The sequence below is a fragment of the Crassostrea angulata genome, chromosome 6 (genome assembly GCF_025612915.1).
Source record: "Crassostrea angulata isolate pt1a10 chromosome 6, ASM2561291v2, whole genome shotgun sequence".
Classification (NCBI taxonomy): Eukaryota; Metazoa; Mollusca; class Bivalvia; order Ostreida; family Ostreidae; genus Magallana; species Magallana angulata.
In genome coordinates this window covers 51,094,532-51,149,619 of record NC_069116.1, presented here as the reverse complement: position 1 = coordinate 51,149,619, position 55,088 = coordinate 51,094,532, and the positions used below count along the sequence as shown (strand labels likewise).

The following is a 55,088-nucleotide window of genomic DNA, read 5'->3' as shown; positions in this document are numbered from 1 at the left end:
ATTACCATTCGTGATCCATTACAAGTATTCGAATCGTGGGAGTAGTGTGGGGCCACAATGTGTGTGTGGGGGGGGGGGGGAATTTCTACATAGGAATAAATAGAGAAAATCTCTTCAAAATTTATCTTCCCCAAAAAGCAGTAGCTTGAGTGGAAAAATCCTCAACTATAGTCAAGTAGAGTAAATTCAAGTAAATTAAAGTTTGTTCGAATCATGATCCCTGGGGGTAGGGTGACAGTTAAGAATCATATTTATACTGGAAAAAATCTAAAAACAAGAATCTTTTTCGCAAGAACTCCAATGTCATAATGCAATCATCTTGAGAAATTTTTGATTTTGAAATGTAGCTTAGATTTTGATTTGTTCTCAAACCATTATCCCCGAGTACCCAAACTCCGTCACTATAAGCAGAAACCATTGCGCGTTTCTCTGTAAATTATTTTTTGCGGTTTTTATCATTTGCAATCACTAACGTTAAATATAACCTGAAACGTTATAATTTATAAAATTATTAGCAAAAATATTTTTATTATTATTCAAATAAGCCCTCTGAATACGACGTTTATCACATGTGCTATCATAACTTATGAACCTAACTCCGTCACCCACATGATCTATGATACGCCAGGGAATGGAGACACATTAACAATTTAGTTTAAACTCAACTTGTATCTAGGCCAAGTTATAATAAGTAAAATTGGTGTATACAATTTAAATGGTATTTAATTTCATTGAAATGAAATGATCGCCAGAATAAAAAATGGGTCCTTGTAACAACAATCACAATGACCGTTTCAGAATGTATGGATGCCGTCTGATTTCTGTCCTTACATATTTCAAATATATCATTTCAATAATGAATATATTAATGATTATATTATTTATTTATTACATTTTTAATAAATGTGGCTTATTCTAAATACCGACATACCGCATATATCTGTACCCCTGTATAAGGCAAAAATTACGGCATGAGCGATTTGACGTTATCATCAAGTGCACTGCATAAACGCTGTTGCGGACTGAAAAAAATGTATAAATAACCTTAATAAAAATAAATTGCATGTGAAATGTTTCATCTTGACCGCTCTTAAAATGACTGACCACCGTAAATCATCGAATGGGTCCGCATGTCAGAAATATAGTTATTTTAGTGCACCCGTGAAAAAGCATTAGCAGATTTCACGCAATTATTGTTGCATAAAATGAACAACGTGTAATTTTGTTATGTTTGAACACATTCTTAATTAAATACCGTTGTAAATTGTTGACATTTGATTGAAGATATTTGACATGCCAAAAATGACGTCATAATTGCACTTAATTTGAAACTGCGAGGAGTTTCCCGAAAGTGACGGAGTTGGGGTAGTGACGGAGTGATGGGGCTATGCGATACCCCAAAATTAATACTGGAGTCTCTTGAGAGGTTATAAAATCAGCATAGGGATATATGTATATGAAAAATATGTAATAAATATTCTTTCAGGAAATCGATGCTACAGTTCGTATTATTATTGAACATTAAAGTCTCATAATATATAGTTTTTATTCTAAATTGCTGAAACAACAATAACTGACATAACAAAAGAAGCTTGATGTTAAGCATAGGAAAATGTGGAGAAAGATTTGCACATCTTTTTAAACAAGACCTACTCTAAATTCGCCAGATATTTTGTATTCACAAGATAAAGCTGATTTGATTAGAGTTGTAGCAGTTTTGTTCAGGTGAGCAATGTGGCCCATGTGCCCCTTGTTCTTCCTTTTGTTTAATTTTGTATTTACATCAACCCAGTTAATTTGAAATCAGCATTTTTATAAATTGTAAATTTTCGTGGATGTAAATATAAAATTTATAATAACTCATATAGTGAATTTTGTTCTTACACCTACTAAATATATCTAATTATATATATAAACTGTATAATAATTTTCATATATATATACATATGGCGTTTAATTTCAGTTACTGGTAGATTGGTTCAAATGAATTGTTTTTGAATTGCCGATAACCTATCAAACCCATAAAATGCGATGACTCAATTAACTTAAAACATGCATTGGTATATTTTTTCTGTAATGTCACAAAAGAACATAATGTCTATAACGGGGGGGGGGGGTGTAAATTAATATTAGTGATAAAAACCCCAAATTTAATATACTATATTTATGTATATATATAGCGCATCATTTTACAAGAATAATTTCAATTACTAAAAGACTGGTTCAAATATTGAAGAATTTAATGGGCGTTTAAATTTGGTTTTTTTTATCATCACGTACCAGCACACATTTCTGAATGATATGAAATCATTTATACCATTGGTGCAGGTGTATTTACCTATGTGACCTAGTTATTGTAACCCATTTTAGGCTTACGGTGACCACAAAGTGATTGCATGAAAGTTGATGGTCGTGTAACGTGAATGTATCGCCATGCAGACTAGTTATATATAGGTCTAAGGATCAAATGGTGTGTCACAGATTTATCTTTTCTGCGTACAATCTTATCAGTTCAAACAACCACAAAAATTTTCCATCCATCAATGTCCTTAGAACATTTGAAGGAAAAAATACAAATCCAGCTAGGATTTGTTTACAATATTTTAAAGAGACGAATAGTAGATTTATAAACGTTTTAAAACAGTTTCATGCTTTCTTTTGTCTTTTGCATGCCCATCGTGACGTCTGAAAAGAATCGTACATATTTGCCGTAGCGTCTTTTACGGTATATTTCATTTTATCAAATAAAATATACATGTACATGAACAATGAAATACTGTATACAAGGTTAATTTCGCCCTTCTACACTTGCAAACGGCTTCGCCCAGTCTTGATTTCGCCCAGATACCTGTTGTGCTAAAAGGTCTTTGGATTGCATGAGACATTGGACTTCGCCCAGTTTTAAATTCGTCCACTGACAACGAAGGCGACAGGGAGTGAAAATAAAACGGGGGCGAACATTTCCCTGCATAGAGTATATCGGAAAGGACATGTAACACCCCTGACTTTAGTGTTTGTTTCCGAAAATGAATGTTACATAGATAAAAGCATTTAAGTCTACATTTGTTAGGGTATGTGACTTATTATTGGTGAATTTTATTTTATTTTTACAACGTTTAGTACCTGGACCATATACGTATGATGATAAAATTAATATATGTTTGACTGAATTTAAATCATTCAACACAAATCTTATAACAAGTGATGCCTCATTTTATAACGCCGACAACTGAGTGGCCATCAATGGTACTTTTATCTGTGTATGATATCTCTCCATTGTTTCAATTTCTGGATTTGATCATGCATTGCTTAAAACATTCCATGAGATTATGACCTGTTCACTTACGCAACAGTATGAGTGTCCGCCCTTGCACCGACAGACAATCACCCGATGTCTGGTCACTCAGTCTTACCGTGGACCCCCAGATCTGTCAAATTATCTACGCAAAACTTTATAATTAGCATTGCATCATTCTTTTGGACTGTCAAATTTCAAAATGTAGATCATGATATCTATCGAGCAAGTTTAATCTGTGTAATAAGTTTAACAGATGTACTCTACATATTACAGAGATGATTGAAGCCAGTGAGTGAAACGCACAGAATATATTAAATTGCATATTATTTTTGTTCAAGTCCTGAAACATCAAAACTGAATATCATGATGTACGGCTGGTTGCAATAGAGCATGCATCAAGCAGGCAACATCTGGTGCAGATCAATATTATAATGTATAATTGAAGATCAAATTGAAACTTGCTTATTTCTATAATTAAAATCTATTGCACGAGAGATTTACTGTATGTATGCCCTTTTGTGTGCGGCACTGATTTTTATTTGAATTTTAAAAAGAAAATTCCCTCAGCAAAAGATGCGACAACTTTTAAATGAAACTCATTTATTTTTAACCAACATGTTCAAAACAACATAACGACATAAAAAAATTACAATTGTTCATTAAATTGACAACAACTTCACATCATCCAATTCCTTGAAACGGTAGTTATTTTGTCATCTTCCGCGGAATGGTTCAATGAAAATAACGGTAAAACGTTAAAACAAAAGAAAATCAAAAACCCTCACAGCTTGCATGCATACTATGACCACAAACGGAAGACTTAGCCAAAGTCAATTTTTCACGGAAAAAAATGTGGCGTAAGAAATTCACTCAATCACGTCACAACCCATTCTCCCCTAAACGTCATGTCTCTATGTAGTCAGTCATTAATTGCCCGGTTTTTCTGCGTAGAACACTCCCCATCGCTGGTCCCCGGTGGCTGTTCGGACCAGTTTATCCTTCCACCCTCCAACTATATCATCGTAATCTTTCTGAGAAAACTCCTGGAAATAAATAATTATGATTTTCGTTACAATAAAGTTTGGTCAATATCAACCCTATCATATTTAAATTCGATGACATTTTTATAGCAATAAGAAATTTAACTGATTTAGCCTTGTTGATTGGTTACCTTAACAAAATCGTCTTTGATCGTTTCCGTTCTTACAAGTTCCTTTTCCAGCGATTCAACAAAGAGATCAGTCCTGTCGTCTGCTTTCACATTAACAAACCCCGCTTTCTCCAAAACCTAAAACCCAACAAATATTCACTCTTATAATCATAATAAATAACACGATTAAATGTTTATGTGTAGGTTGCATTTTTCATTGTATATATTTAGCAAACTGAAAACTGGTACTCTTTTTTATGTCATTTTATCACCTTTCCATACTGTTCCGGGGATAAGAGGTTGTATCCTCGTTGTTTTACGTAAGCTTTGAATTGTTCCAAATGTTCATCCGGGCTACAAGCATAGTCCGAGATCAAAAGTCGACCCCCAGGCTTCAAACATTTCTGTGAAACAAAATAACCGTTACTTTACTATACAAGGGCGCAATTTAGATAAGTATTCTAGCATTTGACTTAACATCCAGTTTATTGCATGAAGGTTTATTACAGTTTCTGCGGCTTACGTAGAATCGTTGAAACAAGTCCAACTTGTCTTTTATATGGAGAATGGTGTCCCTGCTGTACACCACGTCAAAGTAATTATCCGGGTACACGCGCTTGGTGGCATCCGCTACCTCGAACTGTACCTGTCGTACCACAAAATAATACACGTCACTTCCTCTCCAGGCTTAATTACTGCATATATATTCAATATTTAAATTTTCAAATACAATAAATTCTGTCTAAACCAGAAAAGTGCAATTCGTTATTGTGGAGGCACAATCGTATGCATTTAATAGAATTAAATTTAAGGCGCATGTGCTCTGAAAAATTGACCGCATTGTCGGTACTAAACTGTCTGGGTAAGCTGATGCTGTAAATTTATTAGACTGTTTGAGGAAGTTCATGCTGTAAATTAATTACGTCTAGTAGGGAAATGCCCATCTCCTCTGCTCGCTCCATGCCGATTTTGATCATATTGGAAGACAGATCTATTGCAACAACCTTCACTCCATACTCCTAATGCAAATTAAATAAAGACAACATCACGTACACGTAAGTACCGTCACTAAATAACATTTACTATTTTATTCAAACATTCGTCAGTTATTATTGTTACCTCTATTTTTATATAATTGTTTCTAACATTCTTCAGCTTCGTTAAAGCTAAATGGGAAATTATGGAGATTATCTGTGACTAAAAACAATAATTACTTTGACCATGTAGAATGCACTTCCACCGATTCCACAGCCAACATCTAACACAACCTCGCCTTTCTTAAGATTTAACCTGTCAACGAATTCCTGAAATAAACAGGTGTCGAAAAGGCGTGAGATGGTTTCTCCAAAAATCGCCAAATCAGATATATTATCACAACAATCTAGTATGATAATCATGTTGCATATATGCATTTTATTTGTCACAATAAATTATATCAGGATCGAAGGACCCAAGTCCTTGTATATACCTAAAAACAATAAATCAAAAGGAGCTACCTTTGTCGTATCCAGTCCCCCTGTGCTTACGAAGGTTCTTCCAAAGATTTTCTCGTACCGAAGAATTCCGTTCGTTGAATACTGTTTTGTGTCCAAGAATTCCTGGAATGTCCGGAAGCCATGGTTTGCGCTCTTCGATCGTCGAACTTTTTGCAACAACCAAACGATTTGGTTTTTATTATTCTTTAGCTAAAAAATACATCAAGATATTAATCAAGATGCCGTTGTCTTTCCGTTTTTTGAACGACATGAAACGTTTGCCTTTGCACATCCCACAAGGTGGAAGTGGTTGAAGTTAATAGCAAAGATGGCGGACTTAGAGTAACACCTTGTAGTACGCATCAACAGATTTCTGCAGCACCAGTTCGTATCCGTATACTTCGTCGTTGTTTTCAGTTGGAATTTCGACAGACGTGAACAGAGCCTCGTACATTCCCGGCTCCCTGTATTTTGTAGGGTTTGATTTTCGGTCTTTGTTTCCTGTTAAAAATAGACAACCGAATAATATATGAATCTTCTATTCTACATATTTTGGTATTTATTTAAGTGGGACTCAGTTTGTGAGTTTTGGTGACAGAACGCAGAGCATTAGAGTACCTGATTGGTGATAACAAGATTCCCTGCAGAAAAGATACCCGTCCTCACGGAGCCAGAAGAGAGTCTCCTTTATTAAGTTCTTCACTTCCTCGTCTTGTAGATACATTAACAACCAGTTAGAGAAGACAAAATCAGCGCTAAAAATAAAGTTTATCAATGCTGCATGAATCAGTCATAGAGCCTAAACCTATGTTCACAAAGTACTTTTATTAATATTCTTTCGCGCGCTGCTTACCTTTTCTTGGGAAGTTTCAGTTGTGTGACGTCAGCACATTTATGGTCAACGTTTGTAAAGTCAGCTGTATTTTTCTTGTTCTTGTCGATAAATTTGTCCACAAAATCCACCGCTAGTACAGACTTTGCATCTTTGGCCAATTTGGTTGTAAAACGCCTGCAATTGATTTTTAAACGATTATTTTTGCACCTGTAAGTTTATGTTAAAATTATATTAGAATTAAGTAATGATTTTTCCCCCGATATATATAATTCCAGTTCCAAGGGCAAACAAATCTACGGCTACATGCAAGTACATTTACTATATCCCTTCCAAACTTTTCCCTACGATAGAAAAAAATATACCTACCGAATTCTTGATTCCAATTGCACTGTTTAAAGAAGCCTATGTGAAAAGAATTTGTATTTACCCAATTCTTGATCCTAGTTCCACAATAAATTTTAAAGAAGATGGCATATTTACCCTATTCCGGCTCCAAGCTCCACGACATCTTTGTCCTTCACTTCCGGGATATAGGAGAGTATTTCTGGGAGTTCCTCTACCGTCATGGTAGCCGCATTGTTGTCCAGCATCATCTCTTCTAGAGATCCATCCTTGGAATGGTCTTGCCAAAACTCCATCATCGCAGTTCGAACTTCTGTTATAAAGCAGAAATGGTTCGATCAACAATGAAGTGCCCGTCTTTTATTTACTCAGGTCTAGGTACAACCTTTCCTAGGTCTACTATAATTACTGTCTCTTACAACACTTTTGATTATCATTATTATAGCATACCTTCCTACTTCTTTACCCCCTGATAGAATAAGTCCAGTGACACACACGATCAAGTACTAGTAACCCTGTCCAAAGTTGAATTCTTAATTCAAACGATATATATCATGACCTATAGTGTTTGCTTAACCAACAGTGATAAAATATGATGGTCCATTAGAGAGAGTTAAAGATCAGAAAATAGCTGAATGATTTAAATATATCAAATCATAAAAGAATATACATGTATTACCTTCGAGAATATCAAATGAAATTATACCGGGTAAGAGGATTTAATTCACCATACATTCCACGCATGGCTAAAGTACTACTTGTATTGTCGGAAAACCTGCTCTAAGCGGAACAGGTGTTCTAACAGAAACACATTTTGTGTCGCATTAATGAGGATAAAATATGAAGCATCAGAATAATGACAAATGAAATTCTTAAAAATGCATTTTGCATTCTAAATCAGTGTCATATTGTTATCCTTACTACTTACCAGACGAACTTACTGTCCACAACTGGGAAGTTTCCGTTTTCTCGTCTGGTTTAACTGACACAAGGTCAGTCGAACCCCCACCGAGCATTTCAGCTATTTAATTTGTTTTTTTTTAATGAGAATGTATTGACATGTTTTGATTCTACAGTAAAATTCTACGCATTTTCAATTTTTGTCAGTGCTACGAGTTGATTATATATATACATACCTGATATATTTTTAAAAAATTCAAACATTGAAAACTAAATGCTTGTTTGACAGTATTCATGAATATGGGCAAAATAATGCAAATCATTTCAAATACATACCATTTAGCACCGGCATGATTGGATAAGGTAGTAAATTATGGACCTCAAATCCCAGTTATTTATACACAGGGGAGACTGGGGAATCAACCACGTGACTTAATTTACCGAACATTCTTTTTCATGTCTTTCAAGATATTGCTGAATTAGCTTTTTAAGTAATAAATGCTAGATTAATTTTTAATTGCATAATCGAGTTGGTTGTCAACAATTTATTGATTTTGTTACCTTTCACTGTAACGAAGTTTTAAGAAAAACATAGATTTTAATTGAAAAATAATGTAAAATTTGCGAAATTTATGAATATTCATGAGATGTACGTATAAGACGCATTATTGTGAAGCTAGCGTAGAGTTCAAGGTAACTGTGAGGGGAAAATTACCACGCGATGTACTCAGCCACGGATCACTTTAATTGATAATCGAATTCAAAGTCTTATTAGATTAATTGGTCACAATGATTTGAGGTGTCATATATGTCAACATCATCATTGGACGCACGAAGAGAATGACATACGAAAAGTGATAGGATATAGGTACAATACGTTTAGTATTACGCCTCATATTGTGTGGAGTCATCAATATTTGTTGGCATATGGTATATACCAAAAACAAAACAATGAAGCTGTCGACCCCAGTAAATGCTTAAGTTTAAAACTATTTTTCATACATGTGCTTGAAACATGTGCCATAACAGGTAAACGTGAATGATTGTGAACTGCATGCACATGCAAGCACATGCATCAAACGGGTTAACAACGATAATTTATTTACGTATACAACGTAAAAAAAAACAACCCAACAACTCACCGATCCAAGTCCGAGCGGGGTTTTCCTGGTCAGACATTCTACACAGTCCTGCTACAGCACAGAGAGAGTCTTTGACACATATTCTCCATCGGAAATCGATTCAAGATTTGTTTTCTAGAGCTACACGTGTTTCCTTATATTAGCCGCTAATGAACACGTTTAAATGTCAAAAATTCACAGAAAAACTGATGCAATCGAAAACGTCCGTTTTTGTCGACTCATGTATTAATCTTTGGAACATGTATGAATATTTGTTCACATTTAATGTATTTTTAAAGTCAAGTTAGGCAAACATAATTGTATTTATTCAACTATACACTCTCCCTAGATAGAACGGGGTAGTTATATATAAAGCTACAAATCAGAGACATATAGAACATTTATACTTAGTATATATAATCCGCACAGATGGAATAGATGGAATACGTCGTCTTATAATTTTAACACAAACATTATGAATTTATGAAATAATCGACGGCACTTAATTTCAAGAATAATTAGTCTGTATTTTGGTGTTGATGATAAATTCTGTTATCTAGGAGGAGTACGTGAAACTTCGAATTCATGGTCGTAATTAAATTACAAGCATCTTAAAAGTTGCAAAGCAGGAGTTAAGCAGCAAACACGAAACGTTATTGCATCCAGATATGATCACGATGATAAAGCGTTTTTTAAAAAATCATAGATAAAAAGTATGTACAAATGTACTCAACCGAAAATTTCTACTTATAATAAAAAATCGTGATGTTTTCTGTCCATTGAATTCATGTCTGTATTTAGCACAATATATGGTAAACATCTTTTTCTTCCATATACCGGTATCCAACGTAAATAGCATACATTGACACGTCTGCTTGCCACTCAGCCCCTCAAAGCACTGACACTACCGCTTGTATAGCTCTTTGTGCACCAAGCCACCAACACGACCGCCTATTGCTCTTTGTGTTCCAACACTGCCGCTTGTAGCTCTTTGTGCACCTACACGGCCGCTTGTTGCTATTTTAGCACCAACACTGCCGCTTGTAGCTCTTTGTGAAGCAACACGGCCGCTTGTAGCTCTTTGTGCACCAACACGGAAGCTTGTAGCTCTGTGCACCTACACGGCCGTCTGTCTATTTCAAAACACTGGCATTGGAATTTTTTAATTTCAACAAATTAACAGGGTCGCTTGATTCTCTTAATGCACAGCTACAGGACCGCATGTTGCTCTGAATGTACCTTCAGGTCCGTCTTTTGCTTTCAATGCACCAACTGGATTGCATTTTCTACTCTGAACCGAGTGAACGCACAGACAGAATGATCGCTTATATTCTTATCGACACGACTGCTTGTCGCTCCTAAGGTGCCTCACTACACCTTGAAATATTTTCTCAAATCAGTAGAAAATTGCTTGATTATGATAGAAAACATGATGGATAGGAAGTATATATGTCAAATACACGAAAAAATGTGCAATTTCAGATTAAAAAAATGATATTTTCAAAAATTTCATTCAGTAAACATGAACAAAAGCCCCAGGTGGATTCGAACTCATGACCTGCGGTTCACAAGCCTGATACTTTAATCAATGAGCTATGACAATATACATCTGATTCGATTGATACAAATAGTTTAACAAAACATTTAAATCGCCATCTTGTGACGTAGTGTCCTAAAAAGTATAAGTCTCGGTGTAGTGAAGTACCTTAAATTGCTTTATGCAAAGACACGTGGACCGCTTTAGCTTGTTAGTTGTTACTCTCGTATTGCACTGGCAATATTGCACGAGTAATCATTTTACAGGGATCGAGGGAGAGGGATCTGAGATTGATTTTTTTTTTTTGGGGGGGGGGGGCGTGCGATGGTTATTTTTGGTAATTTTACGATGTGAATTTTATTCTGAATTTACCCGACCATCCTCTAGACCCGCGCATGCCCTCCTAAGTAAATTTAGCGTACTATTTTAGCTTGTTCGGCGCAAATGCCCTAAGGACTAAAATTAATAGTGCACTAAGATACTCCGTATGTTTTCTTCTTTGCATGTTTGAAAACGAGTACATGAAAAGTACAGTATAAACTGACAGAAATTCGTTATTTAAATTAGTAAAATATATTTCGGCCTTGGTTTATGTTATACTTAGAAGTCAAGAAGACCATTTGCATGCATCCTTCAAGGGAATCATCAAGTTGTGTCTAGCTTTTCAAGTTTATTGTATGTCCATAATTTTTTGGGTTTGCAAGTTATTTACCCACTGACAATCTCGTCTACGTATGTAGCATGTGCTTAATCCTCCCTTTTCTTTGAGTTATTTTCTAAAAGTGTTTTTTTAATCCATATTTTATCTAGTTTCCTGATCTTCTGACCATTTTATATGCTCAAGCTCGTATTCCTTATTGTTGCTAGTCCCTTGACGTTAGCATTTATCCATGAGTTTCTGTGAAGATGTCATTTAGGCTGGAACTTGTTTTTAGTTAGGCCTTCAAAGGTAAATCCTGCTATTGAATTTATTTAATAGTGAAAATGCCCGACGGGCGGCTGCTGACAGTGTACCCATATTGTAATGATATGCGGATCAATTGTTGCATTTATCAGAGATGTGCATATTACTTTGATTTTTATTTTTGATAATTCGTTTTTAAAATACCAGTTGTTGTTGAACTAAGTCATTTTTGGCATAATATTGGAAAAAGGACACCTCTATTGTAAAGATTACTTGTACTCTTTATGTTTATTTATACAGTTTTCGAGACAGAAAGGTTTTTGCAGGTCAGTTGTACATATTATCAGGGAAGAGCATATTACTTTATTTTGTTTTTGTGAATTTATGAGTAACATTGCCAGCTAATGAACACAGCACTTTTTTCGATAATATTGCACACAAGGTCCATTATTTGTCCAGATAACTGCTCCTGCAGTTTTCAAGATAGGAAGTTATTGGCATTTCAATTTTACAAATATATGCACCATATATAAAGATAATCAAGCATCATAAATGTACTTTGATTTTTTTTATCGACATATTGTTTATGGATACTTCTCGCACAGTTTTTAAGAAAACCTTAACCCGGTTTGATGTCACATATTATGCATGTACTGTATACCAGTTTAACTGCTTTATTTAAGCTTCATCTAATGCCAATGTGATTGTGAAACAAGAGGCCCATGGGCCACATTGCTCACATGAGGAACAATAGGTATGATAAAATCAGCTTAATGGAGTCATAATACAAACAATCTGGACAATGTACAATAATACATGTAGATCCTGTATAAATAAAATCCACCCCCCCCCCCCATTGGATATTCTTATGTTTTTAATCATTAGTCCCTTTTCTAACAGGATGATTTAATAGTCATATCACATGTTGAGTATTGCAGTTCTCAAAAAGATCCTTAACAATTGTTTATATATATATGGTATATAAATTTACATCAAACTCCGAACCTTCTTGTGAGGCCGAAAAATTGTCCTGGAGACAAAGTCTTAACAATTATAAAGAATCATCTGGCTAATTAGTTTCTGAGAAGATTTTTAAAGATTTACTCTATAGATTCCTATGTAAAACTTTAACACCCCCCCCCCCAATGTGGCCCCACCCTACCCCCAGGGATCATGATTTTCACAATTTGGAATCTACATTACCTGAGGATGCTTCCACACAAGTTTCAGCTTTCCTGGCTGATTAGTTTCTGAGGAGAAGATTTTAAAACATTTACTCTATATATTCCTATGTAAAACTTTAACACCCCATTGTGGCCCCACCCTACACCCGGGGGTCATGATTTTCACAACTTTGAATCTACACTACCTGAGAATGCTTCAAAAGAACTTTCAGCTTTCCTGGCTGATTAGTTTCTGAGAAGAAGATTTTTAAAGATTTACTCTATATATTCCTATGAAAAACTTCGAGCCCCCATTGTGGCCCCACCCTACCCCCGGGGGTCATGATTTTCACAACTTTGAATCTACACTACCTGAGGATGCTTCCAAAGAAGTTTCAGCTTTCCTGGCTGATTAGTTTCTGAGAAGAAGATTTTTAAACATTTACTCTATATATTCCTATGTAAAACTTCGACCCCCCCCCCCAATTGTGGCCCCGCCCTACCCCCGGGGGTCATGAATTTCACAACTTTGAATCTACGCTACCTGAGGATGCTTCCACACAAGTTCCAGCTTTCCTGACTTTATGGTTCTTGAGAAGAAGATTTTTGAAAATTTCTCGAAATTTTTCATTAATTTCTAATTATCTCCCCTTGAAAACGGGTGTGACCCTTAATTTTCTTAACTTTGAATCCCCTTTGCCTAAGGATGGTTTGTGCCAAGTTTGGTTGAAATTGGCTCAGTAGTTCTTGAGAAGATGTTGAAAATGTGAAAAGTTTATGGACAGACGGACGACAGACAAAATGTGATCAGAATAGCTCACTTGAGCTTTCAGCTCAGATGAGCTAAAAATGTCTCTCATCGCCTCATAAGCTCTCAAATTTAAGCGTTTATTGATTTTGGAACTATGAAAATCTAATTCAGGCTACATGAACTATATCCGAATTAGTACGTTGCAGTACTTTGATTACAGACTATTTAATATTTAAGATCGGGTTCAACAATCAATAAAGTCGGTTCCCGCGGATTTCAAGATGGAGTCTTCGGATACGGGAACCGTGTGTTGGATTTCTCCTGTAGAGAATAAACCAATCAAAGTTACAAAATGGAAAGTAAAGAAAGGATCAAAGATTGGGAAAGGAGGGCTTCTTTGCTTGTATGAAACGGATGACAAGAAAAATTTGAAATTGAAATCAAACATGGTTGGAACCGTTTTGGAACTGAAAGACGAGTATACTCCTGGAAGGTTGTTGCAAAGTGTTTTTGAACTCTTAATGAAGTAAACATAAAAAATGTTCAAATGAATAATATATTTTTAAAAATTTTCCGAAGAGTCTTGTTAGTAAGTAAAACATCATCTCGGCTATGTATGATATGATCCAGCCTTTTACTGTTTACTACAGTTCGTCTAGAATAATCGGATATCATATACTATGTACGACCAATTTTTCAGTGACGGTCTGGTGAAGATGGAGTCATGCACTCATCCTACAGTGATGAAGGATATGTGTGCTGATTGTGGGGCTGACTTGAGAAAGTAATTTCAGTATTTTTTCATTAGATATTTTGAGTTTGACAACTGTCAATCTATGCATGCAATATATACTAAAGTAAACACATACATTTTATTTTGATATAAGCCGCATTATTTTTAGCTCAAGTATTGATAAAACTTTAGACTCTTGTGGTGAATGTCAATCATAGGGGAGGTGTATCATGATCATTAATGCAGTAAAGCTGACATGAATCCGCATAAATATACATTATTTCCCTTTTATCTCTGACTTCCGCCATATTAGAGATGAGATGTAGATGTTATTCACTCTATATGTGCATGCAAAGTAAGCCAGTACAACATGTATCTGTCCAAGATAATATGGATACCTTAAACATTCTTTCAGAGAGTAAACCCTCTTTTACATTTAATTGATTGTAGTTTACTTTATTTTTCAAACATATTACATGTGTACTTCATGTATTGAGAAGTCTGTGCAACCTGCATGTCTTCAAATGTTGGAACACAATTGACCGTAACTTTATTGATCAGCATATATACCCCAGTGGCAGCTAAGGAGCAAAACTTATACGGCGACTTGATACTTTTAAGAGTTAATGTCAGCTTAAATAATTGGTTAGAACTTTGAAAATCAATAACCTTAATTGTGTACTTGAGTGACAGTTCTTGATTTTATTAGGGGGTTTTCCCCCATCGATGTAGTCAGCTTATAAAACCAATTATTTTAAAGAAAGCAAAGCAATTTTTATTGGGAGTTGATTTTAATCAACTCTCCTATGCAGTTACTCTGACAAACCGAAAGTGAAACAGTGTTTGGACCAGAGCACAAATCATCGCCGCTGACAAGACTTATTTCTTGAAAATAACTTATAAATTCGATAAAATGTATGCTAAAGCATTGTTTTTCAACGAAACTTATTTATAAATACTTTGAAAATAGTCAGATTTTAAATGGTACGAACAATTTAGATAATTTTTGTAGTCGTATGTATTCTTACGCCAGATTTCAATATAGTCTCGTTCAACTCGACGCTCGGCTGTCTCCGTAAATCGCCGACAATCAGAGAGTCTCTCTTGCTTGTCGGAGATTAACGGCGACTGCCAAGTGTTTGATTGAACGAGAGTAGAGTTCAATATTGCTTTGATCCATAAATTTTCCAGAAATATTTCTATCAATGATACATAGTTTGATTGAATTAATTCTATCCTTAAATATTACTTAACATGATTCATATGGGATTTTATCAACATTCTGGTGTCGAAAAATTCCAAAAATTTATATTATAAAAATATGCATAATTCAAATACAGATTAGAAACTACCCGTACTTGTAATGCAAAATAACATATCATTGATTTAAAAATAAATAAACATTGATAAAATCAACTCCCATCAGTTCTTCGGTACTTTGATTGCTTTTGAAAGCTTAGGACCAAGAGCAAGTAACATTACAAAATAAGCAATAATCCGATTTAACTGAATTGTAGGGAAGCAGGAATTGCTGGTAATAGAAAGGAACCTGTCAGTGCTTCAGTTGCCATGGTGCACAACATTCCAGAACTTATCATCAGTGAAAAGGTAAATCAGTTGCTAACATGTCATCACAAGATTATTCAGTGTTTGTGCTTATGTGATGCCTTGTCCATTTTATGTCAAATTGAAACATGTGGTGGACTTTTTGTATAGTACTTGATCAGCATTTCTTTATTTGTTTCTGACTTTGCAAATAAACTATGCATTTAAATGTAAATATTGTAGAAAAATTTACCAGTAATCAAATGATTGAATCCTCAATCCTCTAAAAGCATTGTTAAAAACTGTTTCATTTTAGCTAATGTAAATGTGATACAGTATTTTCTCTCATGTTTTAATTCCTAACTCCTCTAAAAGCACTGTTCAAAACTGTTTCTGTTAGCAAATGTAAATTTCTCACATGTTCGAATCCTCAGTCCTCTAAAATTGTTTCATTTTAGCAAGCCTTGGAACTAGGGAAGATGGATGAGGACAGACTGTTAAGGACCAGGAAGCTTGTTTTACTGGTGGATCTGGATCAGACTTTGATTCACACCACCAACGACAACATCCCTCCAAACCTTAAGGTACACTGATTAACATGTTAAGAAAGAGAGGTCACTCTTTTCATGAAAAACACAGTGTCAAATAAACTTTATCATTGGTTTCTTGGGCCAAAAGTTCTAAATATAAAAAAAAGTGGCAGGCATAGTTTTAGAGTTTTCATACCACCTGTTCTCACCATTCCTTTTATTTATCAATCCAGAAACGTTTCACATGAACCAAATTGCCCTTTTAATAAAAAATCTGGGAAAAATTCAAAAATCACTTATGGACTGTTGTTCAAGCTAGTGATAAAGCTCATATGCCTCTTATTTTTCATTAGAAGAGTTATATACTGTATAAAATGTCTGTCAAATTTTATTCGAGAGTGGGAATGAATCAAATTAAATGTGGTAATTTTTTTACCTAATCTGGCAGTACCCTGAGAATTAATTTTGGTTTGGCCTTATTCCCCCTGGATATATTTGATGAAAATTAACAAATGAGAGACATTTTTTGTGATAAAATTATCTTGATATACAGTAAAACTCGGTTATAGCAAAGTCCTGGGGACCAATGGATTTACTTTGTTATATCCATAATCCGCTATATCTGTATAACGAATTTGTAATAATAACTATAGCGAATTCACTATATACATGTTTTCTTTCACCAGATAACAATTTTTGCTAAAAAAGGCTTAGAATAAAAATACATTTCTTTGATACCTTTAATAATCGGATTGTGAGTCGAAAAATTTATATGAAAATAAGTTCATTCAAACTATTATGTTAAATGGTAGTGCAAACTTATTTGAACTGTAAAGAAATTCGTTATAAAAGTGTTGAATTTCGTTATCGTTTACCTAAATGGGACTCAAAATCAGTTCGCTATATTTGTAAATTCGTTATATCAAAATTCATTAAAACCGTAAAATTTTGCAATAATTTTACTGAGGACTCAAAAAAACTTCGCTATATCCGAGAATTCGCTATATCCGTGTTCATACTAAACGATTTTTACTGTATTACATGTACTGGTATATGCTCTGTTCAATGGAGGATACCTGCCAGCTTTAATTAAGACAGAAGTAGACACATATAATCAGGAGAACAACTACTATTAACATACTATATCTACTATTATTTAGCGTGTACAATATTTGGCGGAATATGATTTTTCAATGTTTTCCAAGTTAGGGTGGATTTGATTTAGCGCATTTCTGAATGTACCTATTTATCTACTTCTATATTTTACATTTTGCGATGTACTTGATTTAGCAGACGCTGTTTCTGCCAAAAATGCTTAATAGAATACACAGCCAAATGTAATACGTTTTCAGGATCTTTTGTAATTATACATGAAAAAAAGTTACAGGTATAGAGAGAATGTTTTGATCATAAGTAAAATTATATTTTCAGGATGTGTACCATTTCCAACTTAGTCATGGGAATATGATGCCATGGTACCATACCCGTATTCGTCCAAGGACAGAAAAATTCTTGGAAAATGTTTCCAAACTGTATGAGCTACACATCTGTACATTTGGGTCTCGTATGTATGCCCACATCATCGCCAAATTCCTGGATCCAGATGGCAAATACTTCTCGCACAGAATTCTATCTAGAGATGAATGCTTCAACCAAAACTCCAAAATGGCCAATCTAAAGTAAGAGAATTTACATGTACAATATAGATCAATAGTGAAGAACAAGTGATTGTAAGAAGAGGCCTAATCCTGTTTCTTTTTTCTTTTTTTTCAGAGCTCTGTTTCCATGTGGCGATTCCATGGTGTGTATCATAGATGATCGAGAAGATGTCTGGAATTTCTCACCAAACTTAATCCACGTAAAGCCCTACCGTTTCTTCCAAGGCACTGCAGACATCAACGCTCCACCGGGATTAGATAAAACGGAGCATGACAAAGAACCTCTCACTCACAAAGTACACGTTGTCTCGAGATCAAACAGCAAGGAGGATAAAACTGAGGTGGAAAAGATGGAGGGGAGTGAAGAGCAGAAACCAGAGGCAGCAATAAATGAAACCACACAAAATGATAGTAAGAGGGAAGAGGAGAGTGCAAAGGAGACTGAAGAGGTAAATGGAAAGGAGGACAGTAAAGAAGAAACCAAAGATAGTTCTAATATTCCAGAAGATAGTGAGGAGAAAAAAGATTCAAATGAAACTAAGGATAAAATCAAAGAAGATGAGCAATCTGAGAAACCATGCTCCAAAAGAAAGGAGGAAAATGACAATGATGATAAAGGGGTTGAAAAATCTGATTCAGAGAAAGATAAGAAAGATGGAGAGAATGAAATTAAAAGTGATAAAGAAAAAGAGGGAGCCAACACAGAGGATTCAAAGAAAGAGGAAGTGGAAATTGAATGGGATGATGATGATGACTATTTACTTTACCTGGAGGATATTTTGGGCACAGTTCACAAGGCATTTTATGATATGTATGATCAGCTGAAATCGAAAGGGGAGGATGCTGAAAAACCTGACATGAAAAATATCTTACCATATGTTAAAAGAAAAGTGCTGAAAGGAACAAACCTGTTATTTAGCGGCGTGTTCCCCATGAATGTACCTTTGGAGAAAAGTCGAGCCTATCATGTAGCTAAAATGCTAGGTGCAAATGTTCATTCAGACTTTGTTGCCCGTGCAAAAGATGGTTCAAATAAATCAGAATATACAACTCATGTGGTGGCAGCTAGACAAGGGACAATCAAGGTCAAATTGGCTCAGAAACATAAACATGTGAAATTAGTGAATCCCCAATGGCTTTGGACTTGCGCAGAAAGACTTCAGCATGTGGATGAAAGGCTTTATCCACTAAATGATTCCACTTCAGGTAATCTTTACTGTGAAAGTCCAGATACTGTACGCCTAAATAGGAAACGTAAAAATGAAGAGGAATCGGAAACTGGTAAAAGACAAAGACAGAATGAAGATGAAGAAAAATCGGCAGCTGAAGAAGAAATGGAAGTTTCAGACATCCAGAAAAATGAAGCAGGAAAGTCTGAGGAGGGACCATCTGCTGCTAAAATTGGATCTAATCGCTTTTCTACCACATATAATCCTATGTTGGCATTCTCAGATGAGGACTTGGAATGCATGGACAAAGAAGTAGAGGATTTCATGGATGAAGAAGGAGATGAATCTGAGGAAGATGACATAGACAGGAACGAAAGAATCCGTCTGTCTGTTCTAAGCAGTGGAGATGATGATAATGATGGCAGCAGCGAAGACAGCATGTCGGGAGAGTTCCCCAGAGGCTGGAATCTCAAAAAGAGGCTCCGTTCCTCAAAGTCTGCAGAAAGTAGTTCTGATAATGAAGAGCAAAAAGATCGGAGGGATGAGGAAAGTGAAAATGAACTTGAGAAATATGAAAAAACAATGGAAGCATTTGCTCCAGATACTGAATCAGAAACACAAGATTCTTTTGCCGAGTCCATAGGGTCTGTGGATGATGAAATGGCCGAAGCCGTAGAAAGAGAATTTCTTGCAAATTAATATTTTTGTTATTATTGTTAGATATTAAAATATTTTTTATGACTAATTGAATTGATTGTTGATTAGTATGAAAACAAATTGCTTACCCACTTACAGTGTTTGAAGTGATTGAACCATCAGGATTTAGGAGGTAAAGTGCCTTTTCCCATAAATTGCATGGCCAAATTCAGTGCTTCAACAGATATTATCTGGTAAATTTTTTCATTTAAAAATAAAGTGAATTGCCTGTTGGATTTTTTTAAACTGTGGTACTGAATTTAAAATATCTTCGACTACTAATTTGCCATGAATGTGCTTGATTAAACATTTAAACTGTGTGTACGGCTATGGATAACTCGTACTGTATTTCAAGTTGTACTTAATATATGGTACTTCCCGAAAAGGAGATGCATCTATAGATGTTCGGTAAATCACTAATGTATGGAATAGATGTTTATATTTTACATCCATCATACCAAGTAAAATACCATGTAGTTAAAAAATATGACAGTTCTTTAGATAAAAAGGAAACTACCAAATTGACAGCAAAATATTAACACTGAAAGCTGTGTTACCACCATAGGACAATTTCTCAACTTGCCATCTCAATATATAAGGCAAGGGGAACATTTTAACCCACCTGAACCATCTTTTCTATAAAACCACTGGTCTAAATTCAACCAAACAAATTTTCCTGAGATAGGAAAACTAAATCCTTAAAATACCGTATTATTAAAATCTGAATTTTTCTTCCAAGAGGAGATAATCACAACACTCTAAAAATCTGTATAAAAATTATTGCATGATCCACGGCACCAGAAATGTGTCAGGAAATGTGATAAACAGTCAAGCACTTCTATGAACCATAAAGTATAGAATCTAAATAATACATGTACAATATATATATATGTTTCTTTGAAGGGGGCATAATTATCAATCTGAACAGTTTAAAAAAAATCATATCATAACCAACACAAAACTTATGTGATAAGTTTATTGACTTCATCAAGAGTAAGGACAATGAACCAAATACATGTGTCAATCAGCATTCATCATATGAAAGGTTAACAACTAAAGCATCAAATGTCAAAACACATGTACCCCTGCATGCAAGGAAGCAGGGTGTCGTCTACCAAGGGGGAGAGTTTTATGTCACTCAGCAACTAAAAGTCATAGGAAACAATCAACATGTATGTGTACATATAATACCAATGAAAAGACTGCACTGATTCTTTACATGTAATTACTGTTGGCTGTAGCAAGAAAAAAATAAGTAACGAGCTTGTGAGCCAAGTTATTTCATTTTCTGTATTTCTCTCCATTTTTTATGAACATTTCTGGTGAAGATAAGAAATTTGTTAATACTTGCATATATGTGTATTAAGAGAGAAAACCTGATTAGACATTTATGGAATTACATCTTTTGCTATGCCCGTCAACAACATCATGCCTTCAACATTTATTAACTGAGGTATTTGATGTAAATAATTTAGACACAATTGAATGAGTTAAGTATTTTTAATGAATTATTCATATTCATAAAGATAACTTATTCATCAATATACTAAGTAATACATGTATCTTGCAAGCTTGGAAACTTACACACTTTTAAATAACACTTTACTAGTACTGATTTTTTTTCTGACATTTCTTCTATAAATTCCCTACAAATTTAATGCACATTTAACATGAATGCAATATACACTAGATAAATATTCTATTTCCACGAGCAATTTATACTTATGCTTAAATTTGATAACTCAGGACTGTACAATGCCAGATGCCTGTAAATAAGAAAGCAATCTCATTTCCCATAAAGCAAGATCAAGTTTGTACCGTGTCTTAACATGATCGTAATCGGAAGAAGATTTACCCTTCAATTTTTCATTTCGATATTTGTTTAAAATTGCAAATTATTTTGTGTATTAATACACCAGAAGTCTTCAAACCATTCTCCTCTAATGACATTCCAGTCATAGTTTTCAAAAAAATACTAGCACTTTTTTCTGTTAATGTCTTGTTTGATCAAAACAAACTTCCTTCTGGAGGCTGAGACAATTTACTGTTCTCTTTCAGCGTCATTTGGCGTCGAATGTCCTGTAGAATAGCCTTTATTGACATGTTTCTATTCCAATTTCTCATACTATCTAGTTTTTTTGTATCGATCTGGAAAAAGAAAGACATTCAACTTATTCAATAGCAAAGAAATATTTAGTTCTACAATAACTTAAGGTGGAATAACACACCTGGAAAAAGTCAGAAAAATTAACTGTAAATTATTTGATTAAGAATAATTTAAATCATAAATAAACTACATACTGTATGTCAAATAAGCGAAAAATTTGCAGTTTGGGATAAAAAATGAAAATCAAAAAAATTCAATTCAGTAAGTAACAAAAGCCGTTGGAGGATTTGAACTTGTGATGTATGGATCACAAGCCCGACACTTCATCCACTCGGCTATGGAGTAAATTAAATGTTGCTGTCAATAAAATCCTTAAAAAAAAAAGAAATGTTGTTTCGATCAGAGGTCAGCAATATTGTGATGATGTGTTATTCCACCTTAAGTACCATGATATTGACTGATGAGGACCTGGTGTACTGAATAACTTTTTTAAAGGAAATTTATTGTCACTTAAAACAAGTCATAGTCAAATTGGAAAAAAAATTTGTAAACAAAGTCTTCTTCATTATAAGTTGTATAAAAGGGTTTCTGACAGAAATACATGTAACATGCAGTATAGTACATGTTTTGCGACCAACATGTAAGCTTTGCTGAAGGGAGCAGTAACAAAATAGTGTCTATAATAAAACATAATTACATTGTTTCAATATAAAGAGAATACTCACTACTCCAGATGATTCATTTACACAGGTCATTTTAATCCTCGTGGCGAACCTGACTGTGGGGGGTCTATCTGGATACTGCGGCCCACATTCTAACTTAAGCGAGTAAATTCTACTTTCAAATGGTGTCTGAAAATTAATCCAATTCAATGAGTACATATGTATTTTAAAACTTTAATTTTGATTTGTTAGGCCATCCTTAAATACCGGTAAGAATTTGTTTGAAATTGCTGCCTGGAGGTTTCCAGACCCAGGAGGGAGGGAGATTTTTTTTCATTTTTCAAACTGGTAGTTTAGCTAATTAAAAATTGGTAAAAAACAAAAAATCTCCATAAACAGTGGAAATTTCATGCTATTTTGATGAATGAACATATATATAAACAAAAAGCAGTAAAAACTTTCTTTATTTTTTCCTAAAAAATTTTATCATGGGGGAGGGGGGGGGGGGGGTATTTCAATGGGTCAGGAAGCAATTCCAAACAAACAGTAATTTTTTTTGGCCTTATCAAATGTACTTCCTATATAGTTCCTAAACTTAAAACAATCAGCCAATACATCTATTTCATTTTCTATCAAATTGACAAGTAAAATAACTTTATCAATAATCCAAGTGATTACAGTATTGTGGCTACCGGTACTTTAAAGTACAGCAAATATTACTCAAGAGGCAGCATTTAAGAAAAACGAGTCCTATTTATCTCTCTTGAATTTTGGTCTGCATATTTCTACATTGAGGTAAAAAAAAATTGAAACTCGAGGCATGTTTAACAGAGCAAGTGCTTGTAAAAGCTCACCAAAATTTGTATCCCGGGTACTAGGTATAGTGAATTTTAGTGAGTGCTCACGAGCACCTGCTATGTTGAACATGCCCCCGTTACTCACAGCTGCTTTCAACTGTTACATAATTTGATGTATCATACAATACAATAGTAGTTTGATAAGACTTACTCTTGGTGGACCTAAAATCATTCCATTCCAGTATGTCAGACTCATATCATCGTCATTATCTAATCCCCAGCTTATACTGCCATCTCCTGACCCTTTCTGACCCTGATCTAGTTCATCTAACAGTTTAAAATTTCTAGGAACTGAAAGAAGAAAATAATATCATTAACTACAGTACAGAATCTGAATAAGGTCCAGTAAATGTAACCTTTTCACAGTTGGATATAAAACAGCGATTCATTTTGAAAACTGTTTTGATTGTTCAACGAAACTCTGCTTTTACATAATCAATAGGTCCAATATAAATTCAAAATTGCCTGTTAGTTAATTTTATATTGTTCAATCTTGCATCTCTTTTACAGAATATTGTCTTGTTTTTGGTCTGTAACTTATTATGGAAATTTGCCAATGAAGTACATGTATCACTAAGAATGATGGAAATATAAAACAAGATATTAAGGTCAAACATATTAGGACTCTGACACTCATTCATTGAAATTGGGAGGCTGCATCATAAATCATTATGATTACATAATATGGTACAGGGTTGTTATATAAAAGAAGTTACTTGAGTATTTTAAAACTCTGACTTTCTATGTGTAAAAAATCAGCAAAAATACAGAAAAATATCAAATTTTATTCATGTTCCTCATATTATTAAAATTTTTCATTCATTAGACTTATGAATTTGGAAACACTTTGCTTATTTTCCTGTTGAAAAGGGCACTTTCAGCAGAAATTGCTATAAATGATTATAGTATAGTAGTTGTGTCTTCAGGGTCAAAAAATATTTAAGGAGGGAGGAACGTAGTAGTTGGGGCTATATGGACCATCAATATCGACCTGGGTAGCTCAGTGGTAGAGCTCCTGACTAGAGTTGCAAGAGTCCCAGTTTCGATTCCCGGTCCAGCCATATATTTTCATTGTATTTATATATATACCCATTCCTCCTTTCCTACTACAACAGTAATACACTTAACATTGTGCATGGCTTTAATTTTCCTTAATCAGTTAATCAGGCCCTAGATGAAAAAAATATTTACAGCAATTTATTTACAGTTATAGCATATAAAAGTAAGTTAAATTTCGGATTCAAATACAATTACAAGTTATACAACATAGTCGGATGTTACTCATTTTCTTATGGATATACAATTTCAAATAAAGAAAATGAATGAAATCGATATAAAAATTGAACATCTCTAGCCACCTCTGATAAATATTTATCTGATGTGTCTGTTGGTGGGGGATTGATTATTTAAGCTGTCATTTTTAGTGTTGAAATAGCCACTAACTGCATGAGTTTCATTAACACAAGGAAGCTTCTATATACCCGTTACTAAGGCGTCTCGGATTTACTGGACTGTGTGACTTTCATATTCAACTATTGGTTTGAAAAACGATGGATAAAATTATATTGAGATTAAATTGTATCTCGAATAAAAAAGTAATATACATCAAGTGAAAGAGCTTTGTTCACACCTTGTGCAGATTCTTGTGGAGCCGCCATGTTGATCGTCGGAGGTTTTCACACTATGACACAAAGCCGGAAACTGTGAATAAGAATTTCCCGGAGGTTATCAAGTGTTCAAGGCTCTTGAACCCCCTGTGTTTTAATTCTCAGGTCACTAAACAATATCATATAATTATATATAATTATAACATATAGATTAAGATAGGGTATAATTGGAGTATACAAGGTGTAAACATGCCGTACACTAAATAAGATAGTCTTTATTACTTTATCAATGTTCTTCACTGAGTTACTCAAATGTACCGTTCTAAAACAGATCTAAATATTTCAAAAGCAAAGACATTGAATCTAATCAAACTAAAAAATAAATTAAGAAACTTCTGAAATTCCAATTTAACTTTATTATGATAATGAAATACTTAAACAAAACAGCCTGGAGTGGATAAGATTAAATTTCTTTGCAAAATTCCAGGAAACAATGAAAATATGTAAACATTTGTAGCCACATATATTTAGCTTAAGTTGAAACGCATGGATCTATTGTACATGTACATAATTCGAACGTTTCAGAATAAATGTGTATTCGGTATATATACATGTAATATGTGCATTTTATTGCATGCGTGGGTTAAGTTTATCCTCGCCGAAGGGGTGGGGTAATTGTTGATTTCTTCTATTTTGATAGTTACAATGTATATACATGAACCAGTTATATTTTTCCATCTTACTTGATTAGTGGTTTGCCAGTTTCCCCCTTTTTTTCCTTGCAACGTAATTTTGAAGCGCAGTTTTTTGCCGGTCCGGTTTTATAAATTCACAAGCTGTTAATTAACAGCATTTCATTTGAAATGTGAACTCGTTTGCTTTGAAAAGAAGTGAAATTACAGATCGAATGATCTGTAATTTGAATGGAAAAGAAGCTAAAGCAGTACATATACAGAAATCAAGATAAATCAACAGTTTTTCAAGCTAATTAATTTTAGGTCGTTGAAATTAAGAAATATATGTCGAAGAAATGAAAAATAGCATTAGCAATCGAATTTAGTTATTAAGTTATACATAGCTGATGGACTCGTGAATCTGAAAACACCGTATTTTTTTTTCTATCCAAAAAAAATAAAGAAATAGGGGACGCCCAGATCACCGCCCCTCGCACAACCGCATTGCATTAAGGTGGCTCTATACACCCACAGTTTATTCCAATTTTCAATAGAAAACCACAAAACATATACTTTTAAAATATCAAAATGATGATAGTGTTACTTAGCTATTTTTACAGAATTTTAAAAATGTTTTTTGTGTTTTGTAAAATAATATATTTCAAAAGTCAACTATTAACGAATTGAAAGAAATTTTTATGTCATGTGATGAATATGTTCTTCAGACACATACGAAAAATATAACCCTTCATAACATTCAAAAATTTTATCACTGCAATTTTTTTTAGTATTTCCCCATAACATATTTTTTCATATATATCCTCTCACTCTGTTGACAAATTAACTATCTGACACTGTGTGCACTGTTGCCTTAAACAAAGGTTTCTGTTCATATTGTTATAACATCAGTGATTTTCATTCGTTTTACTCAAAGTAAATGCAAAGTAAATGCAAGCAGAGACAAAGTGATATTTCCCTTTTCTTTAAAATAAAAATTACATATTGATATTATATTTATTTTTTTGGAAAAGGCTCTGCAGCATATCTGCCGGTGAACGTTGTCCAAATTATCGATGAATCATTTCTGAGGGAAATAACAACACATAACCAGGACAGATATAGGGTAATCGATAAGATTAGCTATTAAAATGAATACATATCTACAGAACGAACAAGGATTTATCATTGTTTTTCTCGATCATTATTCTACTTGAGTCTGAGGTTGATATTGATCGGGATCGAGTGCCAATTCTGACGTCACAAAATGGAGACTGCATATTTTCGAGGTATAGAATAGGGTACTTTTTATATCCTATAACCAGGCACTATAACCAGGATGTGCGCATGCGTGAACCAACTTTCCATCGGGATCGGTAAACGATTGGGAGGAAATTCGAAAGCTATTTGGAGGAACTTCGAACTGATATATGTGCAATTTAAAAATGCGATTTTTATATGAAAAATATGATCAGAAGTGATAAAAATGTTAGGTACATTAGATTTTACACCAAAAAATTAAATAAACAATTGAGAGAACAATCAAAATCAATGTTACAGGAAAACAACAGGCACTTAGCATCGGAGGGGGGTTGGGGGTTGGAATGGGGGCAGGGACAGGGGGACGGGACTGCCCCCCTCCAGCACACGTTTTCTCGCAGCAAATATTTTTCTTGAATTAACTTATAAAAAAGTAAATTAACATACAGTTGCACCCCCCCCCCCTCAATATTTTTGGGACCATGTAAAATTTGAAATGAAAGAGAGGAAATAAACTGTGAAATTGAAGTTAAAGGTACACTTAGCCCCCTACCCCCACGGATTAGGATTTTCAATTATTTAAAAAGTATTTTTGAGTCGGGGTTTTTTTCAAGGCAAGATTGGATGAGTCTGCCCTCAACCCACTTTGCTACGATGCTAGGTGCCTGAACAAAATATCATGGTTTCATTACATACATGTATGCTAGTATAAAGACTTTATGTAAACCAATATTATCTCGTGCATTGTTCCTTTCACCAGGTTCTACAAACACCTTAGTCCAAAATAAATAAAAAAAATCCAAGACTAGGAGGGGAAAAAAGGAGAAATCTATTTTCCTTTTTTTTTTACTCAGGACCTATTTTGTTGGGGGGGGGGGTTTGGGGTGAACAGGTCACTGACCCCTTGTAGATCTACCCATGACCTATCACCAGGGTCTGTATACACATAACCAGGGTCAGTATACCCATCACCATGGTCTCCAGGGTCAGAGTACTTATCACCAGAGTCTGTGTGCCCATCACCAGAGTCTGTACACCCATAACCAGGGTCAGTATACACATCACCAAGGTCTTCATACCTATCACCAGGGTCAGAGTACGTATCACCAGAGTTTGTGTGCCCATCACCATTGTCTGTTTACCCATAACCAGGGCAAGTATACCCATCACCAGGGTCTCCATACCTATCACCAGGGTCAGAGTACGTATCACCAGAATCTGTGTGCCCATCACCAGAGTCTGTACACCCACAACCAGGGTCAGTATACCCTTCACCAGGGTCTCTATACCTATCACCAGGGTCAGAGTACGTCTCACCAGAATCTGTGTACCCATCACCAGAGTCTGTACACCAATAACCAGGGTCAGTATACCCATCACCAGGGTCTCCATACCTATCACCAGGGTCAGAGTACGTATCACCAGAGTTTGTGTGCCCATCACCAGGGTCTGTATACTCATCACCAGGGTCTCCATACCTATCACCAGGGTCAGAGTACGTCTCACCAGAATCTGTGTACCCATCACCAGAGTCTGTACACCAATAACCAGGGTCAGTATACCCATCACCAGGGTCTCCATACCTATCACCAGGGTCAGAGTACGTCTCACCAGAGTCTGTGTGCCCATCACCAGAGTCTGTACACCCATAACCAGGGTCAGTATACCCATCACCAGGGTCTCCATACCTATCACCAGGGTCGGAGTACGTATCACCAGAGTTTGTGTGCCCATCACCAGGGTCTGTATACTCATAATCAGGGCCAGTATACTCATCACCAGGGTCTCCGTACCTATCACCAGGGTCAGAGTACGTATCACCAGAGTCTGTGTGCCCATCACCAGAGTCTGTACACCCGTAATCAGGGCCAGTATACCCATCATCAGGGTCTCCATACCTATCACCAGGGTCAGAGTACGTATCACCAGAGTTTGTGAGCCCATAACCAGGGTCTGTATACTCATAATCAGGGCCAGTATGCCCATCACCAGGGTCTCCATACCTATCACCAGGGTCAGAGTACGTATCACCAGAATCAGCGTGCCCATCACCAGGGTCTGTACACCCATAACCAGGGCCAGTATACCCATCACCAGGGTCTTCATTGCTATCACCAGGGTCAGAGTACGTATCACCAGAGTCTGTGTGCCTATCACCAGAGTCTGTACACCCATAACCAGGGTCAGTATACCCATCACCAGGGTCTCCATACCTATCACCAGGGTCAGAGTACGTCTCACCAGAATCTGTGTGCCTATCACCAGAGTCTGTACACCCATGACCAGGGTCAGTATACCCATCACCAGGGTCTCGAGGGTCAATGTACGTATCACCAGAGTCCGTATGTCAGTCACCAGAGTCTGTACACTCATTACCAGGGTTAGTATACCCATCATCAGGGTCTCCATAGCTATCACCAGTGTCAGAGTGCGTATCACCAGAGTCTGTGTGCCCATCACCAGGGTCTGTACTCCAATAAGCAGGGTCAGTATACCCATCACGAGGGTCTCCATACCTATCACCAGGGTCAGAGTACGTATCACCAGAGTCTGTGTGCCCATCACCAGGGTCTGTACTCCAATAACCAGGGTCAGTACATCTATCACCAGGGTCTCCATACCTATCACCAGGGTCAGAGTACGTGTCACCAGAGTCTGTGTGCCTATCACCAGGGTCTGTACACCCATAACCAGGGCCAGTATACCCATCACCAGGGTCTCCATACCTATCACCAGGGTCAGAGTACGTATCACCAGAGTTTGTGAGCCCATAACCAGGGTCTGTATACTCATAATCAGGGCCAGTATGCCCATCACCAGGGTCTCCATACCTATCACCAGGGTCAGAGTACGTATCACCAGAATCAGCGTGCCCATCACCAGGGTCTGTACACCCATAACCAGGGCCAGTATACCCATCACCAGGGTCTTCATTGCTATCACCAGGGTCAGAGTACGTATCACCAGAGTCTGTGTGCCTATCACCAGAGTCTGTACACCCATAACCAGGGTCAGTATACCCATCACCAGGGTCTCCATACCTATCACCAGGGTCAGAGTACGTCTCACCAGAATCTGTGTGCCTATCACCAGAGTCTGTACACCCATGACCAGGGTCAGTATACCCATCACCAGGGTCTCGAGGGTCAATGTACGTATCACCAGAGTCCGTGTGTCAGTCACCAGAGTCTGTACACTCATTACCAGGGTTAGTATACCCATCATCAGGGTCTCCATAGGTATCACCAGTGTCAGAGTGCGTATCACCAGAGTCTGTGTGCCCATCACCAGGGTCTGTACTCCAATAAGCAGGGTCAGTATACCCATCACGAGGGTCTCCATACCTATCACCAGGGTCAGAGTACGTATCACCAGAGTCTGTGTGCCCATCACCAGGGTCTGTACTCCAATAACCAGGGTCAGTATACCTATCACCAGGGTCTCCATACCTATCACCAGGGTCAGAGTACGTATCACCAGAGTCTGTGTGCCTATCACCAGGGTCTGTACACCCATAACCAGGGCCAGTATACCCATCACCAGGGTCTCCATACCTATCACCAGGGTCAGAGTACGTATCACCAGAGTTTGTGAGCCCATAACCAGGGTCTGTATACTCATAATCAGGGCCAGTATGCCCATCACCAGGGTCTCCATACCTATCACCAGGGTCAGAGTACGTATCACCAGAATCAGCGTTCCCATCACCAGGGTCTGTACACCCATAACCAGGGACAGTATACCCATCACCAGGGTCTTCATTGCTATCACCAGGGTCAGAGTACGTATCACCAGAGTCTGTGTGCCTATCACCAGAGTCTGTACACCCATAACCAGGGTCAGTATACCCATCACCAGGGTCTCCATACCTATCACCAGGGTCAGAGTACGTCTCACCAGAATCTGTGTGCCTATCACCAGAGTCTGTACACCCATGACCAGGGTCAGTATACCCATCACCAGGGTCTCGAGGGTCAATGTACGTATCACCAGAGTCCGTGTGTCAGTCACCAGAGTCTGTACACTCATTACCAGGGTTAGTATACCCATCATCAGGGTCTCCATAGCTATTACCAGTGTCAGAGTGCGTATCACCAGAGTCTGTGTGCCCATCACCAGGGTCTGTACTCCAATAAGCAGGGTCAGTATACCCATCACGAGGGTCTCCATACCTATCACCAGGGTCAGAGTACGTATCACCAGAGTCTGTGTGCCTATCACCAGGGTCTGTATACCCATAACCAGGGCCAGTATACCCATCACCAGGGTCTCCATACCTATCACCAGGGTCATTATATCCAGCACTAGAGTTTTTGTGCCCAACAACGGGGTCTGTACACCCATCACCAGGGTCAGTATACCAATCACTCGGGTCTGTACACCCATAACCAGGGTCAGTATACCCATCACCAGGGTCTTCATATCTATCACCAGGATCAGAGTGCGTATCACCAGAGTCTGTACACCCATAACCAGGGTCAGTATACCCATCACCAGGGTCTGTACGCCCATAACCAGGGTCAGTATACCCATCACCAGGGTCTCCATACCTATCACCAGGGTCAGCGTGCGTATCACCAGAGTCTGTGTGCCCATCACCAGGGTCTGTACACCCATAACCCGGGTTAGTATACCCATCACGAGGGTCTCCATACCTATCACCAGGGTCAGAGTGCGTATCACCAGAGTCTGTGCCCATCACCAGGGTCTGTACGCCAATATCCAGGGTCAGTATACCCATCACGAGGGTCTCCATACCTATCACCAGGGTCAGAGTGCGTATCACCAGAGTCTGTGTGCCCATCACCAGGGTCTGTACGCCCATAACCAGGGTCAGTATACCCATCACCAGGGTCTCCATACCTTTCACCAGGGTCAGAGTACGTCTCACCAGAATCTGTGTGCCTATCACCAGAGTCTGTACACCCATGACCAGGGTCAGTATACCCATCACCAGGGTCTCGAGGGTCAATGTACGTATCACCAGAGTCCGTGTGTCAGTCACCAGAGTCTGTACACTCATTACCAGGGTTAGTATACCCATCATCAGGGTCTCCATAGCTATTACCAGTGTCAGAGTGCGTATCACCAGAGTCTGTGTGCCCATCACCAGGGTCTGTACTCCAATAAGCAGGGTCAGTATACCCATCACGAGGGTCTCCATACCTATCACCAGGGTCAGAGTACGTATCACCAGAGTCTGTGTGCCTATCACCAGGGTCTGTATACCCATAACCAGGGCCAGTATACCCATCACCAGGGTCTCCATACCTATCACCAGGGTCATTATATCCAGCACTAGAGTTTTTGTGCCCAACAACGGGGTCTGTACACCCATCACCAGGGTCAGTATACCAATCACTCGGGTCTGTACACCCATAACCAGGGTCAGTATACCCATCACCAGGGTCTTCATATCTATCACCAGGATCAGAGTGCGTATCACCAGAGTCTGTACACCCATAACCAGGGTCAGTATACCCATCACCAGGGTCTGTACGCCCATAACCAGGGTCAGTATACCCATCACCAGGGTCTCCATACCTATCACCAGGGTCAGCGTGCGTATCACCAGAGTCTGTGTGCCCATCACCAGGGTCTGTACACCCATAACCCGGGTTAGTATACCCATCACGAGGGTCTCCATACCTATCACCAGGGTCAGAGTGCGTATCACCAGAGTCTGTGCCCATCACCAGGGTCTGTACGCCAATATCCAGGGTCAGTATACCCATCACGAGGGTCTCCATACCTATCACCAGGGTCAGAGTGCGTATCACCAGAGTCTGTGTGCCCATCACCAGGGTCTGTACGCCCATAACCAGGGTCAGTATACCCATCACCAGGGTCTCCATACCTTTCACCAGGGTCAGCGTGCGTATCACCAGAGTCTGTGTGCCCATCACCAGGGTCTGTACACCCATAACCAGGGTTAGTATACCCATCACGAGGGTCTCCATACCTATCACCAGGGTCAGAGTGCGTATCACCAGAGTCTGTGTGCCCATCACCAGGGTCTGTACGCCAATAACCAGGGTCAGTATACCCATCACGAGGGTCTCCATACCTATCACCAGGGTCAGAGTGCCCATCACCAGGGTCTGTACGCCCATAACCAGGGTCAGTATACCCATCACCAGGGTCTCCATACCTATCACCAGGGTCAGAGTACGTATCACCAGAGTCTGTGTGCCTATCACCAGGGTCTGTACACCCATAACCAGGGCCAGTATACCCATCACCAGGGTCTCCATACCTATCACCAGGGTCATTATATCCAGCACTAGAGTTTGTGTGCCCAACAACGGGGTCTGTACACCCATCACCAGGGTCAGTATACCAATCACCCGGGTCTGTACACCCACTACCAGGGTTAGTATACCCATCACCAGGGTCTTCATATCTATCACCAGGATCAGAGTGCGTATCACCAGAGTCTGTACACCCATAACCAGGGTCAGTATACCCATCACCAGGGTATGTACACCCATAACCAGGGTCAGTATACCCATCACCAGGGTCTTCATATCTATCACCAGGATCAGAGTGCGTATCACCAGAGTCTGTACACCCATAACCAGGGTCAGTATACCCATCACCAGGGTATGTACACCCACAACCAGGGTCAGCATACCCATCACCAGGGTCTCAATACCTATCACCAGGGTCAGAGTACGTATCACCAGAGTCTGTGTGCTCATGACCAGGGTCTGTACATTCGTAGCCAAAGTCAGTATACCCATCACCAGGGTCTCAATACCTATCACCAGGGTCATAATGCCTATCACCAGAGTCAGAGTACGTATCACCAGAACTGTAAACATATCACCTGGGTCATTATTCCTTTTAGTAGGGTCAGTGTTCGTAGTACTAGGGTCTGTGTGCCCATCATCATGGTCTGTATATTCATAACAAAGGTCAGTTTACCCTTCACCAGGGTCTTAATACTTTTCACCAGGATAGTGTACGCATCAATAGGGTCTGTGTGCCCATCACCAGGGTCAGTATACCTAACACAACAGTCAGTGCACTTATCATTAGGGTTTGTATATCCATTACCTGAGTCAGGTAATACTGACCCTGTTGATAAGTAGAGTGACCCTGGTGATAGGTATACTGATCCTGGTGAAGATTACACATACCTTGGTGATACGGACACTCATGACCCTTGTGATAGGTATACTGTCTCAGGTGATGGTTATACTTACCCTGGTTATAGATTTTGAGATTCTGGTGTTACGTATGCTGACCCTTAGAATATCTACACGTTTTTGTATACCGACTCTGGTGATGGATACATACTGACCCCTGTGATTGGCTACAGACCCTTGTGATACGTACACTGACTCTGTCGATAGGTATACTGACCCTGGTGATAGAGAATGTGATAGATATACTGGTGATAAATGTACTGACTCTTGTGATAGGTATACTGACCTTGGAGATGGGCTCTCAGACCCACGGATGCGTACACTGACACGGCCGTTAGGTAAACTAACTCTGGTGATAGGTAATAGGTACAGTTATCCTGGTGAAAGTCTACTGATCAAAGTAATGGATGTACAAACCCTGATGATAAGTGCACTGACTGTTGTGATAGATATACTGACCCTAATGATGGGCACACAGACCCTATTGATTCGTAAACTATTCCTGGTGATAAGTATTTAGACCCTGGTGATGGGCATACTGGCCCTGGTTATGGGTGTACTGACTCTGGTGATGGGCACACAGACTCTGGTGATACGTACTCTGACCCTGGTGATTGGTATGATGACCCTGGTGATGGGTATACTGGCCCTGGTTATGGGTGTACAGACTCTGGTGAAGAGCACACAGACTCTGGTGATACGTACTCTGACCCTGGTGATAGGTATGGAGACCCTGTTGATGGGTATACTGACCCTGGTTATGGGTGTACAGACTCTGGTGACAGACACACAGACTCTGGTGATACGTACTCTGACCCTGGAGACCCTGGTGATGTGTAACTGACCCTGGTAATGTGTATACAGACCCTGGTGATAGGTCATGGATAGATCTATTATGGGTCAGTGACATGTTCACCCATTATACCCCCCCCCCCCCAAACAAAATAGCTCCTGAGTAAAAGAAAAAAATATAGATTTCACCCTCTCCCCCTCCTTGTCTTGGATTTTTTATTGTTGGTTATGTGTATACTGACACTTGTGATGGGCACACAGACTCTGGTGATACGTACACTGACCCTGGTGATAGCTATGGAGACCCTGATGATGGGTATTCTAACCCTGGTCATGAGTGTACAGACTCTGGTGACTGACACACAGACTCTGGTGATACGTACTCTGACCCTGGAGACCCTGGTGATGGGTATACTGACCCTGGTCATGGGTGTACAGACCCTGGTGATAGGCACACAGACTCTGGTGATACGTACTCTGACCCTGGTGATAGGTATGGAGACCCTGGTGATGGGTATACTGAACCTGGTTATTGGTGTACAGACTCTGGTGATGGGCAACACAGACTCTGGTGATACGTACTCTGACCCTGGTGATAGGTATGGAGACCCTGTGATGGGTATACTGACCCTGGTTATGGGTATCCAGACCCTGGTGATGGGCACACAAACTCTGGTGACACGTACTCTGACCCTGGTGATAGGTATGGAGACCCTGGTGATGGGTATACTGGCCCTGGTTATGGGTGTACAGACTCTGGTGATAGGCACACAGACTCTGGTGATACGTACTCTGACCCTGGTGATAGGTATGGAGACCCTGGTGATGGGTATACTGGCCCTGTTATGGGTATACAGACCCTGGTGATGGGCACACAGACTCTGGTGATACGTACTCTGACCCTGGTGATAGGTATGAAGACCCTGGTGATGGGTATACTGGCCCTGATTATGGGTGTACAGACTCTAGTGAAGGGCACACAGACTCTGGTGATACGTACTCTGACCCTGGTGATAGGTATGGAGACCCTGTGATGGGTATACTGGCCCCGTTTATGGATGTACAGACCCTGGTGATTGGCACACAGACTCTGGTGATACGTTCTCTGACCCTGGTGATAGGTATGGAGACCCTGGTGATGGGCATACTGACCCTGGTTATGGGTGTACAGACTCTGGTGATGGGCACACAGACTCTGGTGACACGTACTCTGACCCTGGTGATAGGTATGGAGACCCTGGTGATGGGTATACTGACCCTGGTTATGGGTATCCAGACCCTGGTGATGGGCACACAAACTCTGGTGACACGTACTCTGACCCTGGTGATAGGTATGGAGACCCTGGTGATGGGTATACTGGCCCTGGTTATGGGTGTACAGACTCTGGTGATGGGCACAGAGACTCTGGTGATACGTACTCTGACCCTGGTGATAGGTATGGAGACCCTGTGATGGGTATACTGGCCCTGTTATGGGTATACAGACCCTGGTGATGGGCACACAGACTCTGGTGATACGTACTCTGACCCTGGTGATAGGTATGGAGACCCTGGTGATGGGTATACTGACCCTGGTTATGGGTGTACAGACTCTGGTGATGGGCACACAGACTCTGGTGATACGTACTCTGACCCTGGTGATAGGTATGGAGACCCTGGTGATGGGTATACTAGCCCTGGTTATGGGTGTACAGACCCTGGTGATGGGCACACAGACTCTGGTGATACGTACTCTGACCCTGGAGACCATGATGATGGGTATACTGACCCTGGTTATGTGTATACAGACCCTGGTGATAGGTCATGGGTAGATCTACAAGGGGTCAGTGACCTGTTCACCCCTAATACCCCCCCCCCCCCCAACAAAATAGCTCCTGAGTAAAAAAAAAAAGGAAAATAGATTTCTTCTTTCTTCCCCTCCTAGTCTTGGATTTTTTATTTATTTTGGACTAAGGTGTTTGTAGAACCTGGTGAATGGAACAATGCACGAGATAATATTGGTTTACATAAAGTCTTTATACTAGCATACATGTATGTAATGAAACCATGATATTTTGTTCAGGCACCTAGCATCGTAGCAAAGTGGGTTGAGGGCAGACTCATCCAATCTTGCCTTGAAAAAAACCCTAACTCAATTTAAATACTTTTTAAATAATTGAAAATCCTAATCCGTGGGGGTAGGGGGCTAAGTGTACCTTTAACTTCAATTTCACAGTTTATTTCCTCTCTTTCATTTCAAATTTTACATGGTCCCAAAAACATTGGGGGGGGGGGGGGGGTGCAACTGTATGTTAATTCAAGAAAAATATTTGCTGCGAGAAAACGTGTGCTGGAGGGGGGCAGTCCCGTCCCCCTGTCCCTGCCCCCATTCCAACCCCCAACCCCCCTCCGATGCTAAGTGCCTGTTGTTTTCCTGTAACATTGATTTTGATTGTTCTCTCAATTGTTTATTTAATTTTTTGGTGTAAAATCTAATGTACCTAACATTTTTATCACTTCTGATCATATTTTTCATATAAAAATCGCATTTTTAAATTGCACATATATCAGTTCGAAGTTCCTCCAAATAGCTTTCGAATTTCCTCCCAATCGTTTACCGATCCCGATGGAAAGTTGGTTCACGCATGCGCACATCCTGGTTATAGTGCCTGGTTATAGGATATAAAAAGTACCCTATTCTATACCTCTATTTTCGAAAGAAATTCGGATCGTAAACATAAAGAGTGAAATGTTTTCGCTCTAATGAAACGGTAGTGCAAAATGTTTCATTTGGATGTTCATAAAGCATAACATAACTAAGGTTGAGAGATGGACGTTTAGTTTTTTGAAACATAGTCTTTCGGAAGAAATGAAAGCGTCTATAACAACCCCAATTCAGAGTGCCGAATTTTCTCGGAGGAATTTTTTGGTAACGAATAGGTAATGCAATATAAATATCGTTTTCCTGAACATCCTTGGCAATTGGTTAAACAGGTCTTAGATTTCTCAGTATGTTAAATGGGTTTGATAAATATTCCTGTATGTGGTACTAGTTTGCATTTTACTGTTATATATAGTCCATTTAACTCTTTTAATACTTAGAGACACAGCAGGAGTTATATAAGTACATAACAACGTAGTTACGTATGTCGTGTAGAAACTTGACATATATCCTAATTAATTATATTCCATTTTTGTTAATTAAGAGACTCAGTGAAAAGTTTCTCATTAGTATACACTTGATATATACCGTATGAATCCCACCTAGGGCTGAGTTGTTTCAAATTAGATTGCTAATAACAATCATTACAATAATAGATACGTGGATAATTTTGCAGATTTTCAGATAAACGCATTTGAAGATGATCTCTACAACACAAAAATGACTTCATCTACAAATGGACTATGTGACTGTGCAATGGCTCTTTTGTCAGCCAAATCTTCAACAGATGAGCAGATCATGTTGAAATCCATTCACAGACATCTCTCTGATCTCACTGGTGCAGCAAAAGGGTTTCAGAATGGGAATGGAAATCAGAATCATTTTCATGGAGAAATGTCAACCCATCACCTTGAGTCTCAGATTGTGGTTTTAATTTCTGATCAAGATGTGCTGAATAAGTTGACTTGCTATGTGTTTGATAGAAGATATGGATGGTCAGAGGCAGGCAGAGATGGAATGAGACGAGTTAGAAGAATGTCCAGCACTGGAACTACACTGGAAGCCAGTGATGGACACATGAAAGCAGTGTTAAATGACCTTCTTGATAATATTATCAGGTGGTAAGTAAAGACTGCTCCAAGGAACATGGGTTTCAAATTAATTTTTTAAGTTTACAGTGACAGTAAAACGTTATCATTTACATGAAAGCAATTAAGATGATATTCATTATTGTTATCATAAAACACCAGTTTGATATGGTAAATAATAAGCTACTTTTTATTTTATCAGGTACATCCACCAGCCCCTCTCTGTTCAATTAGTTCATGCATTTGAGTATACAATGAAGCAGGGTAAGTAAATCATGTTCAAGGATTCGTTATATCTTTGCAAGAGAGAGAGAGAGAGAGAGAGAGAGAGAGAGAGAGAGAGAGAGAGAGGAAGGAGAGAGGAGAGAGAGAGAGAGAGAAAAGAAGGATACAACCTTTTTTAAAACATTGATTAAAAGATTAAAGACTTGCAGTATTGGAAATAAAGAACTGTCATTCCTTTATTTTCCAGTCTCTGATGTCCATGTTGTCCGAAACAGAACGATCATTCACTTCATGGAGTGGCTAAGACAAAATCAAGAAGAATTACAGGACTTTGAATGCACCCAATTGATACAAGTAATTTTTTTAGAGAGAATTTTATGAATATGTGTAGAACAACAAAGGTCATTGCCAATATTGGCAGCTATAAGCAAACTAATTTTTGTTGACTTTTAAAAGTGCAGATGCAAGTTAATAATTTAAATGTGTATTTGTATGACAATGCATTGATAATGCATATTTCACATTCAAATTACTTACCTGTAATCTCTGCTCCATGTCTTTTGTATTTAGAAATTAATCATAGCAGCATTAACTGATGTTTGGTCAGCCATACGAAATTCTTGTGCCAAAAGTTTGGGACCAATAGTGTCACATCTTTCCGTTGTTGAACAAGAAAAGATATTCCAGAAACTTGTTAAGGTAATGTTTGCTATCAAAATATATTTACTGTAGATATGTAACTCATTTTTTCTTTGAAATCTTTTTGATGGTTGGATAAAAGTGAAGTCAGATGACACAGTCTGCATAAACCATATATTGAATATACATATACCGGTATATAATCACTAATACATGTCCACATTAGTTTTTTTTTTAGGGGGAGGGGGGAGAACAGGAATTAAAAGGAAGGAAGGAGAATAGAGGGTGGATTATCAGTAAACTAGTAGCTGTATAGCATAAAATAAGTTTATATTGATCGCTAAAGTAAAACTTCATTCAATCTTTTTTTAGCTGTGTGTCTCTGAGACCTCCTCATGGCAAGCTGTTGAGGGTGCAATAATGGGTAAGATAGATATATAGAACCTACTAAATAGAATGTGTGGCTCACGCATGATAATTGAATTTTTCACTCTCAAACACAAAGTCTGCAGATGACTGCTTGGAAACAAAAATATTTTGATAACTCTTTTGATATTTTTTTGATATTGACACAATGATTTAAGAGTCTGTATAAATGTGACATTGTAACATGGTGGTTCCCTGATTTCCTGTGTAACTACAGTGTGTTTATTACAGGTATAAACTCCATCATTCAGCAGTATACAGAGAAAGCTGACTCTAGATCCACCACTCCACAATTCTCTCTCCACAACCAGTCCATGGTAACTAATCAATTCAATATTTGAATTTGAGAACATTACACAAAATTTTCAACATTTTGACTTAATATTAATTTTTGAATTGTCTGTATTAATGGTCTTATAATGTATATATTCTGGGTTCTTCATAACCTTGTACTCATGAGCATGTATGCTCATAATATATTCTTATGCATTACATGTACATAAGATAAACATTACATTAGATTTATTTTCAAAAAAATGTATAAAATTTTATATACATGATGTTTCATTATACATAAATGTTTCTCTACCTGATGGAAATATGGGTTCTAAATTGATTTTCCTTGGTTTTAAAGATGATTTGTGAAATTCACTGATACATGTATATGCTCCTTTGCAAACATTGTATCTCATAATTTTCAGGATATCCCACAGGTGCCAAATTTCATATCGTCAGAGATTCACAATGTTGTGTTTAAATTGCTGTATCACTCCCAGCTAACCATCAGGGAACATGCGGCCAAGGCATTGTCCACTTACATATCATGTAGTGATGTCCAGGTATATAGTAACAATTTAATTAACTCACACCATTCAGTATTGCTGATGTATTGAAATTGTAGTTGCTATCACACAGCAATAAATCTATGTTTTAGGAAGCCTACTCGACATTCCAACAAGTTATTCAGCAGCTTTTAAAAGACGTCGTTGGGTCTACAGACGTTCTCAGCTCTGTGGAATCTATTGTGAGTCATTTTTCATTAGTATAAGTCCAATTTGTATTGATATAAACCAAAAGTCCCTGCTTGTTTGGTGTTAATCCTGTTTATCTTATTGTAGAAGTTGCCAATCCAGTTCCTAGATGCCTATGCAGCTGAAGGCTTACTCAGTGTGTGTCTGTCAATCATCAAGGTATTCCATTCACTGCATAACTCAATAATTACCGTACTTGTAAGTTGAAGTTTTCAGATTGTTCAACCAATGAAGAGTTAAGTAACTGAATTGTGTGTTATGTGCAATGTATTGGCAATGAATCACAGACACCTTAATTTTTATAATTCAGTCGCTAATCCAAATATAAAAAATTCTACCTCTTCTATATATAAACTCACCTTTGGTATCTATATATACAGAGGAGGTAGAATTTCTCAATATTTAGCTTATTGAGCGATTGATTGATAAAAATTCAGGTGCCTGTGAATGAATCGACTTGTGCGTTAGTATGTACGTTCTCTTTCCTCCACACAGGTGTTGCCGCTACAGATGATGCTGTCTGACTGGCTGACCTACACCAACACCTTCCTTTTGTATCTCTCCCACCCAGCCTCCACGGTCAGGCAGGCCACCAGCTCCATATTCAGATACCTGGGTGAGTCTTAACTATAACATCATTCACATTGGATTCAACAGTAAATGATTATGATGGCAGTTATTATCGCTTAACATTTGACCTCATGGATTTCCTTGCCCTTTAGTTAATCTTTGTCATGTACATGTTGCTTCAAATAGAGACAGCTTTTTGCTTCTCTACCCAGTCCGATATCCCACAAGGTGCTTTTCATAAACATAGATTCAATTTTCTAATTAAGGAATGTTGTTGAGAGACTGATTTGTTCATTACAGAAAATCTTCTAAACAGTTGATAACAGGACTAAATGTCTTCTATTATTTTGACAGTGTCTAAGTGCAGCCACTGTCCTGTCCTGGTCAGTCTGCTGCTACAGTCATTGGTTCAGGGCTGGATCCCCAACACAGACATCTTACAGAGGGAGGAAAAAACAACAGCAGACCAGAGCTGTTCTAGTCATGTCAGAGCTTCAGTCACCAGCAACAAAGGTGAACATTGATTGACCAGATATGTTCATTTTTATAGATGACTGTCATCTGGTTATACCAATGTTTTAATGTCAGAACTGTTATAATATTCATAACAATATTATCAATTTCTCTTCAGATAACTTTACATTTTGAAATATATGATATATGAAGCACCGTTTTCTGGTTTTCTTTGGATGTAGGCTTCCTCCTAGATGCCTGGGAGAGCAGAGAAGGGAGGCTACTGGCGTATGAGTTGATCATGAAGTTCTTCATCAAAAACCACTGGTTGTACACGTTTGGTCCAGCTGCATCCTCTCAACTCAGGAGACAAAACACCGACTCAGAGATGTAAGACATTGTTGAATGTGTCCACCAACCTTATCTGTTATCAGCTAACAATCAAATCCACCATTATTAGGACATTATTAAAAAAAACCCAAGAAATTTTCTCATATCTAGTGCATATATTTCCATGAATAATGAATGATTAAAAAAAATTGAATACCGGTACATTGTACTGTGTTTGTTGCAATTTGATATTAAAACATTGCATGGCTAAACCATTGGGGGTATTTCAGACAATCAGAAGATGAAGATAATATTCCAGAGGTAAAGATCAAAGAGCATGAGAGAACTCACAGTATATCCTGTGTAAGTTGTTTATGTCACCAGGTTAACAGGTGTGTGACTGTCAGTCAATGTATTGAGTCTCAATAGTGTAGTGGTAAGAGCGCTGGCATAGGTTCTAGTCTCATTTGAGACTTGACTTTTCACCACCTATTACATTTATTAACAGAGTATGTAATTTCTTCTTCAAATAAAATTCTCATTAATAAAAGAGCAAATCCTATTAAATAAGTTGAATTATTACCGGTAGTTGCATATTGATATGAAATACAGAAAGTGATAGGTTAAAGTCCCAAAAGGACAGAAAAAATATACTGTCACACTCCTATAATTTTCTTACTTATTTATAGACTGAAGAATTTGAGAAGACTAATGTTGTGTTCCATGACTCTACCTCGGAGCAGTCCCTACCAGTAAGTAACCAATCAGATTTAATTTGTCTACTGAGACACATTATTTTCTGGGGTGTGTAACAATTTCAGTTACATGTATTTAGAATTTTAGCCAATAATGATATGTCTTACTAACCAACAGTTATCTGCTTTTATGAATTCTCTTCATTAATCTTGGATTTTTTCTTCTTGCAATTATTTTACTTTTTTGCATTTCATAAGCTAGTTTGTAACAATTGTTTTATTACATTTGTAGTGGATGTATTGATATCATGCTATACCAACATTTTTATATATGTCCTACCTAGTTCATGTAGAGTTTGTCTTTGATTGTGTAGTTATTCATATACTTATAGTAGGTAAATGCAATATGGTAGATAACTTTTCTCTGTACTTAATCTCTCTTACTGCTAAGAGAGCATTATACTGCTGTTAAAGGTAGTAGTAGCTTTAATAGTCAAAATGTGGATTGTATATTATTAGCAAATGAGGAGAATGTTCTACAGAAAGGTATACTTTTACTCTTATATCGTATATAGCCAGATTATTTTATTTTCTGCTTTCCTAATTTTGCTTATTTTTTGTAGAATTATAGATGTATAGTGAATATTCTTACACAACTTAGGCCTGAGAGAGAGAGAGAGAGAGAGAGAGAGAGAGAGAGAGAGAGAGAGAGAGAGAGAGAGAGAGAGAGAGATTGCATGTCATATATACCAATACACAAACAATAACCATGGAAAGGTACTACCCACAGTATTTTTTTTATGAAGATTTCAATAATTTTCGGTCCTTGCCACCATATCACTAGTTTCCAAAACTAATGACACATTTACACCATGCATGTGCATATCATTTATCATTGATGCATGTGAAAAGACTAAATGTGGATGTTTTGATTATCCAAAGAGTGTAGTAAATTGTATGTTATTTCTCTCGCACATTACTCATGATTAATTTTTTCAACTATATATCAAAGAACTGGTACATTAGTCATATATGAAGTACTTCCCACTGCTGCAGTAACTTGACCAATGCAGCAGAACAACTTCATGTTGGCAGGCTTGTTTTTGGTTTAAGCTTGTATAAGTTTTGGTATTCTTTCTGGCTATAGAGCAAGTTGCTGTAGTTAAAACTTATTTTCTCTACAGTTGTACAGGAAATCTTGCTCACCACATTTACAGTCCTTTGTAATATAATACTAGTGGATCCAATCGTTCAAATACACTAAGACTTCTGTCCATAACACCTCTATACATTGTATCTAACAATCCATGAAGGGGCAATTCTTTCTGTCTATCACAATTCTTTCTGTCTATCACAATTCTTTCTGTCTATCAGACTGTCTATATGTCCTTTATCTATAAAACGTACAGGGGAATTGCCGCTTTACTGATAGTGTATAAAGAGGACATTGAAAAAAGCATGCTAATATTGTTTTGTTTAATTGAATGTCATCTACAATGCAAGGTTCACCTTTGCTAACCAAGGATGACAATCCATGATCTTTCTCTATAGAGTAACACAGTGGATTGTCACCCTTGGTGAGCGAAGATGAGCAAGGCATAGCATGCAAAGCTTAATAAAGTACATATGTCTATGATGCACCGTTGTGAAGGAAGCTTTTCTGAATGGATTTTTTGAATCATGAATCATAATTTAAAGTTTAAGTGCTGGATGTTGACTAAAGCTTTGACTACCTAAACAGATCTTTTCTGCATGTCTGTTGTTACATTGAAAGGTTTAAAGAAATTGAATGACAGTGTTCTTTCCTTTGATTAATATCATCCTCTGTTTTCAACAAAACTCATCCATACAAACAATGTAGTTGGAAATTATCGGTTGATAGCAAGGAAGTTTGGCTATACTGGATTTCATTGTTGTGTGATTATGTGTGCAAATAAGCATGCATTGAATATCCATAATTCCTAATGGCTTTGATTTGACTTTCACACAAATAAAAGCAGCACACGCAATACCCTGAAATAATTTGACCTTTCTTGTGCTGGATGTGTGCATGTTTAACAGGCTTTATAGTGCTAAAAAAATGAGAGTGAACATAATCCACAAAAAAAAATTAAATAATTAAAACATGTTTTTTCTAACTAACCAGTATTATTGCTTTTTCAGGAAGTTTCCAAACTCTGATTTTACTCTGACTAATGAAATATTTTTAAATTTCTTTTTCTTTCTCAAAAGGTGCAATTTAAAAGTGAAGGCGGACTAAGGGTCCTAGGATATGAGAAAATGTAAGTCAGGCTCATTTACTTTCAGTTTATTTTCATAATATTGTTTGTACATAGTCAGATGTTAAAAGTTTTGGATTTGTTTTATTCTTTTTTTTCTATAGATTACATGATTTTATAATACCATTGTACCATAGCTTTGCATTAAAGAATGTAAATTATATTGTTTTAGGAATGGTGATACAGGAGGGAGAATCTCTAGGTACAGCCTGTTATCAATCCTCAGTCAGTTACAGAATATAGACTGCACTGTCAATAACAAGGTAGGGTACATGTATATAAAAACAAGGCTAATCCAGTCATCTACTGTCATTCATTGTGTATCATTGTGGAATCTTTCTCACTCAAATTCAACTCTAAAACCATTCAACCGGTTAATGAAAATAATTTTATATATTAGGGATCTTCTTCCTATTGAAAACATAAATTTCACAGATCAGGGGTTTATGATCTACATGCACACACTGCATTGGCTAAATATTGGCAATAGAAATAAAATCTCTGCGAGCTGCATTATACATGTACGAGGGTATTCAGAAATTTTTTGCCAATTAGGAATGAAAATTTAGGCATGCGAATACTTGAGTTGCAGTATCATACCTTATATCTCAGTCCGCATTATAAAGTACATGCACTTAGCAATAAAGTATTTTAAAGCCACTTATTTTATGGTTTTATGACCTTTCAGCATCCCAATGGTAGTCAGCAGATTAGAAACTCCACTTTCTACCAGAAACTTCAGGACACTCTTGGTAACAAGTAAGTAATCAACTAACAAAAAACTTTATATAGGCCAGAGAGACTCGTATCATAACTTGAAGAAAAAAAATTAATATTCACTGAATTCTCCACATTGTAAGGACCCCGCCGGAAATGGAATGGATGACTAGTGTGCAGTTAACTCCCCTGAAGCAGACCCTGAAACGGATCCTCCTACAGACTGTGGAGAGCTTGGCCGACTCCCAGTGGGAGCTCAGGAGGATCACCAAACAGGTCAGCAGGCTTAATCACACTATATTGGTAGACATTAATTAAATTAATCTAATATGTGTACAATGTATTAAGGTTCATTTATTCAATATTTTTCCCTTCCCCCTTCTTATTAATATAATTTGTGTACATTCTTCCTCCCATACACCCTGACTGCCATAAAGAGGACAGTTATAGTTAAGTCCCAATCTTATTAATATATTCATATTGAATAGAAATCATTGAGGTCTAAGCTAAACCAGCTCATTCAGGAATAGATTTTCTGCCACATTCTTTGTGATATACATGCATCATTCTCTTCATCTTTTACGATAGGTTTTGTGAAATCACTTTTCTGAAGGCTCATGCTGGTTTTCCTTATAATTCTGAATGCAATGAAATGAACGTGAGCATATAATATGTATATGTCAATGTACTAAATAATTGTACATGTAGTCATAAAAAAAATGATCATTTGTAGGTGTTGCCCTGCCTAGCTGAGGTAATTCGATGGTATGACATTGGCACACTGGAGGAGATCTGGCAGGCCCACCTGTCCACCAGACCCAGTCTGCTGACCTATGCTGCAGTTATGCTGCTCCAGGAATCTATGCTGCACTGTATCCACCTCACTCCACTTTTACAGAGGCCTCCATCCACTTGGCAGGTACAGCATTGAAACAAGCTTTTAAAATCTACAAATTTTATACAGATGAATATACATGTATATGCCTTAATCAACAAGGAACTTAGTTTTAATCATGAGAATTGGCTAATTCTGACTTTCAGAATTCCCTTTTTTAAATTTTAATTGGTTAATTATTATAACTTTGATTGATCATAAGTCTTTTCGTAAATATGATGATTATACATTGATACATTGTTTGTAGCATGAAGATTCCTGTAAACAGATCCTCCAGAAGATTGTGTCCAGTGTGACGGATCAGATTCCGACCTGTCTTCCCAGTCTGGACAAACTCGTACAACGATCCCGCTATGACCGTCTGTCTGTCCTAGCAGCCACCACCATCATATTGGCCCACGCACACTTTGATATCCCCTCAGACCAGGTACTTCATGCTTCAGCTATTTCCTGCAGTGATTAGTATTTTAATATCCAATTCTCTATTAACAATGCATTAATACTTACTTATTCATCATACACCCTTCAAACAATTAATTTACTTGCAGTGTATATGTAGTTAAAGATGTTAGATGCTAGAAATTTTAATCATTTGCAATGCTGCTCTAAGTCAGATTTCAGTTTTCATTGTAAAACATTTTAAATAAAATAAAATCACAAAATCACTCTTCCTGTATGAATTGTTAAAAAATCTAGACAGAGCTTTAATCTTCATTATCAACGGAAATGACAGTGTATGAATATATGGTTTGTATGTTAGTGTAAGAATATATGGTGTATATCTTTGTAGCGAGTGAGCCAGATTGCCTCCGTCCTGTCCTACTGGAAGCTGCTGTTTGGCTTCACCCACCCTAACACAAGGATCAGCAAGGAGCTCCTACAGCAGGGCACAGACATCAGGCTCTTCTCCTCGCCTTTTGAAGGATATCTGAGGTAGAGTGCAATGTCTTTTACAGATTTAGACCTTAAAGCATTAAAATGAATGCTTTGAGGAAAGACATACACTTTGATATGAAGGAATTCATGACTTTTGTATTTTTTGTATTTTTCAGTTGTTGTCTGGTCAAACCAGAAAACAAATTCCAATGTGCAAAACAGGTAAGAGAGATTTATGTTTTATATCTGATATGTAACAATAATGAATTATTCTCTCTGTTTTCTGAACTGATCAGAATTTTATTTTATTCATATAAAATAGAACCATATACCCAGAGATAGCTAACAGCTAGTAATTATTCTAAAGTTTTTTTGTATTTACATATGTGAATGTGTTGATATTTATTGACAGGTAGAGAAGGTGTTTGTGAGTGCTTCACATCGAGCGTTACAGAGCTTCCTCCAGAAACTGCCCGTGGAGAGTGTGTGCTCCCTGATGCCCATTGTTGCCCACTATTCCGGGCTCTTCATTGAGGAGAGCTCAATCTGTAGGAATATGAGAGATTGGTAATTATTTCTTCCTCTCAGTCAAACATAAAATGGTTAGACTAGTACTTGACTGTTAAACCGTGGCTAGAAGTGAATGTCTCGAACTCAGATTTGTGTAAATTTTTGCTTGCTTTGAGTCTTTTTAATTTGTTTTCCTTGAATTACTGTACACGTATATTTATAGTAATAATTATTTATCAATAGACGTGTATGAAACAATATGGGTGTTTAGGTTGGAATAGGACACTTTGATATGATTGAAAGTGCATCATATATAAAATACATTTAAAGCTTTAACACTGCAAAACTTACAACAGTAAAGGTACCGGTATTCAGGAAATTCTTAGAAAAATGAAAGGATAATATAAAAAAAAATACAGCCAGACTTGAACATTTTTCAAATCATAAGCTGTTTAACATAATACTGTTCCAAGATAAGTAATATAAAGTATTGGTTTATTTTATCGCTCAGTACAAAGAAAGTACCGTTAATTCACAAAATTGAGGTATCTTATTCCTCTTCAAGGTGAACAATGTAATTGATAGTAATAGACGTTTACTCTTTATTTTCCTGCAGTCTGCATCGTGTAGGAATTAGAGTGGTGGAGTATGTCACCCAGAGCAGGGACGACAAACAAACATGTCTGATGTGTCTCCATCTGACCCTCAAAGAGCTGGCAGCCATAGTAACACTTAAGGTAAAATAAACTAAATATGTATTTTTTATATCCATATTAGCAGTCATTGTAAAATCTGAGGTATATACAATAAAAATGGTTCTAATGATTGTCAATGCAAATACAGTGGAATTTCAGTGAACTTGAATGTCACAAATATCTTCAGTCTGTGTAAGTTTGTTGGAGATCTCAATCACTTGTGTCTTAAGGCTTTAACCTTTATCAGAGACATTTTTTGCCTCTGCTGGGGTTTGAACCCTGGTCTTCTGGCATGCCAGTCCAGCACTCTGGCGATCGAGCTAGAGGATTAACTCACTAGCCAGAGCTATAGTAGTAATGCCATATACCGGACTCTACCACATCAAATCTGCAGAAATTTTGTAAATTTTTTCTTGGGTTTGTCGAAGTTGTGATAACATTGCTGGATATAAAAATCCAGAGATGCATGATTACATTTTGTGATTGTTTAGAACAGTGTATAAGATCAGGACTTTGTTTAGAACTTATAGATATACATATAGTGATGTATCCTAATGTAATCAATCTGATTCTTTCAGAGTGCGGAGGTACACCTGGTCCAGCGGTACCTGAGCATTTACCTGACTCTGTGTAAGCCCATGAACCCGGTCAAACACCTGAGGTCCATTTTCCTGGCTATTTGTTCCAGAGTCAGTGAGGTAATGGCATTTAAGTCAGAGAAGTAGAAGTACAGAGGGTTGTAGACTCATACTGATAGTCTTAAGATTGACATATACTGTAGGTTATTATAATGTTGAGGCCTGACATTTATTGAAAATCCTTGGATAAGTAGCAGTGCAGAGGGTAACCCTCAATCTGACAGTGGTAAGACTGACATTTGGTTATTTTGATATGATAATAAAACTTGATGTTGAGTGGTGACTTGTTTCTGTCCACACAGGGCATACACTTCAGTGTAGATCACTCCCCCCGGCCCAACGACGACCTGTGTCTGCTGTCTAATGACATCCCCATACCCTCCACCAACAGTTCCGAGTCCCTCAGTGACCTAGATGTGGAGGACACAGTCATTATTGGTGAGTCAAAGGGCATCTAAAAATCTGGTATTAAATAGAATGATGTAGAAAAAAACATTCACACTGGACTTTTTAAAATACTTCATGCTAGCGATGTTTTAAAATGTTCTTGCAGGCAAATAAAAATTGGTTTACTGTAAACCAAAAATAATTATTATGCCCATTGTATATAGTTGATTTTTAATTTGTCTTTAAATATAATTGATAAACGTTGTTTACCTACCAGTAGTAGAAATTTAATCAAGCAGCATATTTTTGAGCAGGTAGTCCAGGTCATTTCCCAGAATCCCTCACTTTGAATTTGAGTAACAGCAGCCTGCCATCAGGTCTTATAAGCTCTTTGAGTCAGGGGAGTGACAGAGATGGTGCCAAGTCTCCTTCTGACAAAGATTCCGAGAGCTCGGACTGGGATAGCTGGGATGAGGACAACAATGAGGTATTTAGTGAACAACCTGCAAATATACGATATATCAGTGAAGACGTATGATTTTTGTGCCCTGGGTTTAAGCTAAATTGAATGAATATACCATATACATGTACTGGTATAGTACATATATTCCCATTTTTGGGGGGCATCCCCCTTTTTAAAAACAAAAAATCTATTTTTCTCACTCTTGAATTTTTTTTAGTGAAAACATTTTTTCATTAAATCTAAATGATATTGAATTACAGGAGCAGTCCGCATTGACTCAAGCGTTTGGAGAGTTTCTGAAGTGTTTGAAAAAAATATGTGATTCAAGTAAGTTTGACAGTAGACCAGATAATGATATTCCAGATACATTACCTTGATACTTATAAATACTGAGGTTTGAATGTGAATTTCTATTACATAGGTTCCCATGGATTATTTGAAGCAGAATTGAAAAAGTTAGAAACAAGAGAAAGATCACTCATCAGGGAGATTATATCCAATTAACATTGTGAAAGACCACTAATCTAAAATAATTGTTGATAGATGTACAGTTGTATAACCTCCAGTTGTTTGCTGTCATATTAAAGATGGTGGCTTTATTGACTAACTGTGTTGTTAGATAGATCTAATATCTGATATAATTGAATGCATTAAAATGTTTAATATTGTTAATAATTGAATATGCTTTAATTAATAACATGCAAAGAGCTGTAAACGAAAACTACAAAGCATTAATTTCTAATGGTGTCTAAAGCATAAGTACACAAAGTTGGAGCATTTCTTACTTGTCAATTTGATATTGACACTAAAAAAATCTTGTTATTTTTTCATATTTATAGAGTATTTTATCTGAACTGTTTATTGTTCCACAATCTGTTTGTTACAGTCTGCTTCTGGTCAGCAATGACCTTGTTATCTGACTATAATGACACAGTTTTTGTTCCATATGTGCTTATTTTTATGTAGACACTAGATAGACTTGAAGCTGTAGTATAGATGTATTTATTGTAGAATAGATTCTACCTCATTTCAAATGATGTCTACTCTCTTTTATTGTTTACATTGTTAGACAGGTCTGCTCCCCTGGGACGTTAGTGATTAACTCTCTAATTTCTGTGATACATTTTTGAATTAATTAAGTGCTTGATAGAGTTTAATTTTAATGTTGTCGGCTTTTATGATATGATGTTACCCATTTTAGTACATAGGATTTTATTGTCACGTAATTTAATTATCATTGTTACACAATGTGTTTTAGTTTTTAAGTCTGCCAAAGTTTTAATTGGAAAAATATTAAGATTGTACAGTGATATTAGTTTTACCGGTAACTCTTTTTTCAGTTTATGCATGATGCTAAATCTAGATGTTATACGTGATCTCTGTTTGTTTTAGTTTTTTCAGCAGGGAAAAATCTTGCCGCATTAAGTTTGAAATAATGGTTTATGTACATTTTATTAATGTGGGGTTTACTGATTGACTCATTAATAAGCAACTTTATGCATTTACTATTTTCAAATAAGTTAAATCATTATGATATACCTGTATAAAGCTAAAAAATTAAATTGAAGTTTACAATTTTTTGTGTGGGGAAACTCAAACACAATAGACAACATTAATTTACAAGTAATAAAGACGGATTTGATTCAGACATAAAAACATAGTTAAGGAAGTGTGACAGTTAATTGTGACTGCTTGGTACATTTCTAAAAGAAGTGGTTTATTGTGCATGTAAGTTTAATTAATGTTTCCAGTATTTTTTAAGGTATACCGGTATGTCACTAAATAGTTATATATGATTACCAATACAGTTTGTTTTGTATTTTGATTTATTAATTTTTGTTATAACTATGTCTGTTAGGTTAGAATTGCTTAAGGCTTGATGTTATAAATTACTTTTGAAGTTTTGCTCTTATAAACAAACTTTAAAAACTATTGGAGACATTTTAGAAATATATGATCAAAGACAAGTAACCCACTGGGCAGAGCTTTCTCAAATCCTCAAAAACCATAGTAATTCTTACACAATTTTCTCTTTTGGAAAATGTGCATGATGAAGTTTTACTCGATGTGAATAGATCATAATTTCTGTAAGAAATATTTAGTACTATTTTGATTATAAGAAGAAAAAAATAGATGAACATTTTTTACAGGATAATATATCAATACTGTTTATGTAGAGAAATGTTTCTTATATCAGACAAAATAAGGAGAGTTAATTACCTCTTCTTACCCTTCTATCAGAACAATTATGTGAACGTCAAACTACAGGTTACTTTCTCGTCCCAGATACATGTAACTTATGTGATGAAAATAATTGTTTTAACTCATGAACTATCATTTAATTTTTACCACATCATTAACATCATCAAAAACTGGCATCTAGTACTGCATTTTATTCCGTCCAATTATTTGCTAGTTTTAATGGTCTGTTTTTGTTTACAACTTTTCATTGTAAAACTTTAACTATATGTATATTTATTGAAATAAACATATTCTTTCTGAGACTTCCTCGTAAGTGTAATTAATAAGCACCCAAATACTGTACAGGTATTGTAGTTTCACAGAACACTACAATTTGGTTTGTGTGCTACATGTATATCTACATATATATACATGTAAATTAATGTCAATTTCAGTTTATTATGATTACATTAAATGAAATCTGATTCCACTGCAAATCAAACAACCGGCCATAATCTTTTGTGTGTGCAATTTATCTGGTGCATTGGAATTTCTAAACAAGTTTAAACAACATATGCATTGATTAAAATACATTTCAACACGTAGTCTTATGAGTCCAGAGTAAAAGTAACCACTATTTTTATAATAGCAATAGGATACATATTAAATATTTAATGTATTAAAAATGAATTGATTGCTAAATTCATTGAAAAATTGTAACATTGAACATTACTTCCTCGGAATACTATTTATTTGACGACAATGGATGCGGACATAAGTGGGACGGTCCCACCCCCTTTCAATATTTAAAAAAAAAACCTCGAACCGATACGCCTCTCTTTATTACAAATGTAATTAACCAATTAATTCATTCTTACAAAAGTTATTAAACCTTTTCATCTCTATAGCTATTAGTTAGATGCATACTTGGGCAGGTATTTAAAAAACAGCGTTTTTGACAGAAACAAATTTTTCCTTTCTTGCAAAGGATTGTACTCGCTTACCCCCCCCCCCCCCCACACACACACACACACCCAAAAGAATTTGAGGGTAGCCAACTTTCGCCATTTGTTCTATTGGCCGTGATGGTCAGATAAGACAACCTCAGCTCTTCACAAAATTTCCTATCCCAGTTATCCTTCTTTATACTAGTGCTATACGCTGTGTGAACCATCGGATTTCAATGACCAAAATCCTCACTAATGGCCACTAGATTCTGGACCCTTTTCCCAATGAGTAGTACATTGATAAATCATACAGACTGACACGCAAAGTTGATTGAAGTGAAAACCGCATTACTTAAATCAAAGACAACAAGAGAAATGCAAGAGGTCTAATGCTGTCAGAGAAAACCATCGAAATAATCCTCCCAAACAATTTATTATTATATACTTATACTGGAATAAGGATTTTTCCAAAATTAGTCCTAATGATTAACGATGCATGTGACACATAAATTTATTTCATTGACAAGGATATAATGAAAAAAAAATCACTCTTTAGTAACAAAAATCACCATTTTGATAATTTATGCCCATACAATAATAAAAAAGAATGTATGCATAGCATGTTTTAAAAGAAGTGTCAATGCATATCATTTAATTGATGGGCGAAACCGTGTCACGGAGTATGTGAGGGAAAGTCTCTATACCAGAAAGTGATTGTTTAAAAATAAGAACTATCATACGGGAAAGAGACAAAATTTCTTTGTTGGAAAACACTCAAAATTGTGGTCTTTGCAAACTGCAAAGGAATGGAATCAAATAGGTACCAGGTATATTAATAGTGCCAATTTGTGGCCTTATTCTCTCTTTTGTTAGGTAAAAAACTAAACTTATTATCAAATAAATGTAATGGACATGAAAACGTTTGAAAACGAAAACAACGAGATCATTTTATACAGTCAATGTAATGCATTTCAAACTTTGGGCTGTTTGGAATTTTTTTTTTTTTTGGTGATTTTGTTAGTAAGTTTTGTGAAGTTGAATGCGTTCACTGTTGGTACACAGCTGTCAACCGAGTACACTTTTTCATCTTTTATGGAAATTAAATTTCATAAACAAACAAAAACAAAATGCAATGAGAATCATCTGAAATTCAGTGAGATTGCACGTATAGAATAAAACGAGTTTAAATAAATTAATTAAATATTTTAAAAGTTTGGATACCATGCACACACCGGAGTGCACCTTTATTGATTGTTTGAAATTACATATAGATGTAAATATACAAATCGAATGATAGAATCAGAATATTTTTTGGTTCCGTTTCATTAGCAAAACACTTTTTAAGGGATCGCATTGGTTTGAGTTGATATTAGAATCGCATTTAAATACTTTTATTTAGTTGTTGTAAAATAGTGTTCCCTATGAAGTCCTTTATTTGTATTTGGCTTAAAGTTTTACAATTAACTTCTTATTTTTCATTGGCCAACC

The 55,088-nt window shown here is 36.9% G+C and overlaps 4 protein-coding genes across 10 annotated transcripts; 2 read left to right on the top strand and 2 right to left on the bottom strand.

The window, feature by feature from the left end:
• Positions 1-3,881: 3,881 nt before the first annotated feature.
• LOC128188234 (uncharacterized) lies at positions 3,882-9,295 on the bottom strand. Of its 5 annotated transcripts, none has more exons than XM_052859163.1 (12): positions 9,143-9,295; positions 7,239-7,413; positions 6,777-6,932; positions 6,542-6,678; positions 6,273-6,424; positions 5,945-6,133; positions 5,663-5,752; positions 5,372-5,467; positions 4,972-5,094; positions 4,721-4,852; positions 4,470-4,586; positions 3,882-4,341 (listed from the first exon to the last, which is right to left on the bottom strand). In XM_052859163.1, exons 1-12 carry the CDS (start codon positions 9,177-9,179, stop codon positions 4,225-4,227), a joined length of 1,521 nt encoding a protein of 506 aa, XP_052715123.1. In that variant the 5' UTR covers positions 9,180-9,295; the 3' UTR covers positions 3,882-4,224. The 5 variants fall into 5 exon arrangements, with proteins under 5 accessions (XP_052715123.1, XP_052715124.1, XP_052715121.1 ...); XM_052859164.1 differs by lacking the exon at positions 9,143-9,295 and adding an exon at positions 8,337-8,444; XM_052859161.1 differs by lacking the exon at positions 9,143-9,295 and adding an exon at positions 8,029-8,131.
• A 2,058-nt stretch (positions 9,296-11,353) lies between these two features.
• Positions 11,354-19,940, top strand: LOC128188233 (RNA polymerase II subunit A C-terminal domain phosphatase-like). Its single transcript, XM_052859160.1, has 8 exons — positions 11,354-11,607; positions 11,863-11,888; positions 13,714-13,969; positions 14,177-14,260; positions 15,727-15,817; positions 16,213-16,338; positions 17,716-17,963; positions 18,058-19,940. Exons 3-8 carry the CDS (start codon positions 13,758-13,760, stop codon positions 19,808-19,810), a joined length of 2,514 nt encoding a protein of 837 aa, XP_052715120.1. The 5' UTR covers positions 11,354-11,607; positions 11,863-11,888; positions 13,714-13,757; the 3' UTR covers positions 19,811-19,940.
• Positions 19,941-20,769: 829 nt separating this feature from the next.
• LOC128188235 (ubiquitin-conjugating enzyme E2 variant 1-like) lies at positions 20,770-25,145 on the bottom strand. Its single transcript, XM_052859167.1, has 4 exons — positions 25,064-25,145; positions 23,585-23,724; positions 22,640-22,765; positions 20,770-21,955 (listed from the first exon to the last, which is right to left on the bottom strand). Exons 1-4 carry the CDS (start codon positions 25,089-25,091, stop codon positions 21,815-21,817), a joined length of 435 nt encoding a protein of 144 aa, XP_052715127.1. The 5' UTR covers positions 25,092-25,145; the 3' UTR covers positions 20,770-21,814.
• A 12,462-nt stretch (positions 25,146-37,607) lies between these two features.
• Positions 37,608-52,976, top strand: LOC128189195 (uncharacterized). Of its 3 annotated transcripts, none has more exons than XM_052860700.1 (31): positions 37,608-37,833; positions 38,232-38,676; positions 38,846-38,907; positions 39,116-39,222; positions 39,439-39,567; positions 39,880-39,931; positions 40,165-40,250; positions 40,647-40,772; positions 40,868-40,957; positions 41,052-41,123; positions 41,460-41,580; positions 41,889-42,047; positions 42,230-42,377; positions 42,608-42,680; positions 43,007-43,069; positions 43,532-43,558; positions 45,245-45,294; positions 45,464-45,554; positions 45,980-46,050; positions 46,152-46,284; positions 46,742-46,927; positions 47,151-47,330; positions 47,694-47,836; positions 47,956-48,001; positions 48,192-48,346; positions 48,906-49,026; positions 49,563-49,682; positions 49,925-50,060; positions 50,324-50,496; positions 50,733-50,799; positions 50,894-52,976. In XM_052860700.1, the coding sequence occupies exons 2-31, from the start codon at positions 38,276-38,278 to the stop codon at positions 50,974-50,976; spliced, it is 3,471 nt and encodes a 1,156-aa protein (XP_052716660.1). In that variant the 5' UTR covers positions 37,608-37,833; positions 38,232-38,275; the 3' UTR covers positions 50,977-52,976. The 3 variants fall into 3 exon arrangements, with proteins under 3 accessions (XP_052716660.1, XP_052716659.1, XP_052716661.1); XM_052860699.1 differs by having other exon boundaries at positions 40,635-40,772; XM_052860701.1 differs by lacking the exon at positions 43,532-43,558 and having other exon boundaries at positions 40,635-40,772.
• Positions 52,977-55,088: the final 2,112 nt, after the last annotated feature.

Excerpts from the sequence above, each read along its gene's own strand:
- LOC128188234 (XM_052859161.1), bottom strand. The coding sequence starts at position 8,116 with ATGCTCGGTGGGGGTTCGACTGACCTTGTGTCAGTTAAACCAGACGAG. Across the intron at positions 7,414-8,028 it reads GTGGACAGTAAGTTCGTCTG|AAGTTCGAACTGCGATGATG; the intron begins GTAAGTAGTAAG and ends GCTTTATAACAG. Across the intron at positions 4,853-4,971 it reads ACTTGTTTCAACGATTCTAC|AAATGTTTGAAGCCTGGGGG; the intron begins GTAAGCCGCAGA and ends TTTGTTTCACAG.
- LOC128189195 (XM_052860699.1), top strand. The coding sequence starts at position 38,276 with ATGACTTCATCTACAAATGGACTATGTGACTGTGCAATGGCTCTTTTG. Across the intron at positions 39,223-39,438 it reads AATGCACCCAATTGATACAA|AAATTAATCATAGCAGCATT; the intron begins GTAATTTTTTTA and ends TTTTGTATTTAG. Across the intron at positions 41,124-41,459 it reads TGTGTCTGTCAATCATCAAG|GTGTTGCCGCTACAGATGAT; the intron begins GTATTCCATTCA and ends TCCTCCACACAG.
- LOC128188235 (XM_052859167.1), bottom strand. The coding sequence starts at position 25,091 with ATGGCGGCTCCACAAGAATCTGCACAAG. Across the intron at positions 22,766-23,584 it reads TGATTTTAGGTCCACCAAGA|ACACCATTTGAAAGTAGAAT; the intron begins GTAAGTCTTATC and ends ATTAATTTTCAG. Across the intron at positions 21,956-22,639 it reads TAAATGAATCATCTGGAGTA|ATCGATACAAAAAAACTAGA; the intron begins GTGAGTATTCTC and ends TTCTTTTTCCAG.
- LOC128188233 (XM_052859160.1), top strand. The coding sequence starts at position 13,758 with ATGGAGTCTTCGGATACGGGAACCGTGTGTTGGATTTCTCCTGTAGAG. Across the intron at positions 15,818-16,212 it reads AACTTATCATCAGTGAAAAG|CAAGCCTTGGAACTAGGGAA; the intron begins GTAAATCAGTTG and ends GTTTCATTTTAG. Across the intron at positions 17,964-18,057 it reads TCCAAAATGGCCAATCTAAA|AGCTCTGTTTCCATGTGGCG; the intron begins GTAAGAGAATTT and ends CTTTTTTTTCAG.